Source organism: Sciurus vulgaris, assembly GCF_902686455.1.
Source record: "Sciurus vulgaris genome assembly, chromosome: 7".
Lineage (NCBI taxonomy): Eukaryota > Metazoa > Chordata > Mammalia > Rodentia > Sciuridae > Sciurus > Sciurus vulgaris.
In genome coordinates, this window is record NC_136467.1 from 156,891,075 (window position 1) to 156,962,759 (window position 71,685).

At 46.6% G+C, this 71,685-nt stretch overlaps 1 protein-coding gene across 5 annotated transcripts; it reads right to left on the reverse strand.

The window, feature by feature from the left end:
• Positions 1-7,143: 7,143 nt before the first annotated feature.
• Positions 7,144-27,677, reverse strand: ZNF184 (zinc finger protein 184). 5 transcript variants are annotated; one of them, XM_079148720.1, is made up of 6 exons: positions 27,441-27,677; positions 23,736-23,803; positions 16,010-16,136; positions 15,574-15,660; positions 10,202-12,187; positions 7,144-7,963 (listed from the first exon to the last, which is right to left on the reverse strand). In XM_079148720.1, the coding sequence occupies exons 2-5, from the start codon at positions 23,799-23,801 to the stop codon at positions 10,230-10,232; spliced, it is 2,238 nt and encodes a 745-aa protein (XP_079004846.1). In that variant the 5' UTR covers positions 23,802-23,803; positions 27,441-27,677; the 3' UTR covers positions 7,144-7,963; positions 10,202-10,229. The 5 variants fall into 5 exon arrangements, with proteins under 5 accessions (XP_079004846.1, XP_079004843.1, XP_079004847.1 ...); XM_079148717.1 differs by having other exon boundaries at positions 10,202-12,190; positions 27,441-27,670; XM_079148721.1 differs by having other exon boundaries at positions 10,279-12,190; positions 27,441-27,669.
• Between the last annotated feature and the right edge of the window lie 44,008 nt (positions 27,678-71,685).

The following is a 71,685-nucleotide window of genomic DNA, read 5'->3' on the forward strand; positions in this document are numbered from 1 at the left end:
CAGGGTGAGAGATAAGGGTTTTCTTCTTCTACATATAGATAACCAGTTTCCCCAGCTCCATTTGTTAAAAAGCCTATCTTGGACTGGGGATCTAGCTCAGCTGGGGGCCAGTATCATGCCAGTATCATGCAGTTTTTGTTACTATAGCTCTGTAGTTTAATTTGAAGTCAGAAATTGTGATGCTTCCAGCATTCTTTATTTATTCATTATTTTGGCTTAGAACTGCTTTGGCTATTTGGGTCTGTTTTCTTCCACATGAATTTTAGGACTGTTTTTTCTAGTTCTGTTATGTCATTGATATTTTGATGGGGATTGCATTGAATCTGCAGATTCCTTTTGGTAGTATGGTCATTTTAACAATATGAATTTTGCCTATTCAAGAACATGGGAGGTCTTTCCATCTTCTGAGGTCTTCAGTTTCTTTTTTTAATGTTCTATAGTTTTCACTGTAGAGGTCTTTCACCTCCTTGGTTAGATTTATTCCTCAGTATTTCATTTCACTGGGGCTACTGTGAATGAAATTGTTTGCCTGATTTCTTTCTCAGCAGAGTCATTGATGGGCTATATGAAAGGTAATGATTTTTGTATTTTGATTTTTGTAACCTGCTACTTTGCTGCATTTGTTCATTAGCTCTAACAGTTTTTTGGTGCAGTTCTTTGAATCTTCTTGGTATAGGATTGAATCACGTATGTACAATGACATTTTGACTTTTTCTGTTTTTATCCCTTTTACTTACTTCTCTTGCCTAATTTCTCTGGCTAGGTTTTATAGCACTATATTTTAATAGGAGTGGTGAGAGTGGACATCTTGTCTTGTTCCAGATTTTAAAGGAAATGCTTTCATGTTTTCCCCATTTACTATGAGGTTGGCTTTGAATTTTTCATATACAATTATGATATTTTGGAGGACTACTTCTATCTCTAGTTTCTTCAATGTCTTTAGCATAAATGGGTACAAAGTTTTGTTATAGGTCTTCTCTGCGTCTATTGAGATGACTTAGTGATTTTTGTTCTTAATTCTCTTTAAGTGATGAATTACATTTATTGATTTCCATATTTTCAACCTTGCAGCTCTGGAATAAAACCAATTTGATCATGGTATGTAACCTTAATATGTTGTTGAACATGACTAGCTAATATTTTATTAAGTATTTTTACATCTGTTTTCCTTGATGTGTCCTTATCTGGTTTTGGTAGAGTGTGACACTGGCTTCATAGAATTAATCTGGAAGTGTTCCATCCCTTTCTATTTCATGGAATCATTTGAGGAATATCGGCTTTAGTTCTTTAATGTTCTCATAGAACTCAGCTGAGAATCCATCCAGTCCTGGGCTTTTGTTGGAAAGCTTTTTATGATTCCTTCCATCTCATTGCTATTTATTGGTCTGTTTAGGTTTTCTTTGTCCTTTTCATTCAGTTCTGGCAGATATTTGGCTAGAAATGTACCCACCTCTTCCAGGTTTTCCAACTTACTGGAGTATAAATTTCCAAAATAGTCCCTAATGTTCCACTGAATTTCTGTGATGTCTGTGGTGATTTCTCCTTTTTCATCTCTAATTTTATTAATTTGGGTTTTGTTTTTCTTTTGGTTGGTTTCACTAAGGGATTATCAATCTTGTTTATTTCAAAGAACCAATTCTTGGTTTCATTAATCCTCTGTATGGTTTTTAAATTCTCAAATCCATTAATTTCAGCTCTGGTCTTAATTATTTCCTTCCTTCTATTGGTTTTGGAATTGGTCTGTTCTTTTTCAAGGATATATCATTAGACTGACACAAATCATTAGGTTGTTGATTTGGGATCTTTGATTTTCTTATGTAGGCACTCTTGGCTATAAACTTCCTTCTTAGAATTGCTTCATAGTATACCTCTGGTATACTGTTCTGGTATGCTGTATCACTATTCTCACTTGAGTTTTAAGATTTTTAAAATTTCTCCTTTGATTTCTTCTATCACTCATTCATCATTCAAAAAAGAGTATTGCTCAATCTCCATGTGTCCATACTTTCTGTAGTGTTTCGCAATGCTGATTTCCAATTTCATTCCATGTGCAAGGAATTTTATCATTTAAAAAAATATATTCCAAGATTTGCTTTGTCACTAAAATATAATCTATTTTGGAGAAGGTTCCATGAGTTACCGAGAACCAAGTGTATTCCGTTGTTGTTGGGTAAAATGTTACAGATGTTTGTTAAGTCCATAATTTTTTTTTCATGTCTAAAGAGTCTTTACTGAGTTAATGTCTGGATGACCTATATACTGGTGAGAGAGGCATGTTGAAATCACCCAGTACTATTGTACTGGGATCTATGTGAGACTTCAGTTTGAGTATTGTCCTTTTATTTTACTTTTTTTGATACCAGGGATTGAACCCAGGAGTGCTTAACCACTGAAACACATCCCCAGACCCCTTTTATATATATATTTTATATAGAGCCTCACTGAGTTGAGGGCCTTGCTAAGTTGCTGAGGCAGGCTTTGATCCTCCTGCCGCAGCCTCCCGAGCCACTGGGATTACAAGAGTGCACCATCGCACCCAGAGAGTAGTCTCTTTTATGTAATTAGTTGCACCCACGTTTGGGTCATATTTATTATTGTTGTATCTTGTTGGATTGTTTCCTTTATCAGTATGAAGTGACCTATTTTTTGGTATGTTCTGATTAACTTTGGTTTGAAGTTTGTCAGATACTGTTCCTGATCTTACAGTCAGTCAGAGGCTATATTCTGCAGAGGCCATTGGCTTCCAGTTGTCCTGAATGTTTTGAGCATGGAGGTCAAGATTCTATACAAGTGATTATTTGCTGGTATTCGAGTCCATTTCATTCCCAGTGAGCTTTGGTCTAATTCACCCGTGCATCTTCATCTTCCACCACACTGCCATGCACCACGCACATCAGCAAGTGGCAGAAGACTAAGTGCTGTTTGGGAATTCTCCAGAAACTGTCAAAGTTTTCTTACACTGTTATCTGTTTCCAAAGTGGCCTGCTCCCTTTCTCTGCATGGACAATTCCTGTCATTCCCTCCCAAACAAAAGGTTGCCTTCGCTGTAGAACCTTACCATCAAGTAAAATTTCCTGCTGCTTCTTGGTTGAGTGCAGTGCTTTGAGTACATCTGTAGTACAGGTGACATTTCATTACATGATGTTAGTTATTCCAGAAGCAGGCTTTATATTTTAAACTCTTGAGGCTGGACTGACTGTCTCTGTATCCCTAATTTCTAAGAAATAAGGTGTTCAATAACATTTGCTAAATAAATGAGGAGACCCAAAGGCAAAGTAAATACTGGATGTGTACCCCAGGAATAGACGGTTAAGGTTCTGCTTCAAGAGTGCTTCTGATATGCTGTCGATCTGAGAGGGGTACAGGACTGCAGTTCACAGACACAGTCCTTCAAAATGCAGGGTTCTGTCACCTCTTCTGGGCAATGTGGCTTTGTTCACATGACTTTCTGTGATTTTGTCCTTCTGCAAGCTCTTCATAACTTGAAATTTATTTTGGCAAATTAAAAATTGTAGCACTTCATAAAGATTGTTTGGGTCATTTCTGTATTTTCTTAAATTCTTTTAAATGTCACCTTGTTTTTTTATAACTTTAGTCATTTTTAGTATTTACTAAATTTCTCAAATTTTGTATTTCTGACAGCTATTAACAGTCTAGGTAATGGAATTTCTTTGACCCCTTTTGAGTTTTTACTGTTTTGAATGTTATTTTTCATTTTGCCAATCTTTAAATATTTTACCACTATTTAATAAATGTCTCACTGTCACATTGGTTTTGATTCTCTTTCTCACAACAGCCACACTTCATTTCACACTGAAGAAATCACCTGGGCTATCAGTGTCATGGAGTGTAGTACACAGATCTACAGCCTCACCTGCATCTTGCCAGAAATCCTGTCCTGCCTTCCCTCCTGCTGAGTAATAAGAGGGGCCCAACCATTCATCAGTATTTAAATTGAAGAAGCACCTTCCCTTATTTCTTAGCAAAATTTTGATCAATGTATATAAGACCCGGGTTACTACAAATCTTTTTAAAATTTTTTTGTATAATAGAAGGTGAAACTGCCAACCTGGGTGTTGAGTGTGGTGGCTTAGGCTAAGATTTCCAGCCACTCAGGAGGTTGAGGCAGGAGGAACCGCTGAGCCCAGGTAATACAGCAAGACCCCCACCTCAAAAAAATAAAAGATAAAACAATAAAAGATGAAACCGCCTTGTAGTTCTTCACTTTCCCTGAATGAACACTTCCTTATGTACTAAATAAAATTAAAATGTTCCAGATGAAATTTTACAGAAATCTTCAACATTATGAAAACTTAGGTACACAATATTTTCACTTTAGTCAATTACCTTCTTCATTTCTTAAACAAGTTTTCAGTAAATTGGTCAAGTGGATGAGTTGATTTTTAGGCAAACTGTTATTCATTGATTTTTGTGTAATTAATTTACAACTGATTGGTTCTGAATGCACTGACTCTACCTCTGAGGAGAGGTGGTGAGAAGTTGCCCAAGCACCCAAGGGTTTCAGGAGGCTCTGAAGGGTTAAAAACCTCAAGTTCCACTCATGCTAAGTAGCAGTACCCAGACCTGATCCTGGATCTGAGTGTAGTGCTGCACTGTTACACCACACCCTCAAGTACTGCTGATGCTAAGTAGCAGTGCTCAGACCTGATCCTGGAGCTAGGTGGTGATGCTGCACTGACACCATGCCCTCCAGTTCAGTTGAGGCTAAGTAGCAGCACCCAGACCTGATCCTGGGTCTGAGTGGCAGTGCTGCAGTTATACCATGACCACTACTGTATAGATCCTCATCATAATAAGCAGTGGAAATTTGACGTTTTTTAAAGAATTAATTGCTGGTACTTTGGTACATGGATGTAAGGGAGAAATTCATCCTGAAAATAATAAGCTCTACTCAATTTTGCAAAAGCTGACAAAGAGATTCACCAAAGGTCATGTGCTTTGAGGGCTCATGTTGGGTTTGAGGAGCTTTTGACAAGGGAAGTGCCGTGGAGTAAAGGCTAGTATATGAAAGAGAAGTTCCAAACTGTGATGGAGGTTGAAGCAAGGGTGTGGCTATGTCTGTCACTACCAGAAACCCAGCACCCAGGACAGCACTGCCTGGGGTGGGCCTCACGAGTGGGAACACACAGACTTTGAAGCAAGACCAGAAACCAGAAGCTGTGGAAACGGCATGGCAACACAAGCCTCCTGGGGTTGCGACACACGATGTCTGAGGTCGTGCCTGGAGAGTGGACTGAGGCGCTGCTATTTAATGAACAATGATTCTGTTGCTGCAGTCATCGCCCGGAGCTGAGCCGCTGCCCCTCCTCCTCCCCCATTTTTTTTTTTTTTACTGTGGGATTTAAGAGGCCAGGCTCTGTGATCACTTAAAATGTTCGCAAACTGGCAAAGCAACTTTGTGCATTCAGCATGACGCTGAAATTCACAGGAACATGTATTGCAAATTCTAAAAACTCTCCAGATGATTCTGGCTTCGTCTCCTCGCTCCTACATCCACACCTGACTTCCTCAGGCCCGGAGCAGAGGAAGGGGCCCTCTTGTTCCTGGTCGAGCTCTCAGGTCACGATTCTGCCATCCAGGGACCCCTGCTGCCAACTGGCCCACCCGCCCTCCTGGGGAGACCACAGCACCTGCTCATTTCTTCAGTCCCAACAAGACCTCAGACTGTAAGGGCTGTGACCCTGGTTTTGCTTGCCGACCCTTTGCCTCCTCCCTCGCCTCCTCCCTCCACCCGGCTAGCCCTGATCTTTCCCACCCAGCTTGAATTCCACAGTCGTCACATAATCTCTTCATGAGCACCCTTGCTCTTGGTCTCATGGGTCAGACTTCTGGAAACTTCTGGCTATCCCGTTTCAGCTTGTTCCGCCCCTGTGCCCATGCAGCTAACTGCTGCTGAAGAAAACTCACGACAGTCTGTCTCCCTTTAGCTCATGAGCAAGTGCCCAGGGCACTGTTGGTGCGACCTCCAATCCTACATATCCCGACCCGTCTGCTCTCTCTCAATGCCTCTCCTCAGACCTCCAACACCTCTTTTCCCTCTTCTCTTCCTCAATTTGTCACCTATTTTCTATGAAAAATCAAAGTGGAAAGGCATGTCACCTTGCCCCCAACCCACCCGTGACCCAGGCCAAGGGCTGGTGTCCCCTGCTCTAGCCACACTGTGCTTCTCTTCTAAGCCAGCCCTGCCACTGCTCCCCGAGGCTCCCATCCCGCTTCCTCGAGGACTCCACGAAACCCACCCCCCTCCCTTCTGACCCAACCCAACAGCACCCCAGCACTGCAGCACCTGGTACCACAAAGTCCCCAACTCCACGACACCTGCTTGCAACCACCCACTTCCTCTCCCCTTCACAGCAAAACACAAGTGTTCAAATTTGCTTTCTGCAATTGCTTCCTGACATTTACCCCTTGAGGGTTTAGATCCACCACTCTTCTGAAACAGCTGTTAAGATCACCCTTGTCCTCACTGCCACATCTGAAGCCCAAGCAGTGCCTCCAGGTCCTCCTCTGGCCCTGGAACACACTTTCTCTGGCTTCTAGGACACTGCACTCTGCTGCTATCCTCCTGCCACACGGGCTGCTTGCTTCACACATGGATCTTCACTGTCCTGATTTCTTGGAGTTGGACGCTGTGTGGTGCAACTGGAACCCAGGGCTCACACGCTAGGCAAGTGCTTCATCAGTCGGCTATGACCCAGCCCTTAGAAGCTGGTTTCTAAGGGCCAGTCCTCAGAACTTTTCGCCATCTACACCCACTTCCCCTTGGTCATGGCATCCAGTTCCATGACTTTAAATACACACTGTGGACTCCAGAAAGCATCTCTCTGGAGTGGACCTATGCCTTACTCCAGAATGTCATCTCCAACAGCCTCCTTGATACCGCCACTACAGGCATTTAAAACACTCTGCTGATAGTGGTTGCTGACATCCAATGAAATGCTAGCGAAGATGTGGGGCAATGGAAGGTCTCAAACATGGCTGGGGGGCTATAAACTGGGGAAGTATGTGGCAACTATTTGGCAAGTCTACTAAAGCAGAACATACACATACCCGGTCACAACAGTTTTAACAGTACCTTCTAGCAATCCTTTGCATCACTGTGACCAAAACATCCGAGAACAATAACTATGAGAAAGAAAAATTTATTTGGGCTCAGACGTCTCAGTCCATAGACGGTTAACTCCAGTGCTCTAGGCCCAGCACATCCTGGGGAAAGGGCTCAGCAGAGAGAAGCTGGTCAACTCATGATGGGGTCAGGAAGCAGGGCATGAGGGAGGGGGCCACAGGGAAGATGCAGGACTCGACCCAGTAACCCACCTCCTCCAGTCACACCCCACCTGCCCACAGTTACCACCCAGTCCATTCAAGCTAGGATGGACTGAGTAGGTTACAGCTCTCACAATCCAGGGTCGCAGGGGTCACAGAGATGGGCTGCGCCTACAATTCTCCAATTTTAATTTTGCTTATGCTCCCAGTATGATAAATGTTAAGGAACTAATATTAGTGTTATGTTTGTATGATACAGATGACATAAAATTACAGAAGAGAAAAAAAGAAATTAGTCACTTCCTTGTTCTGTTTCTAAATTGGAGTTAAGGCATAAAAAAGGGAAGCATGCAGCTGAGGTGCATCTTGGGTGATAAAGGACAGATCCCTGATCAGCAGCAAAAGCAGCAACTGCCTACTGCTCAGGGACATGGTCTGGGACAGCCAGCGGAGTTGCTAAATAAGTAAGAAGGAGATCCAGAAACAGGACAGTGCTAACTTCTGGGGCCTCCCTGCTTACCCTTCTTGACCTGGATCATCTGGGAGTGGTTAGCACGCTTCCAAAACATGGGGAAACAAAGGTTGAGCAAGCAGAGTCCTGACAGGTCACTTCTGCAGGTGTGTGACTGAGTGAGGCAATCACACGTTCTTGGTGCCGAGTCTGATCCGAGAGTACCTGTAATGAGACAAATTCAGATGCCACAAACTGGCATCTTCCAGGGTTAGCATTCCCACCTAAATTGTTTCTACCGGAACAGAAGTGACACACCCTTCCACTGCAAACAGACTGGTATTTCCCATTTGGGGATCTCCTCTGGAGCTAAAGGACCCCCGCCTGGATGTAGACTCTGCATCTCTTTGCACATGGGGGTTACTCAGATGCCAAGCAAGATGACTGTTTCCCCTCACTGAGAGACGGGATAACAGCAATTCCTGCATGAGGAAAGCCTTGGGAAACAATCACCAAGCAACACTCCCATAGAGCTGCTTCAAACCACAAAAGATAAAGGTCCAAGACCTAAAAGGAAGCAGTTTCCTTCTACGTCAACCTCTCCTTCACCAGCACGCTCAGTAAAGGAAGAGACACGATTGCATACGCACAGAAAACGGCACTGGCTTTACTCACCGCCCTCCCCAAACTTGTGGGAAGTCTAAATGCAACTGCTGTTTTGGAAACGTCATCCATTTTCGTGCTGCCAACTGCCCTCAGAGCTCTCCGTGTTCAAGTCCAGGCTGAGAAATGGCCAACTACTCCTAAAAGAGCTGGCCTGACAAAGGAGGCCGCCTGGAGGAACAGGAGGGTGGACTGCCCCTGGGCTGAATCTGGTCCACAGTGAACAGGGCCACAGTGGTCATGCAGATCATGGGCTGTGTCCACCTAGGGGCGTCACCTGCTCCAACACAAGGTGGCCAGGGACAAGTGCAGTGACCATCATTAGTGTGAGCACTGTGATTCTGGTGTGCTTTGGTGAAGCAACAGATTGACCTTACCTCCCAAGGCTTAAAAACAGACTGGCACTCGAAATCACATGGGTCCTGACCTGTGAGCCACAGGAGAAGCTACTGCTGACGAGCAGGCACTGAAATCTAAGCCAGTTGCTCTTTCCAGGGTATACAGTAGAACAAAAGCAAACAACAAAAACCTGGAACCCGGGCCCCACATCTGAAGCCAAGTAAATGAGTCTCTGGGGTGGGTCTGGGTAACAGCACCGTGTGTCAGGGACTGGACAGTGTCCTGTTCAAACGCACCATGTGCACACGCTGGCAGCCTACCCCTGGTGGGGTGGTATTTGGAGTGGGGCGCTGAGGGGAGGGTTAGGTGGAGGGTGGAGCCCTCATGAACTTGACTGGTACCTATAAAAGGAGAGCTTGCTTTCTCTTTCTCTGCTACCTGTAACCAGAAAGTGGGCTGCCACCAGATACCAGGTTCATCAAAGCCTCAGATCTGACCTCAGATTTCTGTCTCCAGCATGTAAGACTTAAATTTCTACAGTAAATGTTTTTGGTTTGTTTTGTGGAACTGGGCTTTAATCCCAGAGGTACTCTACTGCTAAGCAACATCCCGTTTATTTTCTGATACAGGGTCCCACCAAGTTGGTGAGGCTGTCCTCAAACTTGTGATTCTACTGCCTCCCTATTCTCTAAGATTATAAGAATGTGCCACGAACCTGGTCATGATAATTTGTTACAACCTAAACTTTAAACAAACAAACAACACATCATGTAATTCCCATGTGCAACCAGGGTTAAATAAAGGTTGTTGTGAGCTGTAGAAACAGACCAACATGACTGTAATAAACTCCCAGAATGCTAAAAAGAAAAAAAAAAAAAAAAAAAAAAAACAATTTTTTTTTTTTTTTAATCTTTTTTTGAGAATGGATCCTGCTATAATGTTCAATCTGTGTTGGACTACTGGGCTCAAAGAATCCTCCCCACTTAGACTCTTGAGTAGCTGGGACTACAGCTGGGGACCAAGTTTTAAAAGGCAAGTGGTTAGGCTGCACACACGTCTGAACAGATGGTCCTTTGTAGTTCTTTTTATTAGGAACCAGTCACCTAAGCAATGTAGCGCATTAGGACAGAATAACAGTGACTGAGCATGGATTCCATCTACTGGCAAAACACACGTGAACATACACATTCTAGATGCACCTCAGGGCCTGATGCACAAACTATTTAAGAACATACTGTAAATGTACAAAACTGAGTATAAAACTCCACACTGCCTTTGAAACCATCTACTCTCGATCTTTGATTCCACAGAGGAAACTGGAGCTTGAAGCACTGGAGCACCCACTGCCCCAGGGGTCCAGCCCATCCTGTATCAGGAGAGCGAAAAGTCCAAATGCCTGAGCAGTTTCTCAATCCAGTGATTCCTCAGTACCCAGCAAAGGACAGACCCATGCACACGCACCCCTGCATGCACAGTGCTTCCAGGGCGCTCAGATGCCAGGGTGCAGCCTCTGGTGCTTGTTGAGAGCAGAACGATACCTGAAGGCTTTCCCACAGTCGCTGCAGCCGAAGGGCTTCTCCCCTGAATGGATCCTCTGGTGCTGAGTCAGGTAAGTGCTCTGGCTGAAGGTCTTCCTGCACTCGCTGCAGTTGTAGGGCTTCTCTCCGGAATGCGTGTTCTGGTGCTCAGTCAGGTGAGTGCTGCGGCTAAAGGCTTTGTCACAGGCGCTGCACTTGTAGGGCTTCTCTCCGGTATGGATGCGCTGGTGCTGCGTCAGGTGGGAGCTCTGGCTGAACGTCTTCTCACACTTACCGCACTGGTAGGGCTTCTCCTCCGTGTGGGTTTTCTGGTGCTGCGCGAGAGAGGAGCAATGCCGAAAGGCCTTCCCACAGGCAGGGCACGCGTAGGGCTTGGCTCCCGTGTGGATCCTCTTGTGCTGGGTGAGGTGTATGTTCTGGTTGAAGGCCCTCCCGCAGTCGCTGCACTTGTAAGGTCTCTCTCCAGTGTGGATCTTCCGGTGCTGGATGAGGGACGAGCCGTAGCTGAAGGTCTTCCCGCACTCATGACACTGGTAGGGTTTCTCCCCAGTGTGGATTCTTTCGTGCTTGGCAAGAGAAGAGCTCCGGATGAAGGCCTTCCCACACTGCTTGCACTCGTAGGCCTTCTCCTGGGTGTGTGTCTTCTGGTGCTGGTTGAGGTTGGAGAGGTAGCTGAAGGCCTTGCCGCACTCACCGCACGCGAAGGGCTTCTCTCGGGTGTGGATCCTGCGGTGCTGCGTCAGGGACGAGCAGTAGCTGAAGGCCTTCCCGCACTCGCCGCACTTGTAGGGCTTTTCCCCGGTGTGGATCTTCAGGTGCTGGGCGAGGGATGACCAGTAGCTGAAGGACTTGCCGCACTCGGCGCAGTCGTAGGGCTTCTCGCCAGTGTGTGTCTTCTGGTGCTGCGTGAGGTTCGAGTGCTGGCTGAAGGCCTTGCCGCACTGGCTGCACTCGTAGGGCTTCTCGCCCGTGTGGATCATGTGGTGGCGGATGAAAGTCGAGGGCCCGTTGAAGGCCTTGCCGCACTCGTTGCACTTGTAGGTCTTCTCTCCAGTGTGGATCTTCTGATGCTGGGTGAGGTGTGTGCTCCTGGTGAAAGTCTTGTCACACTCCTCACATTTGAAAGGCTTCTCTCCTGTGTGGATCTTCTGGTGCTCCATGAAGTGGCCTCGCTGGCTAAAGGCTTTTCCACAATCGTTACAAGTGTACGGCTTCTCGCCCGTGTGGATCCTCTGATGCTGCACAAGATGGGTCCTCTGGCTGAAGGCCTTCCCACATTCCTCACATTTATAGGGCTTTTCCCCGGTGTGGATTCTCTGATGCTGAGTTAGAGAGGGGCCCTCGATGAAGCCCTTTCCGCACTGATCACATTTGTATGGCTTATCTCCAGTGTGAATTCTCTGATGGTTGATTAGGTTCTCGCTCCGGCTGAAGGCCTTTTCACACTCATTACACTTGTAGGGCTTCTCTCCAGTGTGTGTTCGCTGATGGCGGATAAGAGCAGAACAGTAACTGAAAGCTTTTCCACACTCACTGCACTTACAAGACTTCTCTTTTTTCACCGGGTGTGAATTCTGTTTGACGCTTATTTTAGCAGAAGCCTGTCCTGGAGATATTTCTTTCTGTGTTACAAGGCTCGAATTCACAATGATGATTTTTCCAAGTTCGTCCCTGGCAGGGCCTCCCTCCCAGGTGGGTACTGTCTTTTTGGCCACTTCTGCTTCCCATGGTGGTGTCTGTTGGTTTGCTTGCTGCCCCTCTACATTGCTTCCAGATTCCCGAGTCTCCAAGATGTGGGAACTCCAAGAATCTCCCCTTCTGTGTATTCCCACGATTGCCTCTAAAGACGGCTCTTCTTCAGAAATGCCCAGTTCTGGGGGGAACACACTATCTTCAGGTCTTGCCTCCCCTTCTGAAATAAAATAAAATGTCAGTCTTCCCTGAACTGAGAACTGTTGTTGTGGGAATGATCTAATGAAGCTAAAAATAAAAATACAGCCCTATTATCTGGGGAGAAAGAAGGAGCTAGGGAGAATAAACAGCCCATATATATGACAACAGAAAAGCCTACTTCAATTTTATAGATAATTTCTTAGAATAAGTGAGGGGACACCATTTAAGGTGATAATTAAAAAGGTGACTGGAGAGAGCTAAGGACAGGCAGAAATGGTCTGAATCTGAAGGAGGTTGCCAGAACTAACATTCATGTTAACAAACAATAAGAAAAATCCAAGAATTGTGATTCAAAGACAGGGAGATCAGAAAGAATGTGCCAAGACCCCATGGCTGTTGGTCTGTTCCATGGAAGAAATGGTCGTATCACTGCTAGAAATGGGAGAGCTGTTGAGAAACAATTTTAGGGGAAGAAGAGAGTAAGTTCGAGTTAGGCACCTTGAGAGAGAGGAGAAAAAACAGGTCTGGACCACAGCTGTGACTGAGGCACAGGAGCAGCAGGATGCTCAAATGCAGGGCAGGAAAGGAAGTGCGAGAGGAGCTGAGTCCACAGGATGTACGTGAGAGAGGCAGAGGCAGGGATGGTCCCTGAGGGCGCAGAGGGCAGCAGGACGGGCGAAACAGGCGAGAGGAGGAAGTGGCAGGTGGACAAGCACAGCAAACAGCAGATAAACCAAAGGCCAGGAATGGACAATCAGGAAGCTGAGTGCCGGCACAACCAGGGAGATGACGACAGAAGCAGGGGTCAACGCTGCAGATCCTGCCACGAGCGGGCCATGTCTCAGGCACATCTGCGGCTCCACGGCACGGAAGGGTGAACGGCGCACTCCAGCAGCCCTGAGTCTCTGCGAGCAGGAGCCAAGCACAGACCCCAGGGAGGCCTACCATCCCTTCCAGCCCTGGAGGTGGGTCATGGCGCAGCATGCGCCCATACAGGCAGCCTCAGCGCAGCGAACTCCTCCGCGAAGACCAGATGAGTGCAGCAGGCCTCCGGGACAGACAGGTGTTTAAGAGAGTCTCTGTGAACAGGAAGGACACCCAGGAAGACGCACTCATACAGCAGATGACTATAGGAGTACCTCCAACAAGCACTGCACCGGGGATAATGCAGACCACAGAAGTCGGGTTGCTGAAGGAGCAAAGGAGGTGGACACGGCCAATCACCAAAAATGACTGGTGTCAAAGCTGAAGACAACAAGGTGTAGATCATGAACAGTGTCTTGCCCCCACTCAGTAACCAAGAGCATCACTCGGGGTAAACAGTGAAGACTGGAAAAGGTCCCTACTCAGAAAGCAGTTCCAAATCATTTTACTACATTCCTCATCTCCAGGCACTGACCAAAACGTTCCAACACCCAGTGCACAGAGAACAAACTGAGGTGCTGACAACCAGGATGCGGAACAAGGCAAACCAGCAAAGCAACACAGCAGGACTATGGAAGGGGATTCTGCAGGGGAGACTGCCAAGACAGCCTAGAGGTGATGGGAGGCAGGCCCAGCACCGTGGCCACTGCAGTACAGGTACTATCCCAACTTCGATTACCTATGCAGATGTCTGTGGAGCTGAAGTCATTTTTATAAGACACCAGCAACCACCCTTCACCAAAGATAAATCTGTTCCACACAGTGAAGAAGGCAAGACAGAAGGCTGGTTTCCTAAGACTACCATCATTAGGGTCAAATTCCAGCAAAAAATGTAACTGGAAAAAAAAAAAAGGCTAAATACTCAAACATCTGTCTTCTGTCCACTGATCAGATAACTGAAACTATCTACATTATCTATGCGTCACAGGGGTTTATATTTTTACCTAAATAAACTTCTTTTACTACAAATACATTTTTTTAAAAGCCTGGGTTTTTTAAATACACATTTAAATGTTTTAAAATTGTTTTCTCTTTGGTCAAGTCAGGACTTTGTGAAACTTCATTTTTAATTTGTAATAAAACTTCACAATTTGCCTTTTACCAAAGTTGATAAAGTTCAGCACCAGTTAATAAAGCTCTTACAAAAAGTTTTCAGGGTAATGTCCCAAGCAACCATCTTCATGGTTAGACAAAAGGAGAGGAAGAGAGAGGGGCAGATGGAGAGGAAGAGGGAGAAAGGAAAAGTTACATTCTGTGAACCTTTTGGAAACTTAAAGTTTAGTCAGTTTTTTTGTCACTGTGACCAAAAGACCTGAGGAGACCAATGTAGAGAAGAGAACATTTATTTTGGCTCACAGTTTAAAAGGTTTAGTCCATGGCTGGCCAACTCCATAGCTCTGGGCCCAAGGTAAGACAGAACATCATGGTGGAAGAGCGTGTTGGAGAAAAGCAGCTCAGGACATGGACCAGGAAGGAGAGTGGTGCCCCCAGTGACCCATTTCCTTCAGCCACAGTCTAGCTACCAAAAGTTAGCATGCAGTTAATCCATATCAGTGGATTAACCCATTGATTGGGTTTAGGCTATCATAAACCAATCATTTCACCTCTGAAAAGTCTTGCATTATCTCACACATAAGCTTTTGCGGGATATCTCATACATAAACCTTAGCACTCACAAATTTAACTGCCTATTTAAAAAAATCTCTGCAAGGTACTCCAATAAGAAACTCACTACAATTTTAGCTAATCTAGCATTTCCCAAATTATATATGACTTACTTTTTTTTTTTCCTGCCATAGAAAAGAACCTCCACCTCCATCTGTACCCCATTAACTCCAGGGACACAGCCCTTGCCTAGAATGACTAGTTATTCCTTTCCCAGGGTCAGGTCCTTGAAAAGGTCACTCTGTGCAGTTTGGACACTGATGATTTAGAAGGCCACTTGCAGCTTCAAAGTGAATATGGAAAAGTGACAGATCAGAAGCTCTGCATGAGACGCAGAAAGGAAGAGATGAAGGGAAGCAGGTTGCTGCCAAGGAGACCACTTTTGGTGAGTTTGGTTTATAAAGAAAAGAGGGAACAAAAAAAAAGAAGAGGAAGGCAAAAAAGATGAATGGCATTGAATAATGGTATTTGGAAATACAGACTGTTTCTGTCTGACGGTTGGCAGGGATGGAGCCTGTTGATCCAAAACAGAAAACAGGGAGAGGAAAAAAAATGGAAGGACAACTATGAGATTAAGGTCCCAAAGGAAGCGGGAAGAAAGGGAATGCAGAGATGCAGGCTTTGAGAGCAGGAATGTGAAAAGGAATACAATCGTGACAGTCACGTGACAGACACAAGCCTGCAAGACAGATGCTGTCCTCTCCACAGGACACACCGTAAAGAGAAGCACACACCAACAGCTCAGACAGAAAACCCTCTCCTGCAAGGCGGGCAGCTGGAGCTAGACGTCCATCTGCCAGCACTCATACTCACCTCCAAGGGGACCTACTGGCTCCACAGTCCATGGCTCTGTCCCTTGCTCTAGCTGGGAAATCACATCAGGCTTGGAAACTTGGAGTCCTACAGAGGGGAACAAAAGAAATTAAAAGAACCCGCCTGCAGTTAGGGAAGAAGATCAAGTCAGCATTCAATCTCAATCTCACCACTTTGGTGCTAGAGGAAATGGTAAGTGGGACAAACCTGATGGGAACAGATAGCCTATCAACCTTCAGTGTTACCAGTGCCCAGACATGGACAGGGTTCAGGAAAATTATTAGTTTGTCCCTCTGCTTATCAGGAAAGTAGAAACTACCTCAAAAACTCAAAACCTAGAAATTGCTGGCTCCTAAATCTAAAGGCAAAACGCATCTAAGTGTGGGAGAGAGCCCTCTTCCTTCAGAGCCCAATCTTAACTCAGGAGCATCCTTACCTATGGAGACCAGATGTGTGTAATTTTCCAGCGTCACATCCCTGAACAAATCTCTCTGTATAGGGTCCAGTTGTTTCCATTCTTCCTGGGTAAAGTCTACTACCACATCCCTGAAGGTCACCGATTCCTGAAACACCAAACATTTCTGCTTAGTTGTAGGAAAAGGGCAGGTTAGCAGTACTAATGGAAGTAAGGCCGGCTACACACTATCTAAAAAACTCTGCTGACATGTCTTCCTCTGTAAAAATACAAAAGCAGTATTTCACCCATAGGATTAAATAAGAAGTGTTCCAGGGCTGGGGTTGTAGCTCAGTGATAGAGTGCCTGCCTAGCATGTGTGAGGCAGTGGGTTCAATCCTCAGCACCACATAAAAATTTTTAAAAAATAAAATAAAGGTATGTGTTCATCTACAACTAAAAGAGAGAAAGAGAAAGAGAGAGAGGGCGGGCAGGCAGGAGAGGAGAGAGAGAGGTGTTCCATGTAAAATGCTTATTTAGGGTCTGGCATGAAAGAAGTGCTGCATCAATAGGCCAGTATTGCTGGTGTTCATCATCCTCATCATTATCCTCTCTGTTCAGACCAAGTATTAACAATGTAACTGTCACCAACAGTATTTTTCATTACCTATAATATACAAGAATAGACAAAGATTTTTTGAAATAACGGGAGGTGCAAGAAGACTTGCCCCACCACATTTCAAACTACTGAAAGATAAAGTAACTAAAACAGAGTACCCAGATAAGGAATAAAACTTAACAAAAGCAAAACAGAGAGTCCAGAAACAGACATAGCTTCTAAGAGTTGAAGGGGATTAAGTGACTTCCACATTAATCAAGGCATGATAGAGCAGTCATCGTCAAGCTGTCATGACAGATGCCTTCGGGTGGGCTGGGCATGTGGCTTTGTGGCAGAATGCTCCCCTGGCAGGCGTGAGGCCCTGGGCTCCATCCCAGGACCACAAAAACAAACAAAATAGCCTAGTTGCCAAAGAAGTTCAGTTAAGATCTTCACTTTACAACATACACAAAAATTCCTGCTAGTTTAAAAATGAAATTTTAAAGATAAAATTGAAAAGTGAAAGGAAAATAATGCATAAGCTCGACATATGAAAGATAAAAATTATAAGACCAAGAGACGAACAGATATAACTACTTAAAAATGTGTAGGGGCCAGGGGCGCAGCTTTGTGGTAAACCACGTACCCAGCACACATAAGGTCCCGGGTTCCAACCCCAGCGCATGAGCATGCACACACACACACACACACACACCCATACAGAAAACTTCACCAAAAACAAAGATAATTTTCTAAGTTGCTACAAATAATTAGCAACCCACTACAACCCAAAGGCAAGTTACATAAGAAATTTTTTGTGCGTTTTTGGAATGGGGATCTCAGTACATTGCCCAGGTTGGTCTCAAATTTGTGGGCTCAAATGATCCTCCTGCCTCTGACTCTGGAGTGGCTGCACTTACACCATCATGCCCAGCAGGCAGCTGGTAACAAACCTCAGAAAAAGCAGCTCCCTACCACGACTAGAAGTGTAAGGGGAAAGACTGGCCAATACTGCAGAAGCTCCTGTCCTATGGTGGGAACGGAATCTGAATGCGCTCCAGCTGAGGGGCAGCTGGCAGGACCCATCAGAACTTAGTGTATACACCATTCAATCTGGGATTACTGCTTACAGGAATCAGGTCTTAAGACACACCCTGAGGTGCAATGAGTCTTTCTGCAAGCACTGGTGTACTCGGAGGGAAGAAAAATCAAGTAACATTTCCATTAATAGGACATGGGAACACATGCTACCGCTATACTAAAATATTTCATGCAGACATCTGCTGTGTTTCTTGTTTTTACAGTGCTGGGGACCTTAGCCACTGAGGGAGGGAATCAATAGGATAGTCAGGAAGGAGGGAGCTACACAGAGGAGGAGCTCCAAAAATATGATATAAATGTGATCTCCATGGGCAACTGAAGGCAGCATTAAGAGATGTGCACAACGGTCTCCCATGAAAATCCCAGCATGCTGCAGGAACAGGGCATGTCCAGCCTTCAGGGAGGAGCTGAAGCACCAGGTCTGCTGTGCCTGATCCTTGCTATACCCAGGGACACCTGGCTCCATGATTCTGACCCTCGAACAAGCTCTGAAAACTACAACTTGGAAGGCTCACAGTCACTGACCATGCTATTCCAGGTCTGTGAAGCACTGGGCAGATGTGCCAGACTGTCTCCATTGCTGAAAGCAAACATGAACTGTCTGCTGTTACCAGGTGCTGGCGTGGGGTCTGTGCCACAGCTGATCATCTGGCAGCTGCTTTCAAAAGCTCTGCACTCCAAGGCTCAGGAAGGCTTGCCTGGGTAGACGCTTCTCATGTCTGCAACTAAGTGAGAAGGTGCACTGCAGGACAACCAGGGGGGCCTGTGACCAAACTTCCGGACTCTGCTTGTGAATGCCCTTCTTTCTGGCCCTGTGGGCTGTAAGACTCTGGTCATGAGGAGTGCTGAGTCATGTGATCCACTCTAGAGGACCACTGAACCAAACTGTCCACAGGTCCTGGAAATGTAGCCCTACAGGAAGGTTACACTGGATAAGCCTTAGTAAGTTTACCACCCCAAAATCAAATGTTGTAAGATCAAGCCATGGCCAACATGGCATTATTAGGAATTGGATTTACCCTCCTGCATGAAATACCAAAAACTTTCACACAAAATGAAACAAGTTCCAACACCCAGAACCTCAGATAATGAAGAACAGTGATTGGGAAGCAAACAAGGTGAGTCCTATGGCTGCTCTATCCAGCTCACTGCCCGTGGGGCAGGGAGGGGAACCCCAGAGGAGCCTCCAGATGCCCTGAGAAGAGGCAGCTCTGTGACTCCAGGTGACTAGAGTCCACAGGACAGGACAGACTGCGGGGGAAGAGTGCAACAAGAGCTCCTCATGACTATCCTGCAAGGCAATCAGTGCATGGGTGTGATGCGACAATCCAAGGTCAGAGTCACCCCAAAGGGCTTCAGGGACCTCAAAGGCTTACAACAATCTCTTCCCATCAGCCAACCAGGAAACTTTGAAATTCATGCGGCGCTGGGTAGAATTCTCAGAATGGTCCGGCCTCAGTAGGGGGAATGAATGGACAAATGGACTTAGACTAACTGCTACTCCGGGCTCACCTAATGAATTGGAAATAGCCTGAAAGGCAAATACTGTTTCCAGTAATTTGACAGCATCCCAGAATAAGGCTCAAGAACATATTATAGGAGCTGGGGGCAGAGGCACATGCCTGTGCCACTCAGGAGACTGAGACAGGAAGACCACGAGTTCAAAGTCAGCCTCAGAAACTAGTGAAGCCCTAAGCAACCACGGGAGACCCTGACTCAAAATAAAATAGGGGGGAGAGAGAGGCTGAGATGTGGCTCAGGGTTCCATTCAATCCCTACTACCTAAAAGAAAAATTTTAAAAAGGAACATATTATAGGAATATAAAAATATGCAGAACCAGTGTGTTACATGCAATAGAAAATGATCAAGTATACAGAGAAATGGGGAAATACAAGTCATACTAAGGGGGGGCAGGGATCGATCAATTGAAACCAACCCAGAAGTGTCTAGAAGCTATCAGAGAAGAACATTAAACTTATTAAAACTGTATTCCAGTCGGGCACACGCCTAATCCCAGTAGCTCGGGAGGCTGAGGCAGGAGGACTGCAAGTTCAAAGCCAGCCTCAGTAACAGCAAGGCACTAAGCAACTCAGTGAGACCCTGTTTCTAAATAAAAAATACAAAAAAGGGCTGGGGATGTTGCTCAGTAGTTGAGTGTCCCTGAGTTCAATCCCCAGTAAAGACCCCTCAAAAAAAAGACTTTATTCCTTATGTTCAAAAAGTTAAGAAGATATATGGAAGACATTAAGAACAATACCACACAGAACTTACTGAGCCAAAAGAAAGAATGTTCTGGGCTGGGGATGTAGCTTAGTTGGTGGAGTGCTTGCCTCACAAGCACAAGGCCCTGGGATCAGTCCCCAGCACCACAAAAAAAAAGAAAAAAAGAAAAAAAAAAAGAACATTCTCAGATAAAAAATACACTTGATAATATTAACTGATTAGGCACTGAAGAAAAGATTAGTAACTTCAGTGACATAAAAGTAGAAATTATCCAGAATGAAACAGATAGAAAAAAAAAAAAGGAATTTAAAAAGAAAAAAGCACTGGGGAGCTCTGGAACAATTTCAAGTAACTCAATAAATTTGTAACTGAAATCCCTGGAAAATGAGTGGGTGGAGAAATACAGGGTATGCTTAAAAGACAAAGAAATAAAAGCTAATTATTTTCCAAACTTGGTGAAAATTATAAACCTACAAATCTAAGAAACTGCCAGCATAAGAAATACAAAGAACACTGCACCAAAGTAATCAAGTAGCTGAAACTCAGAATAAAGCAACTGAGGAAAGAAGGACTAAGCATAAAAATTACAGTAGTTTTTTTCTTGGAGACAAAGCAAGTGAGAAGACAGTGGAACACTGTCAGGTACTAAAAAAGTCTGCCAAACTAGAATTCAAAACCAAAAGGAAATACTACTTCAGACACAAAAATCCAAATAGATTCCTGCAGTGCAAGGAATATTAAGGAAGTCCTCATCAGAAGGAAAATAATACCAGATGAAATATGGATCCTAAGGCAAGATTTCTCAGTCTCAGCTGTGGATAACTGGATGACTCTCTTAAAAACTGAGAAAGGGTGTATTGTGTACTACAGGTGGCATTGCTAACTACCCACAGCACTGTACACACTAAACACTGGCAGTACTCCCCACCAAGTTAGATGATCAAAAACATTTCCTAATATTTTCTAATCAAAAATCAAAATCACCTCCAACTGTGAAACAACAAAGAAAGCAAAATCACCAGAAATGGTAACTAAATATATAGGGTTTTTCTTACTATTTAAATCTCTTTCAAAGATAAGTAGCTGCTTAAATGAAAATAACAAAGTATTATGGGATTTTAAATATATGCATAAGTAAAATATATAGCAACAGCGTGAAAATGGGGGATCCAAGCACACTACGTATGAAGTGTTCATCACTTGGATCAATAGTGGTAAGTCAAATAAGATATCTAAAATAATGCAGGGTGTGGCTAAAAGCCAGTGAAGGAAATAAAATGGAATCAAGAATATTTAATCCAAAGGATAAATTAAAAAATGAAGAATAAAAAGAGTATTCGATCCAAAAGAAGGTAGGAATAGAGGAAAAGAGAACAAAGACAACACAGCAGAAACCGACGTGACTTAACCAAAAATGCGTCACATGGTTAAGTCACATTACATACAAATGCTCTAAAAGCCCCAATTAATAGCCAACGGTCACCGGGTTGTTTTTAAAAAAGCAAGACCCAGGGGCTGGGATGTAGCTCAGCCACAGTGCATGCTTAGCATCTTCGATGCCCTGGGTTCAATCTCCACTACCAAAGGAAAAAAAAAAGCAAAACTCAAATACATGTTACTTATGAGTAACTCACTTTAAATATACAGACACAAAAAACTTAGAAGCAAAAAGCCTGGAAAAGGACACACTATACTGACACTAATTGAACACCAAGGTAAATATGAAGGCAAATGACATTACCAGGCATAAAAAGGGCCACTTCTCAATGATAACGGGGTCAACTGAGTAAGAGAACATAACTATGCCAAATGTTCACCTAATAACATAGCTTCAAAATACATAAAGCAAAATCTGACAGAACAGCAAAAAGAAACAAACACAAAACATTCTGAGATTTCCACATAATAAATGATAAAACAAGTAGAAAATCAGTAAGAACATAAATGACTTGAACAAACCCATCAACCAGCTTGACCCAACTTGTGCTTCTGGCATTCAAAATAACACCCTCCTAAGATATCCAGGTCCTACTTCCTGAATATGTGATCTAACATGCAAAAGAGACTTTGTCAATGTTTCCAAGTTAAAGACCTAGAGCAGGGCAACTGTCCTGGTGGATGTGGGTGGGCCCAAAGTAATCACAGGAGAGAAGGACCAGGATGGACAAGATGTGAGGACAGAGACAAAATAGAGATCTGAAGAAGCCACAGTGCAGGCTTCGAAGACAAAAGAGGACATAATCCTGGAAACACAGGCAAGGGTACAGATTCAGAGCAACACAGCCCTGATCACCCATTCTGAACTCTTCACTCTAAAACATAATGAACATGTGCAGTTTCACGCTCACTAAGCATGTGGAAATTAATTACAGCAGCAGCAAGACAATAATGTATCTATGGAACATTTCACACAACAGCAGCAAAAATATACACTCTTCTCCAGTGCTCCCTGGTCATTTACCAAAATGACCCATATTCTAGGTCAAAAAATAAACAAAAAAAGCAACACAAAAATCTCAATATATTTTAAAAAATATAATCATACACAATATAGGTTCTCTAACTATGGGTATGTGCACCACCTTGACTGTGGTGACGGTTTCGTGAGGACGTACTTATGTGTACAGAACTTATCAAATACACGTTAGCCCTGCTCAATTGTGGGCTCTGCATCTGTGAATTCAGCTGGCTGTGGACTGATTATATCTGAAAAAGTAGTACAGGCTTACCTGAACAGGCAGATTTTTTGTCATTATTCCATGAATAACATGTAATAATGCACATTATATTTGATATTATAAGAAAACTAGATTATATTTGATATTATAAGAAAACTAGAGATAACAAAGTATTCAGGAGGACATGCAGAGATCATGTGAAATATGCCCTTTCACATAAGGAACTCGAGCATTCAAGGATTTTGGTATCTGTGAGGATACTGAGGGACAATTGTATGCACTTTAAATACTGACTGTCATAGTACACCTCAGTAAAAAATAAAGTGAAACGAAAGTGCTTAAACTGAAAGTGGGAAGAACTGGGACCACTTCTTTGGAAAGAAGATTAAGTTGTGGGGCAGGAAGGAAGCAGAGGGAAAGGCTAAGCCAGAACCCAACTAAAGGGGGGTTTGCAGGTGACTATGGGGGTGCAGCAATGGTTACCCCTCCAAGTTCTCAAGCAACTGTTTCTGCCAGAACCTTCAGCAGGCACCTTTCCTCCATCAGAAACTAGTAATGGCTCACAAATGGCCTACGGGATAAAGCCTTCAGCTTCTCATCCAGATGCTTCTGACCTCGTTCAACATTGGTTTAACACTTAGCAAAATAAATATCTCTTCCAGATTTTTCTGAATCCTGTGTAACCCCGGCTTATGCTTCCTTGTGAACCTCTGCACGTAACCTCCTTCTCCAAACCTGGAATCCATCTCCCTTGTACCTTACTTGTTTAAATATCCAAGTTTCAACCATCCCTTGAGAGGCAGCCCAAATCCCACATCCTCCATGAAACTGCAAATACCCTCCAGATCACATGAGCTTCTCCATTCTCCAATTTCCACAGTACTCATTCGCCTTTTTTACATTTAGCCATTTTGGTTTTTAGCAGTCATTTGTTTGGTCCAAGTAAAGAATCAAGTGTGCTCTCCCATCCCTGGAGCACGGCAAGATACTACGCAAGTGGTGAATGGATCAGTCAAAGCTGGGGAGGCTGAGATGACAGTGAGGTCACTGGGCAAATGAAAGTCCAGAATAAACTGCCAATATGAGCTTTGGATAAATACACTCCACAGCAAAAACCACAATCCTACTCTGAGAAGTGAAACAGCCCTTCAGGAAATCTCAACTTACCCGAAAACTGGCTGATGGTAGTAGGGTACGTTCCCCATGGAGAAAGGGGTCTTCTGGAGAAGACATACCTAGGGCAGGAAGAAAAAGCCATGATGAATTCTATGCACATTAGCTGCTCCCAGCAAGCCACAAAGTCCACCTAGTTTTCTATTTGAATATAGCCAAAACCATGCCGTTTCCTTTACATTTCAGAATTAACAAAAAAAGCAAAAAACAAAAAAACAAAAAAACCAACAAAAGATATAAGTAACTGTTAACTGGCACTCTCCTCAGTAAGCTTTGCAGGTAAGTGGTTACTTTCATTCAGTTCTGTCCCCAGATATTTAATTAATCATATGGATTATACAACTCTATTTCTTCATTAAGTGAGGCAAAATATTTTTGCTTCTTTTCTCTGCTACACATAATACTCGAAAGTCTTCATAGGCCCTTTGAAAGCTTTACTGTTACTGCAAATTAAATCTCACACAACTTATACTGCCTACCCACTAGAATGTCTAAAATTGAACAGACCTGGTCAGTAGTAATTATGGGCAAGAATGCAGAGCAACTGGAACTTCTGTACATTGTTATGAGGATGTAAATTGATCAAGCACTTAGGAAAACTGGTAGTGCATACTAAAGGTAAACATACGTCCATTCTATGATGCAATTCCACTCCTATGCATACGATAGGAATGCCTGTGTCCACGTAAAAATTTGTGCGAGGGGAAGAGAAAAGACAGTAGAAAAAAATCTAACATGATTTTCCTAAGTACACATAAGCAAATACCTAAGTAAATTTCACCATTGTGCCCATCCACAAGAATGGGGTGCTAATTAGAATAAGATATGCTTCATGCTTGTAAAATTTTATCAAAATGGATTCTACTGTCATGTACAGTAGAATAAGAATAGTAAGAATCAATTTTAAAAAGATTTGTACAAGAATATTCATAGCAGGTTTATTCTTAACATCCTCAAACTGGAAAAACCCCAAATGTCTTTTTTTCCCCCTCCATTTTTTAATTTTTTTGCAAGACTGGGGATTGAACTCGGAGCACTCTACAAGAGCTACATCCCAAACCCTTTCTCTTTTTTGAGAAAGTCTTGCGAAGGTGCCCAGGCTGGCCTTGAACTTGCAATCCTCCTGAGAGGCTCAGCCTCTCCAGTCACTGGAATTACAGGTATGCACCACCACCCAGCCCAAATGTCTTTTAACAGAACTGATGACTAAACCATGTATATTCATACAATAAAATATTGTTCCAAAATATATAGGAAAAAAGCTACTCACTAAAATAACCCAGACATGAAAGAATGCATACTGCATGACTCCATTAAGTTAAAAAGCAGACCAAACCAATCTATGGAAAGGGAAGTTAGAACGGTGGTTGCCTCTGAGGGCAGGGAAATAAGAGAGACTGAGGCATTGGAAATTTTCTATGATTTGATGTGGGTGTCTGTTACAAAAGTATATCTATACACTTTCTACATAACCTCTAACTCAATCAATAAAATGAAAACAAATTTTGCTCCTGGGGAGATCTGTTCACAGTACAGGTTGTCAGCAAAGCTTGGTTCTCAGAACTACTAATCTGCACAATTACACAAGCCCCTATTCTTCTCTAGCTTCGATTCCCACATCTTTAAAAAGGTGGAGACAGATGTTTGGCAAATATGCCTTTCAAAAATCTCTTAGGAAGAGATAAAGGTGGGGAAAACAAAACTAGGTATACCAGTTTCCTCAAAGACACAGGCAAGAAGAACTTTCTCCCTTTTGAGTTTTAATGCATATACAAAGACCAGCAGGGGAAGATGGTTCTGGATATAAAATTAACATTAGAGACACAAATTATGAAATACAAAGACTAATAATGCTGTAAAAGATGCTTGGAAAAAACAAAACAGGAAAGACTCAAGAAGGATCTCTAGCCAGGCATGGTGGCACACACCTATAATCCCAGTGGCTCAGGAGGCTGAGGCAGGGGAATCATGAGTTCAAAGCCAGATTCAGCAAGAGTCAGGCACTAAGCAACTCAGTGAGACCCTGTTTCTAAATAAAATGCAAAATAGGACTGGGGATGTGGCTCAATGGCCGAGTGCCCTAGCGTTCAATACCCGATAGCCCCACTACAAAAAAAAAAAAAAAAAAAAATGAAGTCCTAATGAAACCATTTCTACCAATTCAATTCTGAGGATCTTAGAATTTAAAAGAACATTATAAAAAGATAAAAGGGGTAAAAAAAATTGAGGACAAATATAAAGTACAGTTCAAACCTACATCAACAATATGAATAATAGACTTTAATGATATTATTTCTAACAATGCAAGAAAAAGGGCTGAATGACAACCATTAAACTGACCACAGAGTCATAATGAGAGACTGTAAAGACAACGACAATGCAAAAGGAAGTCTACAGTGACCTGCTACAAGGCTTTGTCCTTACCTTGACCTATTCAATGACATATAGGAAGAAACAGAATATTTTTCAAATTTGTACGACATAAAGTTGGAAAGGATAATTAAAACACTGAATAACCAAATTATGTTTCGTGATTATTTTGACAGGCTGGAAAAAAAAAAAAACAATTGCAAACATCAATTGCTGATGTTCAGGATAATAACAATCCCATTATAAGAACAGCATAGGGGGCTGGGGGCATAGTTCAGTTGCTAGAGTGCCTGCCTCGCAAGCACACAGCCCTGGGTTCAATCCCCAGCACCCCCAAAAAAACAAAAACAAAACAAAACAAAACAAAAAACAGCATAAATCTAACCCAGTGCAGTTTATGCAAAAAAGATCTACAATTTACTGTAGAATATTCCCAACTTTTTAAAAAAGTAAATACAATTTGATGTCAAACTAAAGTACAATCCGCATAAAAAAACAGTAGTACATCACACTTTCAGGTATTTTTGCAAGCACATCTCAAGAACTAAGTTTAGTTTTAGGCACTGCAGTTTAAGGAAATGATGACAAGCAGGAATTTCCAGAAGCCTCGACCTACCACACAGACCTATCAAAGAAACGGAGGCCAGACTGCTGAAAGAGAAGCATCTGGGCGGTAGAACCGCAACAGCTGCGTCCCCACAAAGGCAGCAGTGTGTAAGAACCAACAGGCGACTCCGGTGCTCGGAGACCACGAACCGAGAACAACACAAGTTACGGACAGGCACTTGTCCTGTAAGGAACCAAAAGGAAAGCCAGCAGGGGAGGGGTCTGCACCCTGCATGGCGACTTCCACGCGACCCTGGTCCAGCACCGGCGTGACGGACACTTCAAGACCGAGTCCTGCCCGTAGCAGCGCGGCCTTTCCCAACAGGCTGAGCCGCGCGGGGCGCAGACGCCGCGGCTCTGCTCCTCTGCTCCTCGTCCACGGGCCCCTGGACCCACCGCGCACGTCGGGCCCCTCCGCCCCGCGAGCACTCGTCCGGTGGGTCTGCTTCCGGGGCCCGCACTACCCGGGCTGGGCGGCTCACCCGGCGCCCCCGAGCGTCCCGCAGCCCCTGCGCGCAGTGCGCCCTCGCGCCGAGGCTGGCCGCCCGGCGGACTCCGGGCCGTCGGCGTTACGTCACCGGCGCACCTGAGTCCCACGGCCAGGAGGCCTGCGCACAGCGCCTCGGGTGCAGCGCACTCGGCCGCAGCCCGGCCCGGCCAGGGCGCCCGCGGCGGCCCGCTGCCCCGCCAGGCGACCCGCGGGCGCGAGAGCGGAAGACACACCTGTTGCAGAGCGACGGCTGGGGGCGGCCCGACTTCGCTGCAGACCAGAACAAAAGAACAAAGCATGCGAGGAGCGGGGCGGACCCGCCCGCGCAAACCCGGCAAGGCGCGCCCCCTTCGCCGACTCCCCGGCTTCCTTCAGCGGAGCCTCGTCACGCCGAGCCAAGGGGTGACGTCACGCGCCCGCGGGGCTGGCGGTTACCATGGAGACGCCCGGGCAACCGCCCTTCTCTCCGTGAGCCTCACACCACGGCCCTGGGTCCGGAAGCGCCAGACGGTCACACGATCTCACGAAGAGCAACCCGGTTGCTGGGCTTCCGAGCGCCAACCCTTTTACACGCCTCCAGGCGGCTTCAACGGCCACTTCCGGCCGTGCCCAGGGAGGACGGACCACGGATCCCGGCATGCGCCGCGCCGGCGCTCCTCAGACGCTTCCCAGTGACGTCATAGTGCGCGTGCGCACTGCTGGACCGCGAGGCCGGCGACTTCCGGCCTGCGTCGGCGGTGGTTGCGCGCGCCTGCGGCTGGAGCCGGTTCTGCGGCGTGCAGGCTCCCTGGCTTGTAATTTCAAAAACTGATAGGTCAGCAGGTGAGCGGTGGGAGCAGGAGGCGTGGGGCGGTTCTGCGGCTTCCTGCCGTGCTGACCACCACGCGCTTTCCCTTAGCAGTTTGCTCTCAGCGCCGCCTGGCTCCACTCGGTGCGTGGTTCCCCAGCCGCTGCCTGGCGGGCTGCGGAGGAGCGCAGGCCGGCGGCCCGAGCGCCTTCCCGCAGGGGCGGGGCCTTGCGACCTTCCCGGCGGCGAGGCGCCTGGGGAGCTGACGCACGCCCCGGTTCCCGGGCCTCTGCCCCGCGGAACGAAGTTTAGAGCGGCCCACGAAAAGCCAGGCAGGAGGATTTCGTTGTCTGGAAAGTGGGAAGTTCACGCAAGAACTCGCGGGAGTGGGTCGGCGCAGAGCGGAGGACCGGGAAACGGTGCTGCCCCAACCTGTGAGGCCGGACGCGTGCTCGGCGCGGGCCCCGCAGGCAGCGTCTCCAGGCAGACCTTTAAGGCCTTCACCCGGGGGCCCGCGTGGCCGCGGAGCCCGTCCGTGAAAGGGGCGCTTCATCTGCAAGTCAGCCCTGTCAGTTGGGAGCGAGGGCCAGTGACTGGGCGCGTGCTCTCACTGCTCACTAAACAGATCTCCCTTCGGTGTATGTTGGGAAACCCGGACCTTGTTAGCAGTTAGCCGCACCGACCTTCCCTTCGAGGCGAGTTTTTTAATCGGCGCCCTTTGTTTCCACCCGATTATTCTCAGGATTAGTAAGCCTGTTGTTTTTCTGCAGGTTACTTGATTGTTCATTAAAGGGAATTCAAAGAAATCCTACGATCCTCCTAAATTATTGGATTGTGTTCCACTGCTCATTACTAACTGCTGCCTAACACACAAACCAAATTTCATGACTCAGAGCAGGATAATTAAAAGTAAAGCCTTCTAACCATAAAATCTGTAAGAACAAGTCCGATTAGAACTGGCAGTGCAGGCCAAAATAACCCAAAATGACCTTGGATCGTTAGCCCTTCATGATAGTAAAACTCCCCCCTCCACAGGGTAAAACTGAGCAGTGAGCCTTGAAAGTCTGATGCAGTCCAGCTGTGAATCAAAAGTCAAGAGGTGGACCTGGACAGGACTTTGGAGACTTCCCGAGACTCCCAGTAAGACACAGGGCAGGAGAGATCTACTGTCCAGCTCCCCTGTGAGACGACCGCTCTTCCTTTGAAGTGTCTGTTTTCATTTTCCTATCCTTTCTACTAAACTCCTGCCTCTACTCCAACAGTATGTCTTAAAACTGTATGATCACGGGGAAACCATGTAGCTGAATTTGCTCCAGCTTCATAGTGGGCCCTTGCTCTGTAACAAAAGTGAACAGTCATTTCACCACCCACCACTACTTTATTACCTGTCCTACAGTCTAATGTGTGTCCTTTTCCTTTGCCATTGTAAAATTACTGGTTGTCACCCCTTAAAACTGTCTTCATGACTCTCCAAGGGGCCAGGCCCACATCTTTCAAGATGCTACAACTCCTAGAGGTGGTGGTACTCTAACTGTAGCTGTGGGAGTCAAAGGCTGCATACTGTATGCTTGCACTTATGGAACATTCTAAAACAGGCAGAACTACAGAGGCAGTGGTAACCATGCATTTGGGGACTAGAGGAAGGATGAATAGGTGAATTCTGGGGGCAGTAAAACTATATGATACTGCAGGGGTGGGTGGATGCCATTAAACATTTATCAAAACCCATAAAAAGGTTTAGCACGAAGCACGAACCCTAATGTGTTTACAAACTATGATCTTTAGGTAAGGATAATTTATCCATACTGGCTTATCACTTGTAACAAATGTACCACAATAATGCAAGACATTAATAATAGGGAAAATTAGAGGCAAGAAGGAGTATATATGAACAATCTGTACTTTCCACTCAATTTTCCTGTAAATTGGCCAGGCATGTTGGCACATGCCTGTATTCACAGTGGCTTAGGAGGCTGACGTAGGAGAATGTGAATTCAAAGCCAGCCTAAGCAATTTTTCAAGGTCCTAAGCAACTGGGTGAGTCCCTGTCTCTAATAAAATACAAAAAGGGGCTGGAGATGTGGCTCTGATTGAGTGCCCCTGGGTTCAATCCCCAATACCAAAAATAATAATAATAATAATAATAATGAATATATGAATGCTTTGGTTAAGTTCCTGAAGGAAATGAAGGGCAGGTAATTAGAAACTGAAGGAATGATGACCCTTGTTACGGAGATTTGGCTGAAATGTGCACCACAGTCGGGTGGAAAACATCTTGTAGGTGATGAACTTAAATATTTGACCCAGGGAGTTTCTGAACAAAGTGTGTAATGTGCACTCTGGTTTTTTCATTGCTGCTTATAGTAAATTGCATGAGGAAAGAGGTGAACTGAGGAAAGAACTTAAACAAAAGGGAACCAGCACTAGATGATTTGGAAGTTTTTCATTCAGACCTTATGCAAATGAGTTAATCAGTAAGTGTTGAGAATAACAGGAAGATATACCTGATTTCTGTGTTCAGTGACTTCTCCAGTTTTATCAGTTTGGCCTCTACATAAAAGGAAAGTAACATAATGTTCCCTTGAGTGTAGACAAAACATTTATTGGGCACCTGCTGTATACTAAGCACCAAGAAAACCTATCTGCAAAGAAGGTATGATTTATTGAATAAAAGTATGATTAAGCAGGTAAAAGTCAAAGTTTATTTAGTTTTTACTTGGTGCCAAACTGTATTTTTAATAATTTACTTGAATTAACATTGAATTATCTCAGGTTGCCAAAGAAAGAAAAGAATGAAAATTCTCAAAAATCAATATTTTAAATATTACCCTACTTTATTAATATGTCTCTTTGCACAATGACGAAGAATATGTTAATAACCAGATACTTTACTGAAATGCATAAAAAATATCTTAGTGTGTCATTAGATAAATATTTATGTATAATACATTTTAGTGCCAGGAAAAATATTATATGCTCCTCATAAAGAATTTTTCAATAGAAAAATATTTACTGATGCTTAACACATACATACAAAGCATACAAATTGAACAGCTTCATAGATTTACACCCTGTATACCCAGCACTCAATTTAAGACCCAAAACCATTACCAACATCCCAGGAAGCCCCTCTCAAGGGCCAGGGCACCCTCCTAGGCTTGTCTCCCAAGAGTAGCATTTCTTCCCTCTTCTAACAGATGAGTTCCACCTGTTTTGGTACTGCGTATTCCTTTGTGCCTTTTTTTCACTCAATATTTGTGCTATTCTTCTATATTCTGACTTTTCTTTCACCGAGATCCATTCTGTCATAGGTGTTTTTTTTTTTAATCTCCAAACCAGTAAAGTAAGATTGCAGTTGTGACCAGTCCCTGTTCATTGTTACGCTGAGACAGTTGATTAATAATTTCAGTTCAAATACATCACTAATCGCGTTCTATTTTGCTGAATTTTTTTAAATGCAAGTTTTTTTTGAAGTTTCTTTGTTATCTAACTTCACTTAAAGCTAGAGTTCTAAATGAGCAAATGCATACACAATCATATATGTGATAAAAATGTGCACACGGAATTAAAAAGACGTGATAAGCATGACTAATAGGCAGTCTTCTGCAGCACAGTTCCCACGGACCCCTGCCTCATGCCCATGCCCTCGGATCGTGGCCCTCCACGTAAACCCCCTAAGTTCCTAACTTCCGCTTTTGAAACTTAGAAAATCTCTCTCCCGCCTGCCTCCTCCTGTCTCTTCCCCGCTCCTTCCTTGTGGTCCCTCCTTCTTGTTTATCTATTTAGACGACGTGGTTTCTCCTTTTTCTCTCTTCTTAGATCAGTACATGACCCCGGGAAGCAGACAAAAAGCAATTGCCGTCGTCCATGCTGCCGGAGGGCCCAGGATGACCGTGACCGGCAGCCTCAGGCAGCAGTTCAGTCTGCAAACCTCGCTCCTGACCACCCGGGCGGCTGTAGGCTGCGAGGGGTCCAGGTGGCCTCTGGCTCCTGGCGTCCTTTACCTGCCTCCACCTGGGCCAGCGGCCAGCACTCGCGAGGGGTCCGGAGGCCCGGTCGCTCCGCAGCGCACGCTCGGTGCTGAACTGAGTCCTGCCGGGTCCGCGGGCAGCGTGTGGCGAGGCCCCCGCGGTCGCCAAGGCTCGGGACACCTCTTTGTCCACCCTGCACCCGCCAAGGGATCCTCTCTCGGCTGTTGGAGAAACAGCAGAGAGCGAGTAGTCGTGGCCGAGTGGTTAAGGCGATGGACTAGAAATCCATTGGGGTCTCCCCGCGCAGGTTCGAATCCTGCCGACTACGGCACGTTTTACTCCGAAGGCGTGACCAGGAGGCCTGGGCAGCCCTGGCGTGGGCTTTCAAACCACACTTCCCACCACCGGTGTGGCCAGGGCGCCGGCGCAGCTTCCGGTCTCCTCCTCTATTTAAGCCCTGGCTTCAACTCCCCAACCACTCCGCTTTTAGGATCCTAACACCCAACATCCTGGCCTCGCTGTCTGCTGGAGCTCCTTCAGACCAGCAGAGCACCCGCCCAGGAGCAGCAGAAAGGGTGCACGATGGGGTTGCGCACAGACCAACTCCACTCCATGCCTGAGCAGGACCGCTCCAGGACCTGCCCCGGCTTGCCTTCCTACAGATGCGCAGATACGTGCGTCGGCAACAGGAAACGCTGCACAAACCAAAGCCAAGGCACTCTGCAAGACTGCCTGCTTGTGTTCCTAAAAATAGCAGCATTCCAAAACACAAAATCCATTGTCAACACTATGAAGATTGACAGCTGGATGCGACCACACGACCTGGGATTTTGATCTTGCTTGGGACGATTGATGAAATCTGAATAAGGTTTATAGATTTAGTAATATTATTTCATCAGTTTTAATTCCTAATTAACTTTTCTATGGTCGCATAACAGAATGACTAAGAAAATAGTTATATTGTAAAAGTACCTACATATTTAAAGGTAGAGGGGGATTGTATCTTCAAATGCACGCTCAAATAGTTCAGAATAAGTACTATTGTCTTCATCTCTTTTTATTTGTTATGACCTTATCATTGATACTGATCACCAATAACTTTCTCCTCTGTAAATTAAGGAAAGTTTTTGCTCTTATGAATCAAGTTTCACCCAAGAGGAAGAAGTGTAAGAACAAGAGCAGATTTTTAACTTAATGAAGCAAAATTCCATAAAGCATTTGTTTAGCTTTAATATTTCCTTCCCCAGTAGGAAATATCTGTTTCACTTTGTTACTTCATTCTTTCATTTCCTTTCCCTTCTATCCTATCTGCTTGTCACTTGGTCCCACTTGTACATTTTTTTCTCTCATCTCTCTAGACTTTGATTTCTTTGTATTTTGCTGCTTCCTGCCTTTTCCACAATACGGCTTCCCATTGAAAATGCCTTCTCTTCTCTCCACCGTCTCCTGAGATGGTGTGACTTCTTCCTGGTCTGCCACCGTCAGGCCTTTCTGTTGCTGCTCCTGCCTGTGTCACCTCCTGTCCACTTGCACTCTCCACACTGTACTCTGGTCCCATCTGTGATGGTCCATCCTCCGCCAGCACCTTGGTCTTTGATTTACTTCTGCCTGTAGCTTACTGGTCTCTCTTCTGTGTCCGCTGGCTCTGTTCCTTCTCAGTACCACATTGGTTTTCTTCCTGCGCTTTTTAGTCATCGTGTATGTTCTCTTTTTCTGTTTTCCTTGTCCCTGGGTGGTAGTGTTAGTAGGTGGATTTCTTGTCAGTCTATAGATAGAACACAAATCCTTGCTGAGTATTTCCTGAGTAGCCAGGATGGATTAATTATCACCTTTTCTTGAAACATTGAGCTTCCTGTGTTTTCTGTATCTAAGGATTAATTGGTATTCCAAAAGAGTAATGCACCTTTCACAAATCAAGATGGTCATTCCCTACTGTTATTTAACTCTTCCATCAAGAGTTGGAGACATTTATCACTCCTGTATTTTAAAAGATTAAAGAACAGCCAAATCAAGTTTGGGGTGGGGGTGTGGGAAGAGCAGCAAGAGAAAGGAGAGTACTACTGGAAGTGACTGTATTAATAGTCTCTAGAAATGGGAAGGAAACTGAAATCTCCCCTGCTGGTGACCTGTGTTGGACCCCTCCTGGCTGTGATCCACTCTTACAATGCTATTCCTGGGTTTGTAGCTGGACTTAGCCTTTCCATCCACTGCCTGCTGTTTACAAATTTTTCCCACTCCAGGACTCTGGAGTTTCCAGGCTGAGAAGACACACCATGCCAGTGGAGCAGAAGTAACAGTCCTGCTCTTATTGGCCCCAAACAGCATTGCCTTCTTGCTGCTGAATGCTAGTTCCTGAACTTGGACTAATGAAATACCTAACAGACAGGCGGCCTTGGTCCCTGATGGGTAACTTGGACTTACCTACAGAGACAAACTGAATAACAGTGGTGAAATGGCCATAGTAAGGAAAGCACCCCTGTTGTGCCACTGTGCCCCTTCGCCAGCCTGGTTCCCTGGCTCTAGATGCGAAGAGTTGAAGTACAGCCCTGGCTCCTGCTAGCTGGGTGGTCTTCATCAAATTGTTTTACCCACATGGGCCTCAGTTTCCACATTTGCAAAATGAAGAAAATAGTATTTACTTCCTACCAATGTAGTAAATTAACATACGCAAAGTCCTTGGAAGCATATGCATATATTAAGAGCTTGATAGGAGGTGATATCAAAATCCTTTCATGTACAAAGTTCAGTAGGATAGAGTTTGCTAACCATTGGTTTCTAAAAAATGTGTTCCCTGCAGTACTGGAGGAAAAGTGCCCTCATAACTGAGATTAAGACACCATTTTACTGTTGGGTGTTGGGCTAGTCATCAGGATTTCGCCTTTACAAAGGGGTGATATTATCTACATAATAAAGAGATATTGGTGATTACACTAGATAAGGCACTTGATGGTAAGTCGGTGCCTGGGGCATAGTTGGGGAGGGGAGACAGAGAGAGGAAGGCCAGGGTAGCACAAATGTATAATCTCAGCTATTGAGGCGGCTGTGATAGGAGAATCACAGGTTCAAGACCAACCTGGGCAAATCCGTGAGATCCTATCTCAAGAAATAAAAGGGACGGAGATGCAGTTTAGTGGCAGAGCGCACCTGGGCTTAATCCCCAGTCGCACACGCAGAGATGAAGCGACCTCCACCACAGAAGAGGCTTTGATGCTCAGAACAAATTCAAGTTGAGTGTAGCATGTAATGGGAGTGGGCGGGAGGAGGAAATACCTTTACAATAAGGTAAGGACCACTTACGCCTGTTCCAATCTTGGAATTGGGGGGGTGCGGGATTCAACTCAGGGAGGGAGAACACCGAGCCACTTCCCCGGCCCTATTTTGCATTTTGTTTAGAGACAGGGTCTCCCTGAATTGCATGGGGCCTTGTTTTTTGCGGAGGCTGGCTTTGAGCCGGTGTCCGGGGTGCACCTCCGCGAACGTAAAACCGTAGCCGGCAGGATTCGAACCTGCGCGGGGAGACCCCAATGGATTTCAAGTCCATCGCCTTAACCACTCGGCCACGACTACGTGGCTGGCAGTGTTTCCCGCTGGGAATTTTGGAGCAGTGAGCAGTTCGCCACTCACCTCAGGAGACACCATGGGGAGGATATTTTGGCGCCATTACTGGAGCAGCCACCGAGTGCATCCCAGGGGCACCTAGAACTTCTAGCTCTGATTAAAGAGACCACAGCAAACAGAAAATGGTGCGATAGAAATGGAGGAAGGCACACTCGGGCCTTCCAAGCAAGAGGATTGAGCGTGCTTTGCTCCAGAGCTGCACTCGCCGGCCGCCACGAGCACCTGCACGCAGCTGTTCCGTCTGAGCCCGGGTGGCGCCTGCAGCTTCAGACCCGCGTGTGCCACGGGGACACAAAACCGGTCGGAGGAAACCTGAGGCACTCAGAAGCCTCGAGGGCCTCTGCGTTTGTTTCCCTGTTGAAGATTAAACCCGAAATATCGTCGATGACTTACAGCGTTGCGCTTTCCCGGGCCTAACAACTGGAGGAGACCCGCTCTGCGCTCTCCAGGACCAATGGGGAGAAGTGCCGGCGGGGTCCCGTCCCGGAGCGCGGGGCGCAGCCCGCCTCCCCAGCGGCGCTGGTCCGGGGGAGCCTGGCGCCGGGCCGGTTCAGGGCGCGGGTCCCCGGACTTCCCAGCCCGAGTAGGCGCCGTCCCCCAGCCGCGGACTAGCTCCGCCTCCGCCATAGGGCCGCCTCGGAGCTGGAAGTGTGTGATTCGGGGAACTGCAGAACCAGACTTCTGGTTTTTTAAAATGCAGAAACTAAAACTAGGCATTGGGCCGATTGTTTATAGTGACAGTAATGGCTTGAGAGATGCTGTGGGAGATAGGGCCCAAGCCCAGCGGGGAGAAGGGACTGCCTCCGACCCTCAGGGCCCGAGAAGCGGGTCTTCATGAATGACGTGTGCCTTTTAAGCGGTTACTTCTCTCGTTTTTACAGGACAGATCCACCATTAAACAGAGACCATTAACATACTCTGTAACGATTTATCCCAATTGAGGTGCAAATGTCCGATGGTAAAAACGTGTGTGTTCCTTTCCATTTTTTCTGACCTTGTGACTGGATTAACTCTCCCCAAATTGCCACTGCCAGGAATCTGCACCCCAAGAGCCCTCTGAGAACTGGTTTAACTAGTAGTTCAGCTTCAGACGTGGATCACTTTTGACATAATTTACAAGACAAAGATTAATGAAACATTAAAAGATGATTTTAACTTACTAGTATAATGCTTACTTTATACTTGTGGAATTTGTTTCTTATTAGTTAAAATTCAGTTTGATGCTATAGAGGAGAATGTCAAAGGCAGGAGATTCTTAGCCTGGGCTTCATGAACTTCAAGTGTTTCGTGAACACCCTGAGATAGTTTACATAATGACATATTGTGTGTCTAGGGGCATCTTTCTGGGAAAGGGATCTATTGGGTTTTACCCAGTGTGATCCATAATCCAGAGTAAAATAATTATATTTGGTGTGTCTTTGCTCTAATAACTTCTTGATCTTGGAAATGCGGGGAGAATTTTCCACCAGCATGGTGTTTTTTGAGAAACGATAACAGAGGTCTGAGCGGGCATGAAGACTGCAATCCCAGGCTGGCACCAGCAGCTCCCCTAGGTAACCAACCAGTTTGCAGGATCGGGGCGACGCCCACTGTTGCACGGAGGGCGAGGCCCAGCTGAGTCTGCGGTGCTTCCACTATCTCACCATTGCTCCCGGCAGTCACAGAGCGAAGCAGACACGCCCTCTATCAGGCAGCCTGGAAGCCCGGCCCTGAGCCGTGGCCACCTCCTCCACCCAGCCCTCCCGCCGCTCCTCTCCGCCTTCCCTGTGGTGTTGCTGCCCAGGCACAGCCTGCGTTCCTCCCTCACATCCTAAACCTAAGGAAGATCGAGCGGCCCCCTTTTATTTATTTATATTTTGCCGTAGTTTTTAATTTGCACCAGTACTGACCCTCAAGTGATTGTACATTTTTAAAAATGGAAAAAGTAAGTTTAAAAAAAATGTGATATTTGAGAGTCATTGAGATAGGGGACTATGATATAATCTCTCTTTTTGTTTCGGCAACCAGGGGCACTTTATCTCTGAACTACATCACCAACTCCCCCCCACCCCCACTTTTTGTGAGACAGGTTCTTGCTACATTGCAAGTCTGAGCTCCAATTTGTGATTCTTCTGCCTTGGTCTCCTGAGTAGCTGGGATTACAGGCATGTGCCACCATGCCCAGTTATGATATGTTCTCAAAATACCAGTATCTCATTAAAATATACATATGTACACATATGCATACACACACGTACACACACCCACACACACAAGAAGTGCAGATGTTTCTGCTACTCAATTTTTTGTTTGTTTGTTTGTTTGTTTTGAGACAGGGTCTCACTAAATTGCTTAGGGCCTTGCTAAATTGCTGAGGCTGGCTTTGAACCTGGGATCCTTCTGCCTCAGTATTCCAAGTCACTGGGATTACAGGTGTGCTCCATGACACCTGGCTAACTACTCCAACTTTTGAAGGGGGCCTAATACTCCTTTGTGTGTGTGTGTGTGTGTGTGTGTGTGTGTGTGTGTGTGTGTAGTATTGGAGATTGAATCCAGAGGTGTGCAACCACTAAGGATGTAGCCCTTTATATTTTTAATTTTTAAAATTTTTTCTTTGTTCTTTTTAGTTATACATGACAGTAAAATGTATTTTTACATGTCATATATACATGGAGTATAACTCCCCATTTTTGTGGTTGTACGTGATGTGGAGTTACACTGGTCATATATTCATATAAGAACATAAGAAAGTTATGTTTGATTTATTTTACTGTCTTTCCCTTTCCATCCCACCTCCCTTCCACTCCCCCCCCCCCCCATTATGAGTCAGCATCCACATATCAGAGAGAACATTCAGACTTTGGTTTTGGGGGAGCTTATTTCACTTAGCATAATAGTGTCCAGTTCCATGCCTTAGCCAGTAAATGCCATAATTCACTTTTTTATGGGAAAAGAAGTCGGGTAAAAACCAAGGAGAGCGGCACATTGCATGGACGTTAGTTAATGGTGGTGTATAAATCTATGTTCATTTAACAAACTACCATAATAAAGTTTCATACATTTTTAGATTATAGTTAAATTATTATGCTTCTTTTGAGGCCATGTGCCAAACGGTCCTGGTTGAGGAGGGACCCCGACACGAAGCAATGCCCTTTGAATCCTGGTATGGCTATGGTACAATTATAACATTATACTTGTACATAATGACATATTAATCTAAAGCCTTAAATAATAGGGAAAAGGTGTGGGATATTTTACAATGCTGTTCTAACTTCTTAAGTAGAAACTGTTGCTCTTGGAAATAAGAACAAAAATATAACCAGTTGAAAGTTTCTTCAAAGTAGATTCAGCATTCTGCCTTGCTTGTACACTCCCCAGCTCCTTTAACAAACGAGACCTGCTTGAGGCCCAGTAGCCCAGCCTGCAGACCTAGACTGCAGAGCACACAGGCCTAGAGTGAGGAAGGGGAGCTTGAGCTGTGCTCCCAGCTAAGGCTCCGGACAGAGCAGGGCCAACTGCCCTTGGAGACTGTGCTGACAGTGTGGGATGCTGACTGAAGTGCTAACAAAATAACACCCCTCCTCTGGAATTAGGGGACAATGAGGTGATGGGAAGCAGCAGCCTAGACAGCTAAGCTCAAATAAGAAGGACAGCTGGGTAGTTGAGTTTGGGCACTTCTTTTCTTGTCCCAGGACCCCCGCCCTGGTGTTTCTTTGTCTCCTGTTCTCGAGGCTTCTGGAAGATACCTGATGACCTCACTTGGCAGGAAAGTGTCATCGTCGTGCTCCTGGCGAGCGAGGGGGTCCGTAGGTCACACCGGGCAGTCGCCTGCACTGCTCCTGGTGCAGGTCGAAACTCAGAGCGCAGCTGCCCAAACCGCAGTGTTTTCGCGCTTTGCCAGCCGAGGCCTCCACGAGGAGGAGCCACGCCGGGACGGAGAGGCGCAGCGCTCGGGGTCTCCATCTCCCCCGTTCCCGGGCAGTTTGGCACGCGGCCTGCAAAGAAGTTCCTTCCGGGAAGTTGAAATTTCCGAACTGCGCCCGGCACCCGGAGTGGAGCGTGCAGGACGAGCGGGGCAGCGCGGCTGGCGGCTCCCGCGCAGCGCTGCCCGGGCCGGCCTGTGCGCGCGGGCGGGACCCAGGAGGCGCCGGGCGCGGGGGCCGAGGGGGCGGAGGGCGCTAAAGGGCGCGTGGGCCGGGGGTCGGAGGGGGCGCGGGGGCCGAGGGGGCGCGGGCGTGGGGACCGAGGGGGCGCGAGGGGGCGCGGGGCGCGAGGGGGCGAGGGGACCCGGCCGCCGTGCTCCAGGCTTGGCGCTGAGGGCCCAGGGCGGGAGAGGGCACGCGCGGGCTCGGAAACCCGGGCGCGGTTCAGACGGGGACTTGGCGAGGAGACGCGGAGTTAGGAAGGAGATGTAGCCCATCCGGCAGGAGCGCCCAGGGTGCGAGCAGGTGGTTCCATGGTGTAATGGTTAGCACTCTGGACTCTGAATCCAGCGATCCGAGTTCAAATCTCGGTGGAACCTGGCTTCCCTTCACCTTTTGGGGATGATTGGCGGAACTCACTCTGGCGCCTGTGAGGGGCACCGGAGGGCACCGGCTCCGCGTGGACCCCGAGAACTCCCCGCTTAGTGTGAGTGCAGGGACCTCTTCCCTCTGCCTGGGAGATCTTCCGGTGCTTAATAATCTTGAGTTGAACTGAAAGCTTCCTTTGATTTACTTATGAAATGTAATGACTTCACTTCATGCAGGAGCGAAAGCACCTAAGAGACATGAGAGGGAAGGGTTTTTCATGAATAGATCTTTTTTGCCTGGAGACAATGAATCATTTTACGAAGACTATTAGATATAAAACCGAGAGTTGATAAGTGGGCCAGCACTAATGCCTTGTGCAGCAACACCACTACTAATTCCTGGTGCTGCTGGACTCTGCTTTGCGAATTCTTGTCCAGTGTACCGAGTGAGGGAGGCCAGAAGAAAACGAAGGAAAAAGGGAAGCCAGGTATGTATCATAGCAATCTGTATTCAATCTTACTGCCTACCGTTTCCATTACTGTTGTCGAGAATATAAAAATTTCAATATTTGGAGTAGAATTCACTTGGAATACACGTATCAGCCTAGATGACCATGACTATTTCAGGTTCCTACTAAACCCATTTCCTAGATCTGGCATCTTTCCAGGGGTAGCCTTTGAATTTTGGATCTGTCATTTGAGCACCAGCCACCTACAGCCATTAATCCTGTAGCCCTGTGCATTCATGGCAGGAAGCCAGTGCAGGGCAAGGCTGCTCACCCATGCGCCCTAGACCTCTGGATCTCATGCATCTTTATAGGTTCTTCTTTTAACGTCAATGTTCTGACCCAAAGGAAGTTGGCAGCTGATTTTTCTTGAGTTTTAGGGGGAAATACGATGCTCACCAATTGAATAATCTCTCAGGCTTCTTGAGAGAAAAGCTAGAATTCACCATTAACCATCCTTGCCTTCTCATTTCTATGGGAAATCTTGCTGAGGTTACATGCACTGAGGCATTTATGCTATCAAAGGAGTCTTTCTTCACTTTCTCATTCCTCAAGGAAAGAACATTGTATGTGGAACAGTATGAACTGGGGGCTATTCTAATACTAGTGTTCGGTAATTGCAAGCATTGAGTATTTCTCCTAGCCTGCTTCTCATTTTAAAATGAGGATGGCAGTACTTTATAGACCTTATGGCATAAAAACGAGGTTATGAACCTGAAGGTGCTTTGTAAAGATAAGCACACTGATACTCTTGCAGTTATTTTACCTAGTAAATTGCCATGCCATGCCATTCCCTGTTTTTGTAAAACACTGACAACTAATGTAGTCATTCTAGAAATTAAAGGGAATGGATGAGTGATTTACCCCCCCCCCCAAAAAAAAAACAAACAAAAAAACAAACATAGTTTACTGAGGATCCTCATAGTGACAAAATGCTGATATGTCTTTTTGTTATAATTTTTTCATGCCTTTACACTTGGGACAGTTTCTGGAAAACCAGTGCCAGGGCAGGAGAACTGGTCTACAGGTAATGCCATGACCAGACAGATCCAGGACTGTACAAAGTCCATTGTTATAGGAACATAGGAGCAGAGTCTCTTGGAGGAAGGAACCCTGCACCCCAGAGCTGGAGGAAGGAATTTCCATGCCAAGGCCAACTGGAACGTCCCACATCAGTTGAGAAACAGTTCCCACATGGGTAGCTGCTGAAACACGCAGCTAACTCTCAATCACTTTGTTATCCCATAGGGTTTGGAATGCGTGCTGGGGCCACTTGGTGGGCAAGGTGGCAGTTACAATCCACAGGGCTATGTCATGTCAGCCTGGATCCCTACTACTAAAAATAAGTGGCGGAAAGCCCCTGACTCAAACCCACATTCAGCACCATCCTCAGTAGCCCTCAGCTAGGGAAGTTCCAGCACATGGGGGACCCATCCTGGGCCAGGAGGATGAAGACCTGATCAGTGTGTGAAGACTTGGGTGCAGATAAAGTCCAGTGCCTGACCCAGAACCCAACGGAAATCCTGGAAAGGATCAGTGTTGGCCAAATGCATCTGCAATCTGTCCAACAGGCTTGTGCTCCAGGGGCAGTGACTCCCAAAGGAGTTGATTTGGCACTGCCTCCTGAAACTTTCTCTTTCACTCCTTTTTTCTATCATAGTCATCGGTGGTGTGCGATTTTGGCGACTTGAATCATCCTGCTCTTGATTGTGGGTGACACTCACCCGTTTGGGTGCAGGTGAACTGTCTGGCGAAGGGCAAGTAACTAAAGCACGCCTGCACTAGGGGAGTGTCAGGCCTCCCTAGCAGCTCCGAGGCCACGGTCTTGCCCAAGACTTCACTGCAGAGTCCAGAAAGACACCCCCACCTTTCGGGAAGGCTTCTTTAGCACATGGCTTTAATAATCACAGTGCTCACAGCTGTCTCTGAAATAGTAGAGACAATTGCTGGTGATTTTGGAATTTGAATCTAATGTTTCAAGCACTGAGTTTTACCCGGGTGAGCCAGGCCCTAGTCGTGTGGAAAGGAACTGAAAATACCAGCATGTGAATCATAACACTCCAGATTTTATATGTGTATTTACCCAGAAAATCGGGAGGGGTGGAAGGAGAGGTGAAGGGGGAGGATGGGGACAGAGTTTTGTGAGACACTCTGAAGTCGGATGACGACTCCATCGTGCAGAGCGGGGAGAGGGGCGGCGGCCCGGACTTTCGGCGAGGTTCAGGGCGACCCTAAGCCGCTCCCGGGCGCCTTCTCCGCCCTCTCACGATCACCATTTCTTTTCTCTCGCCAGGAATTGTCTTGACATTTTTTTTTTTCCTTCTGAGTAGAAACTAAAAGGAAACCAGTGAAAATGATGTGGGTCCTTTGAAATCGTTCCTGACGCCCAGGCATCCCCGGCCTGGACGTGCTGCAGGCGAGCGCGCCCGAGGGAGCAGGTCCGCGGGTGGTCAGCACAGGCGTCGAGCACTGTGTTCGAGGGAAAAGTTTCCTTTGCCGAATTTGCAGCCCTACCCTCCCGTCTCACTCCCAGCAAAATGGTTTTAAGTTGATGATTTAAAAAATGTATTAAGTGGGAATTAAAAAGACAATAGTAACGACCACCCGCGGTTTCGAGAAGGGGCGGGAGCTGTTTGAGAAGCGACAGAGGCAGAGCTGCTAACCCGGAGGGAGGTCCTCCGATGGGACAGCCGGGCTCCGCCGGCGCAGGGAGGCCTCCGCGTTCTCGCCTGGAGCCCTGGACACCCCGAACCGCGGGGAGCAGCGCGCCTCTCCCACCGGCGTCGGGGCGCCTCCAGGGCTGCGCGCTGCACGACCCCGCCAGCAGCGCGCGCAGGACGCCTGGGCTCTGGGAGGGCCTCCTGCCTGGGCTCCTCCCGCCAGGCCACCAGGATAGGGAACTTCCCGTCCTGGGGCTGGCGCTGCTCGTCAACTGGCCAGAAGAGCGTGGCGTTCGTCCAACTGCTGCGGGGCGGCAGGAGTGTCCAGGGCACTTACAGAAGCGAAAGAAATCTGGCCTTGGGAGGAGAGCGAAAGTTCCGCACAGCTACTGACCTTCACGAGTGACGCGCTCTGCACGTAGTCGTGGCCGAGTGGTTAAGGCGATGGACTAGAAATCCATTGGGGTCTCCCCGCGCAGGTTCGAATCCTGCCGACTACGAGTCCGCCCCGTTGGCGGGGTCACCTATTGACCTGTGAGCTGGTGCATAGTCCTGGTCCTTTAGCTTCGCTCAAGGTTCAGGTTTTGCCTCCCACGACGAAACGTCCCCTCTGCACCGGACACACGCCTAACACAGTGCTGGACCAGCTCATAGATTAATTCCCAGGTTCCTTCTTTACTGTGTCTCTTTCCAAGTGAGAAGTGGAAACCCTTAAGTTGCAACACAGGGTGGGGCACATCCTCTTAGCTTAGCATCACGGCAGGATGGGCAGGGTTGTGCCTCTATACAATGTGTATGTCAGGAATTTGCAAATTCCTTTAGAGTTTTCCTTCAACTCTTTTACATTCTTGGCACCATGTCCAAGTCTCAATAAAGTGGGTGTCCAATTTATCCATTATTTTTCCTTACCTATATCAAGAATCATTGATATTTTCTTTGTGTCACTGGCCTGTCTTTCCAAAGCACAGACTATCATAAATGAATTTTATTTATAAGAAAGCTATGACTCTCAAATGGAAACCCCACCTGTAAGCGCAATTACAATAGACACAGTGCAGAGAGGTTTCAGAATACTCCTTATACCTAAGAACTTGTGTTGCATGGTATTTGCCTCCCACTTGCTAGCTCTTTCCTCAAGCAGAAAGGGAGAATCTCACCAACCTAGGACTTCTTAGAGATCTCAGAGCAAGCATGAAAAGAGAGCTGTGGTGGTAGTCCATGCTCTGGTCTAAACATGGAGCAGGCTCTGATCTGAGCAGGGTCCACCCACTCGCTAGGTCCACACCATGTCTCCTTTCCAATGCACCAGCATGTGTTGTGAGGAGCTGACTGGGAGAGAAGACTTTCCAGGCCAGGCTGGACTGGGCTGCAGGTGTAGGCGCACTTTTGGTCTCCGAGTTTACAACACTAAGATCAGCTACTTGTACAGCCACATTTCAAAGGTGCTGTTTCTTTAGCAGCTGCATGTTTAATTGCAGCTTAGTGATGGTGAAGTGTACTAACTTAAGGCCATTCTTCAATACGAGGGTTGTCAGCCTGGCTTCCGGTCTCTGGCAGCATTTGTGAATCCCCTGACTCTGTGTCCACAATGGTCAGTTTTGTATCAGGGACATCTCTCTGGGAGAGGGTGAATGAATTTTACTTTACATACCATGAGAAGTTGGGCCAAAATGTAAGTTAAGAAGCTGATTCTTGATACCTTTTTTTTTTTCCCCCTCTTGGTGGGGCATGGGGATTGAACTCAGGGCCTACGTGCTTACAAGGCAAGCACTCTACCAACTGAGTCACACCCCCAGCCCACCTTCATAGCGTTCTGATCACTGAATGGGAAGAAGAATTTACTAGTTCCCTTTTGTTGTTTTGAGAAAGACATAAAATGACCATGAAAAAATATTTTGGGCTCCAGATTTCTTCTAACTCTTAATAGGTTTGTCTCACATAAGCTCAACCCATCTTCCCAATTAAAAAAAAAAAAAAAAAAAAAAAAAAAACTCGGCACTAAGCCAGAAAAGAAGCCTTCACTGGGATTTGCTGTACTCCTGTGCCCATGTCCATCTCTGCCATCTACAGACTGATGGGCACAAGTCTACTAAAGCAAACTCCCTCTAAGGCTTTCCTGATCCACACTGCTGACAATATTGACAACTTGCTCTTTGCTTTTCCTTTCCTGTTTCTATCTTCTGAGATCAAACAGGAATCACTGTAAGAATCTACTTAAGTGTACAACCTGCCTCTTGTGTATGGAAAGACACTTTTTTTCCAATCAGCATCTTCAAGCCACAGCTACCTAAAGTTACAGATTTCAGTTTTCTTTGTGCCTTCCACTTTTCCTCTGCCTTTATGCAGACTCTTCATGTTTGGCTACATTTATTTGCATGTTTATAGAATATCTCTCCTAGTGGACACTACACCTCAAGGCAGGGGACATGCTCCTTGCCTTGCTTGACACTGTTACTACACTCCAGTGCACAGGTCAAATCCATTCAGAATGCGTTTTATGACATGAACGGTATGGAAGAGACTAACCAAGTTGTTCCATGCTATAATAGTTAACACAGTGGGCTTTGAATCCAGCTGAGTTCAAAGAACTAGTTTCTTTTTCAGTTTTGTCTCCCTGTCTTAGTTTAGTTTTGTTTTTTGTCTACGTAGGTCATACTAAACAACTTTATCCCTGACATCTCCCAATACATTTATATATGGCCCTCAGAGGATTCAAGCACCTATATACTGTATGATAAGGAAGGAAAGAATGATCAAAAGGAAATACTTCCATTTAAAATAGAATAAAAAGAGTAAAATATCCAGAAATGAATTTAAAAAGAGAAGTATAAACTTATACTCTGAAATGTTGATAAAGGAAACTGATGAAAATTGAGGTAAATGAAGACATCCCATGTTCATGGAATGAGAGACTTTATATCGTTAAGGTGACAATATTCCTTAAATTTAACTACAAATTTAATGTAGCATGATCAGAATTTCAGCAAAATTTGGTAGAAATTAACAAGTCGTTTCTGAAAATTATTTGGAATTTCAAGAAACCCAGAATAGTCAGAACAATCTTGAAAAAAAGAAAAAACTAAGAGGACTCACACTTCCAAATTTCAAAACTAATGTCAAAGCAATAGTAATCAAGAAAACGTGGTATTAGCATAAGGATGAACATATAGATCCGTGGAATGGAGTCAGGAGTTCAGAAATAAAGCCATGTGTCTCTGGTGGGCTGAGTTTTGAGAGGTTCCAAGATCCCAGTGGCAGAAAAGAATGAATTCTTCAACAAACCCTGTTGATAAAATTGAATAACCACAAGCAAACAAAGAAACTGGCCTTATCTCACACCATTTACATAAATTAACTCACAATGGTCAGGCAGCAAATGTAAGAGCTAATATTAATAAACACAGGGGTACCTCTAAGCCCTAAGATTTGGTAATGCCTTGTTACAGTTGACACCAGTAGTTGCCTTCATCAAAATTTAACTTTCGTGCTCTAAAAGACACTCGCAGGAAAGTGGAAAGATGACTACAAGAACGGAAGAAAATGTGTGGAAATCACATATCTGACAGGGTCTTGCATGCAGGCTATGCAAAGAGCTCCCACATCTCAATGACAAAAGACACGTAACCCACTAAAACCGGGCGAAGAACAGGAAGAGACATTTCTCTAAGGAAGATGTACATATGCCAAACGAGCCCAGAACACGAGGATCCATACCGTAGGGCACCTGGAATTGGAATCCAAGCTGCGGAGAAAGGCCGCTTCGCGCCCACAGAGCGGCGCCCAGCAGACGGTCGGGCTGTGGCCGTGTCCCGAGGCCGTGCAAAGTGGAAGCCGCCACCTGCCCTCCTGCGGCGGGGACTCCCGGGGAAGGCGGCCCGCAGCTTCTCACACTGCCACGTGCGGAGTCGCCGTGCGGCCCGGCGATGCTCCTCCCGGGGATTATTCCCCAAGTACGGGAAGACCGGTAGGCAAGTAGTCGCGAAGCGTCCAAGTGCGCACCATGGAAACCAAGTCTCTCTGGTGTCCGAGGCCTTTCTATTCAATTCGTGCCCACAGCAGCAAACTGAAGCCAGTTTGCATGACTTTTTAAAGTTAAAGATACCTGTCTACATGGTTTTGCTCTCTTTTCACACCTTCAGTAGCGAGCTGTGCCCCCGGGTTTTGGTTGTTCCCCTACAAGCGCATCTTGCATTCCTGGTGTCGGTACGCGCCCTCCAACTGCGCAGTGCGGTTGTCCAGAGCGCGGCTCAATCTCTCGGGTGTTTCAGAGTCGCCGCTGGTTCTGCGGCTGACGCTGTGGGACGGGACTCAACGGCCCGCACCAGGGGCCGGGAAGGGGCCCTTCCAGGTCCCAGGATAAGTGCCGTCGACGAGTAGGACGCTGGCTGCAAACACACGCGGACGAGGGACCTTCGGAGAGCTCTGGATCTCCAGTGGTGGTGGTGGTGCTGGGATTGGACCCAGGGCTACCAGCCCATCCCCACTTCTCACTTTCCAATTCCAGACAGGGTCTGGCTGATCTGCCTGGCGGACTTCAGCCGCGGGAACCCCAGGGTGCAGGTACGCACCACCGGACGGGTCACGGAGGTGCCACTGGAGACGTGAGCAGTCCCGTCGTGTAGTCGTGGCCGAGTGGTTAAGGCGATGGACTAGAAATCCATTGGGGTCTCCCCGCGCAGGTTCGAATCCTGCCGACTACGCACTTGCAGTTTTGGAATTGAACTGGGAAAGGAAATGGTCACCCCCCTGAATGAGGGTATCATGGTCCTAGATTACTAAGGACATTCATAGACAAAACAGAATGGGCCCACACCTCATTCCTTATGCAAAAATTAGCTCTAGTGCCTAATAAAGTCCTTAGATTTGACACCAAGAGTCCAATCTTTAAAAGGAGAAGTTGATAAACGTAACCACATCAGAATTTGAAATTTTACTCCAGAAAGATTCCTGTAAGGGGCTAGAAGAACAAACTACAAATTAGTAGAAAATATTTGCAACTCGAGTATATTTAACAACAAAAACAAAAAACAGTAAATGTAAACAGAATTCTCCAAACTCAACAGATAAACCAGCAATCCCAGGAGGAAATAGACACAGAGATTTCACTGATGAGGAAATACAGATGGCACACAGGCACAACAAAATGTTCGGCATCATGAGCCAATAGGGAAACAGGTTAAAAAAGAAAAGAAGCCCTGTACACCTAGCAGAACGACTGGCATAAAAACATTCATACACTAATGCTGGGAATGTAAAACAGTACAGCCACTGGGCAAACCCGAGAGGCACTTTCTTATAAAACAAATTGTGAAATTACCATGTGACCTGACAATTGCTTTCTTGGTCACTTCTTAGGGAAATTGAAACACGTGTCTCAACAAAAATCTTTATGTGATTTTTCCAACAGCAGCTTTACTCATAATGTATGGCCATTGGAAACAACCCAGATAAAAGTGTTGTGAAGAAGATAGCCTGGTAAAAGTCAAGCACCGTGACAGAGTCACACCATGGAATATGGTTCAGCAGTGTACAGGAATGGAACCACTAACACAGGAAAAACCTGGGATCACTGGGAATAGGGATGAGAAGGAACCAAGGATAAAAGGTCACATTTTTTATGACTCCATTTAAATTTCTTTCTAGAAATGCCTAGGCTAAGTCAATGGAGAAGCCATTCCCGCTTCTCTGGCGTCAGGAAGGCATTGTTGGAGGAAGACTAGTGTGGTTGTAAAAGGGCACGGGGCCAGAGGAGAGGACAGGAGCCCAGGGCTCTGGCCGAGAAGGATGCCACCGTGACGGTTTTAAAGACTTTGCGGGTTCTTGGCTGGAGGACTGATATTCGGGGCCAAAATTTCATCCACGCAATACCACGAGGAAGCCCTAGCTTCTCAATCCAGTCCTTGCAGTCAGAAATCCCGACCTAAATCAGACTGATTTGGCAAACTGGTGAAGGACTGAGGACTGCGTGCGGTAACAAATCGAAAATGACATGATTGTGGGTTGGGAAAGACAGGGCAAAGGCAGAGAGGAAAGAAGAGAGAACAGGCCGACAATGGGCACCGAATCAGGCAGCCAAACTCTGAACGAATGAGTGACGATTAGGAAAATTACCAGTACTCTCCCGTGCCAGCAGAGTGGCGCAGCGGGAGCGTGCTGGGCCCATAACCCAGAGGTCGATGGATCGAAACCATCCTCTGCTAGTCTCTCTTTTGACCACCTAGAGCGGCGGGGCCACCTCTGTGCTACGCAGCAAAGTGACTGCGCGGAGGTCCGCGCCACTCACCAGGGCTGGCTGGGCTGGGAGGAGGCGGAGAGGAAAGGTGCAGGGACTCACTGGGAAAGGCCTCAGCGGGGGGCGGCGTGGAGGAGCTCCTTCCTCCAAAAGTGACTTCAGTCTGTTTCTAGGCTGAGGCAGGGGACCAAGAAGGAACTCTGGACTTGAGCCGAGTGTGGCTCTGCTGCCGACCCCACGGAGAAGATAAAGGTCCACAGTACTGTCAGGCCTTCCAGGTTTTATGAAGGGGGTTCTTTTCTAACGCAATTCTTACGTGAGTTCACAGCTCTGGGCTCCCGGTGGCTTAATTAGTAGGTTTAAAATCACCGAGATGATTTTAGGCATGAAGCTGCTTGTGAAATAGCAATACTCCCTTTGAAACGTAGCTGTATGATTCATTAACCTCAGTCTTGTAATCAGGAGGCATAAAGTGCCCTCACCTCTGCCGAGATTGCAGCGGAACCAGCTCCTCCAGTTTCTCTCTTCTTAGGAATCATGGGGTGTGGGCTCCCCATAATGAACTTTTGGGACCCTAGAATGAGACCCATGTAGGTCTGGCAGAGAGAATGGAGCCCAGGTGTGCAGAGGGTGGTTGGAATCTCGACTTAGTTCTTTCTCAAAGCTTGCTGGGAGACCTCTGAGAAAAACCCACTTCCCATTTCTTGCAGAGTGGAGACAGAAGCAAGCTCTTAACTCCCAGTGTTATGAGCCTGGCTGTGCAATCACAGGGGCCCTCCCACACCTAAGCCAGGGCTGGTTCTCTGCGGAGAGTCACAGTCTCATTTAGAGTTTGCCCTTTTCAGCTCAACACGATCCCCGACCCAGGACAGGACCACTTGGCATGGGAACGTTAGTTGGTTCTTTTTTTATTGGATTTCAGACAAAATTGCTTCTCTCTCCCCCTCTCTCTTCTCGTTCCTCTCTCCTCTCTCTCTCCTCCTCTCTCTCTCCCCTCTCCCTCCTCTTCTCTTCTCTCTCTCTCCCTTCTCTTCTCTCTCTCTCTCTCTCTCTCTGAACTTGTGTGGTAATTTGCCATTAATGCCTGAGTTAGATTGGCACCCAGACAACAGTAACGTCTTGCTTTCTTGAGTTCGATCCTGGGTTCCCGGAATTCCCTTTCCTGCAGGAGTGGGGAGTGGGCCAGGGAGCAGTTCTGCAGCCTGTTCTCTGGTTGTCTAGGAAAGGGCACCTTTCAACCCAGGTGAATACAGGTAGCATCGCCAATACCTGGGCTTTCCTTTGTGGGGCGTGGGGGGCAAGGGTAAGAAAAGCATTGTGAAAAGTAATTGTGGTTCAAATACCCGCCCCTCCACACACATCAAAAACCAAAAGCAAAAAAACAAGAAAACAGCTCCAGAAGCACAGTGGGTTTTGTATGCAAGCTTGTTACTTTTAGGAGCACAGGAAGTGGGGGGGAGAGGAGTTTGTTAGGAAACAGGTCCAAAACCACCCAGCAGTTATCGACAGTTCCTTCCAACAGGGAAGTAAGAGCGTAGTCGGCAGGATTCGAACCTGCGCGGGGAGACCCCAATGGATTTCTAGTCCATCGCCTTAACCACTCGGCCACGACTACCTGGAGCTCACCTGGCTCGTGGTGGTAGATAGCTGTGCCAAGGTCGGCTCTTCAAAGGCCATATCTACCGGTAACAGGTTTGTGTGGTGTTTCCTATGGTTGGACATCAGGAGGTGACTCTGTCACAGCACGTTGACAAGCAGCCTTCACCACAGAGGTGGGAAGGTCCTTACTTGACTGGCGCCAGTCACAGGTGACAAGCAGCCTTCACCACAGAGGTGGGAAGGTCCTTACTTGACTGGTGCCAGTCACAGGAATGCCGCACAGCAGAGCCAGCATCAGTGCTGCAGAGCTTCCTTATCCTGGTGGCCTGTCAGGAGGAGGCCAAGCAGGAGACCTTCCCAGAAGCCAAGCTTCCTATGGTCGCTGCTGGTGGGGCCCTGAAACGTACCCAGCACCTGGAAACCCTCTGACACGATGAAAGAGGTGCACTTCTGTCTATGGATGGGCACGCACTGGCTCGGTGTTTCCAGAGCTCCGAGAGGATGGGCGGAAACTCCAACAGCCCAGGCCAACACTCCACCCCTGCCCTACACCCAGCCCCTGGATTTGGAAATGTTCTAATGGGCATGTGTGTGTGATCATTGATAGTCTTTTAAAAAATTTACGACCATTCGATTTGAAGGATGTACTGCCTATTTTAAAGCTTTCCTTTTTTTGCATATATATGCAGGAATAAACATGAAGCAAACACAGGCTAAACAGTCCTTCCAAACATTGAAAAAGTGAAAATTTGTATTTAAAGGCTCATAATTGTTGTCTGTTTCAGCGTTCTTTCAAAGTGACTTTTGAAAGTCCCAGTTAATGTTGATAGGCAAGTAGGATGGGAGTCTACTATTGATGTCTAACAAGCACTGATTATTTGAGAAACAAGTTCAAGGTGAACGCACTCACTTACTGTGGAGTATATTGAACAACACAGTTGATTAGTCCAAGGGCAAGTAGATGCAAATGTCCTGAGCAATGTCAGTAAATAACCAGTTAACCAGCTTCTATTTCGCCTGTACAAGCTGGATAATAATGACTGTTTCAGACTGTGGAAAAACAAGAAAAACTAACCCATAATCCCACCATCCAGAAACCAGCACTGGCAGCATCATGGAGTATTCCCCCACAGAATTCCAAATACAAAAATTTGCATAGGTGCTATTCCATCCCTCAAATGGTACTGGCATTTCCCCAGAGCAATTACAATCCCTCCATGTATTGGTTTTAGTGATTTTGTGATGATCTGTTAGGCAGGTGGGACAAACAAGTTATATATGCACTTTTTAATATCAACTTCCACTCTCATAATTAGGAATAAGAATAAAGATGGGGGGAGTACCTGTTTTCCTTTGGTTAAGACTGTTCCCTAGGAGAGTGGGTCTCAAGACTCAGAACCACCTGAATGGCAGTCTGTTAGGACAGACGGCTGGACAGCCTCCCTGCCACCCACTCCGGTTCTTGTGGATCCCAGGTCAACTCTGGGAGTAAGCTCCCACGTGGTGCTCATGCTGCTGATGCGAAACAGCACTTAAGAAGACCGCTCAGGGGCAATGAACTTCCGACTCCAACTTTTAGAAGCCTAAACGAAGATACAGTGTATAGCAAGTGCTACGAGAGTGAAACAAAATTCACATCTGCAACACAGAGAAGGGAACGCTATCCTCATACCCAGAAGGAAGCCACGTGTGAGTGAGCTTTTACCATCAGGCTTTGCCAGCCTCCCCCGTGGAGGTCACTTTTGTAAGTGAAAATCTATCTGAAACTACGGGTGTGTGTTCTGGCGACGCACCTCCATGGCTGAAGAGAAAGCCGTGATTTACTCCCTGGCATTTCCGTGCGGAGGAATCTGCTCCAAGTCTCCCCCCTCATTACTCCTCTCTAATAAGCCACACAGGACTCTGAATCAAAAAACACTCCTATTGATTCAGCTTAGCTTATTCTGACATTTACGTGTTTTCATCTTTTTTGCGCATTTCTGTGCTGGCAGGCGCGAGATGTCTTGAGTTCAGATCCTTGGAAGACTTGTGCTCTGCGAGCCTCCCTTTATTCACTCCTGTCCGGAGGCCGGGCCTCGGCCTCTGGGGAAGGGCGCAGCGGCCTTCCCGGGGGGCGGTCGGAGGGCTCTGCAGCTGCTTCTCCCGGCCGCTGCCCTCCGCCCTCGCTCCCTGCGGTGGCAAGCGTTCGCGCGGAAGCACGACTTGGTGGTTTGCAGCCAAGACTCCTGCCGTCGGTTTAACTCTGAGCAAGAGCAGCTGTCTGCCCTCCCGCACTCCCCGCCGCTCGGGTTCTTCTCCGCGTGCACCGGGTTGCGTGGTGGCGTGGGGCGGGCCCCCGGCTCCCTCCGCGCGGGTTCCTGAAGACCCGGGCGAAGCGCAGGTCCGCGAGGCCGCGGGCGGAAGCACGGGCTCCTGCGCCGGGAGGGCTGAGTCGCTAGTCCGGGCTCCTTTGCGGAACTGCAGCCTCGCCTCTTTCCTGCGGGCGGGGGATGCCTGGGTGCGGCGGTCTTCTTCGTAGCCAAGCCTCAGCTTTGCTATCAATTCAAGCCAGCCCCTCGACCTGTCTGGGGCCGGTAGTCGTGGCCGAGTGGTTAAGGCGATGGACTTGAAATCCATTGGGGTCTCCCCGCGCAGGTTCGAATCCTGCCGACTACGCTTTTAGCAGGAAAGTTGCTAATCTTAGGTTCTCCGGGTTTGCGACCTTCCCTGCTCCTGCTGGACAGAACCTTATCCGAGCGTCAGTGCCTGGACTTTCAAACCCCCGCAGGGCGTTCCCTCTACTTCAGTGAACTCTTCGATTAATCAGCTTCGTTTCCGAAGCTCTCACCGGCCCAGGAGCACCTCTCACTGTGCTGTGCAGGCGGGTTGGACTTGGGGCTCATCACGAGGGCGTTCAGCCCCTGCAGAGCATGATGTCCATTTTGCAATGAAACAGCTCAATGCCACACAACGAAATGATGTCTAAACTGAGCGCTCTTCTATAGGACTGTGAATCCAGGTTTCATAAATTCCACAAAAAGTACCCCCCACCTATCTAGGGTAGGATTGTTTAGTTCCCCAAAACGATAAATAACAGATCCCATCTTTCCAAACTCTTACTACACACTACAAATTATTTTATCAGCGCTTCTTAATTCCTCCATCATCTTCAGGGAACAAGAATGTTTCTGTGGGCCTCATAAATGATCGGAAAAAAACAAATAGTGAAATCAGAAGCTTATAAGTTAAGTTCTTGTCTAAAAGAAAGAAGGGTGGAAACAAAATTCTAGGTGGGAGAGAAGAGATGGCCGAGATGGGGCACAGGATATACATAATAGCATCAGTAGAGGAAAGGTTAGAGCTGTAGATACAGGAAAGGACATAAATACATTGCAACATTTTGAAGGAAAATGGATCTCAACTGTCAGCACCAGAACATTGTCTTGTAAGATTCTGTGGCTTTGAAGATAAAGGAATAATTATCCAGGGATGATTCAATAACAAGATCACGATGCTGCTAAGGGGAAGAAAATCATACTGGAAGCAGCTCTTCAAAGATAGTAAGATGTGTAGGTATTTCTGAAACAGTAGTGTGTCTTGTAGGTCCTTTTGCTCAGTCACTTAAGATTTTCTACAGTTGGTTTCTGGGCCTGTATGTCTGACTTTCTGTCTTTTATATACATATAAACCGGTTTCAGAGACCCTCACTGGCAGGGGGCAGACACTGCAGAGGTCCTGAGTAGAAGAGAAATCTGCTAACTGTAAGTCCTTCAGCATCCTTAGAATTACTCACTTTCAGTATTTGAAATAATGTTTTTTAATGTGCACAGAGAAATAGACTTTGTATGATTTGGTAATTGCTTTTCATTAGAGTTTGTTTTTATTGACGGTGAGTCCAGGGTTTTTGCAGTCTTCCTTCTGTTTACTTTTCTTTCCAGGAACACTATCAGCATTAACAGTGGAATCCTGTCTCCGCCTCCTCCCTCCAGTGCGGTGGTGTTGGGACTTGCAGGAACTCACAGGATGTAGCAGGTGTACAGTTGATTTTGGTCATTTAGTAGATAATATTTTTCTGGGGAAAACAGAAAACGAAGTAAAAAGGCACTTGAGAGGAAGGTCCCACCGAGATTTGAACTCGGATCGCTGGATTCAGAGTCCAGAGTGCTAACCATTACACCATGGAACCGCTCACGGAAAGCTCTTTCCATCAGTCTTTGATGAGTATAAAAATGCTAAAGAAAACGTAATTAATTTATCATAGTATACACTCACAACATCCTTTCGAAGAAAACCTCCAGGACTTTTACTTATTCTGCTGGTCACAGCACACCGAAATGTGTCGCCGTCCTCCACTCGCTAAGACGTCGTGGTCCTTCATCATGGAGAATGAGCAGGCGAGAGGCCCGGGCGCGGGTTCAGGGGTGCGGGCGCAGGGATGCAGGGGTGCAGGTGCAGGGGCGCGGGTGCAGGGGTGCAGGTGCAGGGGCGCGGGTGCAGGGGCGAGTGAAGAGCAGGCGAGAGGCCTGGGTGAGGGCACAGGGGCGCAGGAGGGTCGCGTGACCTGTGCGGGGCCGGGGCTCTGCCTCGGCACAACCCTCAGCAACAACGGGCTGCACCGAGTGCACGGGATAAACGGTCGGTGCGTCTACAACGGGCTCAGCCGTGACCACGAGGTGGGTGCTTGGTCTCCATTTCCACCGGGAGGCGAGGCTGGGCGAGCTCCTTCCTGCAACTACCACCTTCTCCAGGAAAACGAGGCACCGTGCCCCCGGCTAGGGGAACCCTGCACGCGGGTTTCCTTCCTAACTGCTACCCCGGTGGAATTCAGCGTAACCGTGCTAAAGTGAACCTGCCAGGGTAAGAGAAGTCCGCGATGTCTCGCCGAGGTTGGTGGGGGTCCCAGGGCGCAGGTCTCGGGGCGCAAGCAACTCTGGGCGAGTCCTGTGGGAGGGCTAGGCAGCGTGCTAAAACAGACGTAGTCGGCAGGATTCGAACCTGCGCGGGGAGACCCCAATGGATTTCTAGTCCATCGCCTTAACCACTCGGCCACGACTACGGACGCGGGGCCATCTGTCCTAAGGGAGACAGGGAAATACCCCGGCGGGTGCCCCGCGGCAGCTCCCAGCAGCCGGCACGAGGGCGCTCGTCACCCTGCATCTTTCTGAACAAATTCAGGTCCTGCGCCTTCCTCGGGGACCAGCTTGGCTCTGCGCTGAGTGGAAGCCCTCTGAATTGGAACAGGACCTAACTTAGGGGTGGAGTCAGGACTTGCCCAGAGGTTTAGGACCCGAGGGTTCGATCTTCGAGCTGCAGGAGCCCAGACTCTTGGGAAAGTGCCCAGTGGATCCAGGCAAGCAGATGTTCCCGCTGATGTCGCCTAAGGCGGATGAGTGGATCGGTGGATGGATTTCGGCCTATGCGAAGGCTCCTTTCTTTACATTTAAACAAACACAGTGCACTCTCCTTTTACATTTGTAACCAGCAGGTATCTTCAGCAGAATTGCCACAAAAACGAAAAAAAAAAAAAAAAAAAAAAAAAAAAAAAAAAAAAAAAAAAAAAAAAAAAAAAAGGTTAAATGTGGATGCTGGATTCCAAAACTCATAAATAGGTCTCTGTGGTATGGCTAAAGAATTTTTAATATGCAGGAGGCGACAGCTGCTGAAATCGCATCCTGAGAAAGATTAGATAATCATTTTCATGTAATGCCTTCTATTTGACCAGGAGTAATAAAGTGTTATCTTGCAGCACTGGGCTCAAACCCAGAGCTTCAAGCCTACTAGGCAAGTGTGTTACCACTGGGCTCCAGTTCCAGCCCAATGCAGTGTTCTTTTGTACAGAGCGCTGTTTATTTCAGTCACCATTGAAAAGTCATATATTTTTCTGAAAATTCAATCCGACTTAGGATCAGATAATTTTCTTTTTATCTGTATGTAGAGAGGTTCACTATTCCATGACCCAAAAAAGAAATGTAGTAGTGGAAAGTGAGAGCCCACATACACTCTCTGTGTACAGAGAGCAGCTTGCACAGAGAACAGAGCATTACTGACTGACATGTTTTCTTTTATGCAACCTTTATTACCCACCATATGTTTAAAAAGATTTTACAACATATTTTAAGTCCTTATTTTCTGCCTGTCCCTATAAGAGTATCTTCAGAGCAGTCCTCTAATATGGCTCCCCAAAATGTTTTTTGAAAGTATCAATTTTTAGTTATGAAGATAAAAGCTCATAAAAGTTCTTTATCAAAGTATCCATTTAAAAGTAATTTTAAAAGTCTAATTAAAGGTCAACAGATGAGGAGGGCGAAGCCTCCATGAAACTACAAACGTCTACATCAATTATTCAAGTAACAAACTCAAGTTATGCAGAACTGATTGTAAAGGGTAGTGAATAAGGCAGTGGATCCAATCAAGGACGGCTTGAGGAACATGTTCAACACCAAAGTCCTTGTATCTACAAATACAGAAATCATTTTTCTTGTGCCATGAGGTAAAATAAATATTTCAGACAAATAAAAAGCTCAACTACCTCTTGATTATTGCCCACACAGAAAATAGGAAGTGTGAAATAAACTACTCATAATTGGTCTTTAAAGTGTTGGTGTTCTCTCCACTCATACATTGTTGCAATTGGTGCAACCACTCTGGAAAGCAGTATGGAGATTCCTTAGAAAACTTGGAATGGAACCATCATTTGACCCAGTGATCCCATTCTTTGGCATATATCCAAAGGACTTAAAGTTAGCATTCTAAGGGATGAGACCATATCAATGTTCATAGCAGCTCAATTCATAATAGCTAAGCTATGGAACCAACCTAGATGCCCTTCAATAGATGAATGGATAAAGAAAATGTGGTATATATACACAATGGAATATTACTTAGTCATAAGAAAGAATGAAATTATGGCACTTGCTGGTCAATGGATGGAACTGGAGGCTATCTTGCTAAATGAAATAAACCAATCCCCCAAAAGCCAAAGGCTGAATGTTCTCTCTGATATGCGGATGCTGATTCACAATAGGTGAGCGTGGAGGAGGGGGGAGTTGAAGTTCACTGGATTGGGACAGGGTGGGGAAATGGGGGGGATGGAGGTGGGATGGGAATGGGAATGAATCGGACCTAAGTTTCCTATGTTCATATAAGAAGACAGGACCCGTGTAACTCCACATCACGTACAACCACAAGAAAGGGAAGTTATATCCCATGTGTGTATGTCCAAATACATTCTACTGTCTTGTATAACTATAAAGAAAATTTAAAAAGTATTCGTATTCTCTCCATTTAAAAAAAAGTCTTGAAAGCTACTAAGTGGCGAGTGTTGTACGTTACAGAACGTAGCGTGAATAGTGGCTGAAATTCACTCACCTTCATCAGGATACTAAGTAAGAAGGAAGCCACTCACTGTCAGCGGCCTTGGACGGGTGGTCGCCGGCGGAGAGGCCCCGTCTGCTTCCTGCTCTTCTGCATCTCATTCTGCGCTATACGACGTGGGTCGCTTTCCATGTATTTGCCATCCTTTCCCTTCAGCCAGCAGGAAAAATAAAGGGGCGAAGGAACGGGAGGAAGGGAAGAGGAAGGCCAGACCTGGGCGTGTCGGGGGCTAGACCCTGGAAAGGTCACTCTGCTGCCACAGGGCGGGTGAAACCGCGAGAAGGAGCTGCGCGGGGAGCCTGCGGCCTCGCCAGACGTTTTCCTTCTCAAACGAGGACGCCCTCTCCGCCCACCTCACTGAACGTGGGAGGAACAGGAGCACCGCGGGGAAGTGGCTGAAGACGTTCCGCACGCGGGAGTCGACATGTCTCCCGACATCGTATTCTTCCTCCTCCTCATTCCGTCAGCGCCTCCAAGGAGTGAGGGCAGCTGTGTGCGCTGAGGCCCACCGGGCAGCCCCGCTGGGAAGGGGATGCGGCCGGAGCCGCGCGGGCGGGCGGGAGCGGCTGGGAGGGTGTGAGCGGCGGCCGGGGAGCAGCGGGACAGGATGGGAGCAGCTGGGAGGGTGGGAGCGGCGGCGGGGGAGCAGCGGGCAAGGGTGGGAGCAGCTGGGAGGCGTGGGAGCGGCGGGCGCGGGGGAGAGCGGCGGCGGGGGAGCAGCTGGGAGGGTGGGAGCGGCGGCAAGGGGAGCAGCTGGGAGGGTGGGAGCGGCGGGCACGGGGGAGAGCGGCGGCGGGGGAGCAGCTGGGAGGGTGGGAGCAGCTGGGAGGGTGGGAGCGGCGGCCGGGGAGCAGCGGGCTAGGGTGGGAGCAGCTGGGAGGGTGGGAGCGGCGGCCGGGGAGCAGCGGGCGAGGGTGGAGCGGCCGTGGCCTCGCGCTCCGCCTGGCACCCAGCCCGAGGACGGCCCCGGCGGGCTGCGCCCGGCCTTCAGCTCGGTTAGCACTCGTCTTCCCTGCTCTCGGCTCTGAGCCTGCGAGCGTCTCCTGCAGAGTTCGGACTTCTTTCTCCCCGCGGGCGGGCTCGCGCGCGTGCGCCGCGCTTCTGCAGGCTTCTCTCCCACGCGGCAGCCGCCTTCTGGACGGCACGGCCCGAGGTTTCTTCCCTGGCCTCCGACTCTCCCCTGTTGCGTGAATCGTGGCCGCTCGCCTGTCCCGCCCCGCCAAACGCGGACTCCGGGTTCGCGGGGTGGCTCCGGCTCCGCGCACCGGGAGAGGCGTCCCGGCAGGCGTTCCGGACCCGAGGCCCGCATCGGAGAGGCCGGCCGCCTGGAGCTGGAAGTGAAGAGGCCGCATCGACTGAGCCGGACTCTTGGTCCGTGGTGGAACTTTTTGATCTCGCCGGGACCAGAGGCTAACGGCACCCAAAGGCTCAAAACCCGCGGTCAGGGTCGCGCGTCCCTCGCGTCGCTTGCTTGTTTTTCTCGTTTTCACGGTGACTGGGAACAACGCAGGTTCTTAGAAAACGTACTACGTCAACGACCGAGCAAGTAACCAACACCTTAGGAGAACGCCGCGCCCCGGGAGGGCTCTGTGGCGCAATGGATAGCGCATTGGACTTCTAGCAAGGGTGTTGAAGCCATTCAAAGGTTGCGGGTTCGAGTCCCGCCAGAGTCGCAGGTGCTTTTTGTCCTGGACGGATCCTGGTTCTTAGGCATCTTGGGCCCTTGGACTCCACGGTTCTCTCTCCTCTGTGATGTGATAGATTCCTGGCCTTTGAAGACTGCCACCTCACCTGCATGTGGTGCTTTCCAGCTACAGGAGAACAAGATCCCTGTTGTGTTCAACCCCTACTTAAAAGTTGTTTTTAAATGAAATACCATGGATCAAGAGGCCTAGCACGGATTTTGATTTGAAACAATGATCAGTGAAAAGTCCTCAGTACCCTAACCCTACAAATAAAACTGTAAACAAATTTCTTTCATCATAAGACCCCAAGTTAATTGCTTTCAGGGGCCAAGTACCCTGTGAACCCAGGGCCTTATGCTTGCAAGGCAAGCACTCTACCGACTGAGCTATCTCCCCAGCCCCCCCAGGAAATCTTATGTGTTACATAAGCCCATATGTTTATGTGTAATGTATGGATAATGCATTTCTAGGAATAGGCACGTATGCAAGTGCCCGTCTTGTGTGGAGTGCTGACTTGGGTGTGGAGCTTTCTCTTTCTTCATGTGAACTGTGCACTTTTGCACAGCATGGGTCAGGTCATAGCCTTGCTTTATGGACACCTTGCATCTTCCATCCAGGTTGCCTGGCATCATGTGATCTGGCCCAACCCCACTGAAAGCCCTGGAGCAGGCTCTTGTGCTTACCAAAGGCGAGAAACCCTAAAGTTCTTCTGGGCTGCAAATCCCTGTAGGTTCAACAATGCCTCCACTTGGCATGCAGATGCTGCTGCATAGAACTCCGCCTTTGCTTGCCCAGCAGCATGCATCCCCCCACCACCCACTAAGGCCTTTTCTTAAGCCATCCTACATGCTGTGGATTTTTCCTCTCCAACATGCACAGCATTTTAGCAGTGAGCTTTTCTTTCACTACTGAAACTGGAGTTTCTCCAATTGTGCTGGTGCACAGGGTCTGCGTGAGGCTGCAGACCTCTGTCCCCAGAAAGTGTCACAGCTCTGAGTGGTGAGCCAGCTTTCTAGCGTTGCAGCAGACCCACAACTCACCTCCAGCTACTTCTTTCTTGGTTCCTGTTTGTGAAGTGAATTCAGAGAATGAAATCCACAGAGCAGCAGGAGTGAGTGCAAGAGTAGAATACTAAGCAGAAAAGGAACTCCTGCAGTGGAAGCGAGCCCACAGCAGGCTCTCAGTCTAGGCCTTACATAGCACTCGGGTCAAGCTATCGGTCCAAGTTTATGCTAATTAGGGTACTAATCCAACGCGCTGGTCACCGAATCCGGACTTCCGTCCAGGTCTGCCCCACTTTCATTTTCTCATAGGAAGACAGGAGGTTGCAGTTGTCGGATGGTCTGTGCCCGCAGGTTCTGGGGTGCAGCAGGCCACATGCCGACCTAAGACAGGCGGCCAAGGAGGGCAGGTCTGCGAGGCTGGCTCCCTTCTCCTCAGAACCGCCGCGCCCGCACGTGGGCTCTGGGGCCACAGGCTGTGCTTCCCACCGCGCTCCAGCCTTCCTGGGCACCGCTCCGCCAGCCCCGCTGCTTGGCAGGGACCAGTGGGCCAGTGGCACGACTTGGCAGCTGGGGAACCGTGTCACTACGGACGGATAGCGTCAGTGTTAACCATAGGCCGAGTGGTTATTGTCTCCTGCCCGCGTCTCACGTTCTGAGTCACACGTCTGGCCAGGCCGGGCAACCACCCCTGCTTATTCCTGCACAAGTCTCTTCATGAATGTCTGCGATGTCTTACTCCAGCTGCAAGGTCGCCTTGGTCACTATCACATTGACACACGTGGGCCGAGCACGTCCGAGCTCCTCCTTCCATGACGCTCCGCGTGTCCGACCCTTCACTGGCGGCGCAAGCCTGACTTCCTCCAGCACGTGGCCACCCGCCTGCCTCGCCTGCTTTCTTCTCCAAATTTCTCTTGACTGATATACTCACAGGGCGCAGCTTCTCTCTCCCTTTTCTCAAGGATCATCCTGTTGGTTTGCCTGTTTCCTAAAGTCTGCTTTCTAAGGATTGCTTCATTTTCTATTTTGTTTTCTATATCACTCCCCTTCGCAGGGAATAATTCCAACACAGCAAATGTTTAGATTTTCCACAAGGATGTTTTCTAGCAGGATATATAGCAATATTTGTGCATGCTTTATTCTTTTATGTGAATTACGTTTTCTGAACATATTTTTCCATTTCTCACTTTTCTCATAATCATCATTATGTCCTTTAAGCACTATGGTGTGGATCTGTGATGGTTAATCACATCACCTTGAGTGGGCCATAGAATATCCAATTAAACACACTTCTGGGCCTATCAGGGTTTTTCCAGATGAGATCAGCATTTGAACTTGTGAACTGAGTAAAGTGGCTTCTGTTGAGGGTTAGAGAATGGATACATTTGACCTGATCCTGCCTCAGCAATCGAGCTGGACATTTTGTTCTGCCTTGGGGCCAGGTGGCACCACTGGTTTTCCTGGGTCCTGTTATGTGTGGCAGATCACAGAACTCCTCAGCCCAGTAAGTGCATGAGCCAGTCCCTTTGGTGATCTCTCTCCTCTTTCCCTTTCTTCCTATGCATACATACCTATAACATTTAATATATAAATTAGACAAAGGAAGAGACTGACAACAATAACTAATAACCATTATAACTAAGAACAATTATAACAATGTGCAGTAATAAAAGTTATGTGACTATATTCTCTCTTGAAGGAATCAAGATGAATCCTATTTTTGGACCATGGTTGATTACAGGGAAATGAAAACATGGAAAGTCTCCTCATATAGTCCCCATGTAACAGGGCTCCTCTTCCTGCTTGGAACAGAACCCTTGTGACTTATTTTAAAACTGACCTTTTCTTCCTTTCTTTTCTCCCTCTCCTCCTCCCTAACCTTGGGGAAAGCAAGATTACCCTTTTTTTCCATCACACACCACAGGAATGAAGTAATTCAGCTTTGGGATTGTGCTGGAGGACCTAAGAAATGGTTATCTCCCCAATCTAGAAGTGAAATTATGATCCTGAGAAGGTCACCTGGAACATAGCCTTTGAATCGTCCTTTTTAAAGTCCTCTATTCCCCTGATGGGCAGAACCACGGACTCTAGAACAAAGTCCCCTGTGTTTCTCTTTTGCTGGCAAAGCAACAAAACTTCTTTTTCCTTTTTCTCAAAACTTTTTCCTCATTATTGCATTGGCATCGGGGAAGGATTGTGCTATTGGTAACAGTGGTATGTCCTGTTGGTTCTGTCTTAGGGGAACACTGACTCATATGACATCTCCTGTACTTTGAATCCTCACAACAAGATTCCCTCCTAGTTCCTGCCAGGTCAATTAACTGCCAAACGTCTTCATGCACATCATCATGGGGTCATGTGTGGGTTTTCTCCTGCACGTACCCATGTAGGCAATTATCAGCATCGCATCCAGAAAATAATGGAAAGGATCAGCTCACAACAGTGCTGGGCTGTGTTCAATACTTTCACAGGAAAAGAACATAAATGATGAATGCTGAACTAAACAAAAACTGAAATGTAACTATTCTAAAAGAATAAGAAATGGTAGGTGATGGTCATGCTGATGAAGAGATAGTTCTTCATGAGCGAAGTACATGGTTAATGTTTGCATCAGTTAATAACAGTAGCTATGCATATTATTTAGGAAAATAAAGATCTGAAAGTCCATGAGAAAAAAAGCTAAAAAGGTTAATTTTGTTGGCATTTAGATAGGATATCATGATAAATTAGAGGGCCGTGAGGCTTATGCATTTCACAGTAAGCCTTCTAGAGTACTAGATCTTTTTTTTTTTTTTTTTTTTTTTTATGGTATGGGGGATTGAGCTCAGGGGCACTCGACCACTGAGCCACATTCCCAGCCCTATTATGTATGTTATTTAGAGACAGGGTCTCACCTGAGTTGCTTAGTGCCTTGCTTTTTGCTGAGGCTGACTTTGAGCTCGAGATCCTCCTGCCTTAGCCTCCTGAGCTGCTGGGATTATAGGCATGCACCACCATGTCCGGCTAGAATACTGGACCCTTTAAGCTATAAACATGTGGAATTATGCAAAACACATTCATTTTTACCTTTAATGTGGTGACTATTTGCAAAGGTGCATGCAGGTAGAGAAAACCATCAGAGAAAGGGAGTTCTCCGGGACAGTTACAGCCAGTATCATCAACCCCACACCTGAAACAGCATGGAGGCATGTGACTGCGTGAGCCAGGAGAGCCTTGCAGAGTCGCCTTGAACAAGGATGTGACTGTTAGGGTTCAGACATGAAGTGCCCCTCTAAGGCTCATGTGAAAAAATGCAAGAAAGTTCAGAGGTGAAATGGTTGGGTTGTAAGACCCTTGACCATAGACAGGCATTACCTGGGTGGTACCTGTAGGCAGGTAGGGTGTGGCAGGAGGAGGTGAAGCACCGGGTATGTGCCTTTGGGGCATACACTTTGTCCCTGGTGAGCCAAGCTTAGTCTCTCTCTCTTTCCTGGTACCATGTTCTGAGCTGCTTTCCTCCACTGTGCCCTTCTGCCTTGATGTTCTGCCTCATCTTGGACCCAGAGCAATGGAGTTGGCTTGTATATGGACTTAGACCTCTGAAACCATAAGTTCCAGATAAACTTTTCTTCCTATATGTTGTTCTTGTCAGAGCTTTTGGTCACAGCAGTGAGAAACCTGACTAAACCAGTGACCTTCATCTTCCACTGGTAAATACCCGCTTATAGTGACTTTCTTAAAGGTTGTTACTGTGCTTAGTTAATGAAGATCACTAAATGAAAGTCTTACCTAGCATCAGAAGGAAAATGTAATCGATAGCTCATTTTTGGTCATGTTATAGTCATTTCTCATCAAAATATTAATGCAAAAATGAAGACATTGTTTTACACTCTTAGAATAAGTATTCTTTCCTTAGTAGATTGGATAACACTCTGCATTCCACATGTCACTGCTGGAGGGCAAAGGTCTTGCTGGTGGAGTTAGAAGAGGAGTCCTGCATGCAGGGAATATCTGTCCCTGTGCAGCTAGAATTCATCTTCAGCCATAAGGGCCTGTGGGCCTGGAGAGGCCATGGTCGACAGGATCCTGGGAGGAGAGAAGCATGGCCACTCTGCAGCCACACTGACGCTTGATATGGAGTGAGTCAAGGGGGGCATGGTCCTTGGGGACCATCATTAGGGGTGGGGGTGGCACAGAGTAGGTGCTGCAGACCCCAGGTGGCCTCAGAACACTACTGGGATGTCTGCTGCATGGGCCCACAGTACAGCTCCAGCCCAAGAACTGGTATTGACACACGGCAGCCCAGACGCCTGAGCTCTGTCCGACGTGGATGTCACCCCACATTGGTTCATCAGCAGTGTTCTGGAGGCCATGACCTCATGATCCACGTAAGAAACACCACACTCATCAATAGGATCACTCTGCTCCCCAAAATACTTTTCTTGGAATGAGATGGCTACATGGCCTGGGCCACCAGATTTTCACAGAAGGTGCTCCAAAGCATGGCCCGGGTGGAGCTGGAGGCTGGCTTGCACTGGCTGGTCCAGGGTGCTGCTGCTAAGAGTGCAGTGGCCGCTTAGCTGGTCACCTTCCAGACTCTTCGCCAGAGGCTATAAGTGCAGCGAGAACTTTTATGAAGAAACAAATCCTTAGGTGATTTAGGGCACGGTAAGAGCCTGACAACTCCAAAATGCACGCAGAGTGCCACCTGAAGAAGAGAAACAAATTAAGGCCTCAAAGGGGAAGGGCCAGGCAGGGGGATCCCAGAGGGAGCAGGCGAATGTGGAGCACTCCTCTCTGGGAAGGAGAGAGCCAAACTGAAGCTGAAAACTGCAAACAGGGCTGAGGTCCCAAGATCACGCAGGACAACCTCATGGAGGAACGTGCTTATGTTGGAATTGGTGCTTCAGTTCAAAAGCCCAAAGCGATTCCAAGACCCGAGAACAAAAAGCACTCCTGTCAGAAGTGGGATTCGAACCCACGCCTCCATGCGGAGACCAGAAACCCCAGGACGGGAAGCAGCGGCTTGAGTCTGGCGCCTTAGACCACTCGGCCATCCTGACAGCCATAGGGGCCTTCCTATTAACATCTGATATTAGTCACTGGCCGTGGGACACAGGCGACCCCTGGGACAGTAGGATGCGACGCAAGCCGAGCTGCCTGCAGACCAGCAGAGACCGGACGAGTGGCGATGCGCGGCCGGAGCCCACCGCCCTCGCCCAGGTCCCCGCGCCCTCCGCTGGCCTCCGCTGGCCTCCGCACCCCTCAGCGCCCTTCCTCACCCTCCATGCGGAAGGCGAACCCCTGCGAGGAGTGGACGGATGTGGACTAGGCCATGAGCAGCACCTCCGACAAGCGGTAGGCTTGCTTCTGCCTCAAGCAAGGACTGTCGTGTTTCATTGGATCACAATTTGTCACCTATGTACCCACAACATCCGAAGCCAAAATTAGTGAATGAGAGATTTGAACTCACAAGTGAAACGCTTTCCCAAATGCTAAAACAAACGAACAGACACGCAAAATACCGTTTTCCTTTCTCCCAGTACCAGCGCAACTGGAGGCAGGTCTTGGAGGAGGTGGTCCGAGGTCTCCAGAATGGGTTTGAGAGGACTTCAGCATCTCCATCGAGGGACACTTGGTGTCAGCACGCCAGTCTGCAACCTGCAGCTCGACTGTTTGACGCATGCAGAGACCAGGGGTGACCGAATCAGATCCAGACGCACCCAGTGTGCCAGGAGAAGCAAAAGCCACCGGAGGCCGCTGGGCTCTTGTCCCTGCCCTCTCTCTGCACAGGGGCTCCAGCAGGTCTTTAGAAGGAGTGGATGCTGACTGGACCACAGGCTGCACTGCCCTGAACAGATTGGTCATTCCAGTCTCTGAGTTGAGCTCAAGAAAAACTGTGGAGGCAAAAATGAGAGGAAAGCCTGCTGGTCAGCTCCCAGCTCTGCAGCTCTGGAGAACACAAGACCTCCTGTTTCTGGAAGTGCAGGAAAAACACTGAAGGGGACCACAGGACCTGATTTACCTGCTGTGTGTCAAAGTGACAGCCTTCAAGTCCTCCTTCCATCTTTAGATTTTCTGGAGGATTCTCCTCAGTTACTCCAATCATCATTGAAAATGACGCCTTCTTCCCTGTTCCCAGCTCCAATCTGGTAGGAGAGCCTGCCATCACCATCTCCAAGAATCTTCTGTCTCCCAGATTCATGCACTGCTTTCTGCAGTAATTGATTCTTGGAATAATCTTCCTTTTTCTCACAAGCATGTACGTTCATCGACTTGGTTGTCCAATGATAGTAGAGTGTGGAGGTTAAACGACCTGTTCACAACATTGCTCAGGTGACTGAGCCACACTTCAGGAAGACCCTAGTAATCCCTGGAACCATGGGTTGATTTTCTCCCAGCTAGTCCCAGTGAATTTAATTTCTTATGAAAGTAAATTCAGAGCATCATGTGGGAGCCTGGATAGCTCAGTCGGTAGAGCATCAGACTTTTAATCTGAGGGTCCAGGGTTCAAGTCCCTGTTCAGGCGGCCATGCCAATGGCAGGCTTATTTTGTTGTCCCTTCAGGAATACTTGACCAGTACTAACCTGTACTCTTGAAAGTGAGAATTGATCTAGTTTCACTTAATTTAACTCTCCAAAAATTAACTGACCTGTCTGTGAATTTCCTAAGGAAATGTAGAACCATGGGCAACAAGGAAGAGTATTAAAGCAACAAGGAAGAGTATTAAAGCAACAAGAAATGCCATTGGCCATCCCTTTTGTGCTTTCCTTTCAAACTTTCTCTTCCCATCCTTCAAGGCAGATGATTTATGAAAACTCTGGAAGTGGCCAGTCGCTGTGTTGCTCGCCTATAAACCCTGTAAACTCGGAAGACTGAGGCAGGAGGATGGCAAGTCGAGGTCTACCTGACTTCAAATGGTTTTGGTTTTGTTGCCTGTTTGTTTTTGTCTTGCTTTACGTTCCTCTTTCATTTTTCTTTTTTGCTCCACATCTCTACTGGTGCGTTGTAAGTTGTACATGGTGATGGGATTTGTTCTGCGTATTTGTTCACCCACACAATTAACAAGGCAGCTTAGCCAACACCTCTCTGCACCTCCCCACCTCCCACTCCCCACCCCTGCTCCCTTTCCTCTGCTGAGCTCCCTCTGGTTTTCATCAGATCCACCCACACCTTTCTTTTCCTCTCTAGCTTCCACACAGGACAGAAAACATACCATCCGCAACTTTCTGACCTGGCATATTTCACTTACCATAATTGTCTCTAGTTCCACCCATCTTCCTAAAAATGACATGATTTCATTTTTCTTTATGGATGGATAAAACTCCATTGTGTACATATGCCACATGTTCTTTACCCAATCATCTGTTGATGGACACCTAGTCTGGGCCCATCGTTTGGCTATTGTGAATTGTGCTGCTATAGGCACTGGTAGGCATGCATCACTGCAGTTGAATGACTGACTTGTCAGCATAAACACTGAGGAGTGGTATAGCTGGGTCATGTGGTGGTTCCGTGCCCAGTCTTTTGAGGAAGCTCCATACTGATTTCCACAGTGGTTGTGTTAATTTACAATCCCACCAACACTGTAAAAGTGTTCATTTTTCTCCACAGCCTCTCCAGAGTTTACTATTGTTTGTATTCTTGATGCCTGCCATTCTGACTTGTATGGAATGAAATCTGTACTTTTGATTTGCATTTTCCTAATTGCTAATGATGTTGAACATTTTTTCATGTGTTTGTTGGCCATTTGTATTTCCTCTTTTGAGAAGTGTCTGTTGAGTTCATTTGCTCATTTATTAATTGGGTTATTTGATTTTTTGGTATAAAGATTTTTGAGCTCTTTATATATTCTAGATACTAATACTCTATCAGAAGAGTGGCTGTCAAACGTTTTCTCCCATTCCGAAGCTTCTCTTTTCACTTTCCTAATTGTTTCCGTTGCTATGCAGAAGCTTTTCAATTTGATGCCATCCCATTTTCTCACTCTTGGCATGATTCCCTGAGCATTAGGGGTCCTACCTGAGAGTGCCGTTGCCTGTGTTTGTGTGTTGAGTGTTGACCGTCCATTTTCTTCTAGGAGTTGCAAAGTTTCTGACCTAGTTCCTAAGTCTTCGATCCATTTCGAGTTGATTTTTGTACAGCATGGGAGATAAGGGTCTAGGTCCATTCCTGTGCATATGGATAACCAGTTTCTCCAGCACCATGTGTTAAAAAGGCCATCTTTTCTCCATCATGTTTTTGGCAGTTAGTCAAGGATTGGACGAGTGCAGATGACTGAATTTGTCTGTGTGTCTTCTATTCTGTACCATTGGTCTGTGTCTGTTTTATGCCTGTATCATGCAGTTTTTATTACTCTAGCTCTCTGGCATAATCTGCAGTCAGGTATTATGATGCCTCCAACATCGCTTTTTTGGCCTAGAATTGCTTTGGCTATTCTGGGTCTTTTTATTCTTCCGAATGAATCTTAGGACTGTTTTTTGTAGTTCTGTGAAGAATGTCATTGATATTTTGATGGGACTTGCGTTGAATCTGTATATTGCTTTTGGTAGAAGTGTAGTTATTTTAAAACATTCATGCTGCCTATCCATGTGCATGAGATGTCTTCATCTCCTGAGGTCTTCAATTTCTTCCTCCTATGATCTATAGTTTTCACAGTAGAGGTCTTACACCTCTTTGGTTAGATTTATTCCTAAGTTTTGTGGGTTTTGTTTTTGATGCTATTATGAATGAAGTTGTTTCTCAGCAGATTCATTTTTGGTATACAGGAAAGTTATTGATTTTCGTATGTTGATTTTGTAAGCTACAACTGCTGAATTTATTAGCTCTAGCAGTCTTTGGTGGAATTCTTTGAATCTTCTAGGTATAGGATCAAATCATCTACAAACAGTGATAAATCAACTTCTTTTCCTATTTTTACCCCCTTTAATTCCTTTGATTGCCTAATTTCTCTAGCTAGACTTTCTAGCACTACATTAAATAGGAGTGGTGAGAGTGGACATTCTTGTCTTATTCCAGATTAAAAAAAAAAAAAAAAAAAAAAGACTGATTTCAGTTTTTTTTTACTATGAGTTTGACTTTGAGTTTTTCATATATAGCCTTTATGTTGTTGAGGTAGGTTCCTTCTATCTGTAGTGTTTTCAGTGTTTTTATCATAAATGGGTGCTAAATTTTGTCAAAGGCCTCAAATGGGTGCTTCTACTGAGATGACTAGATGATTTTTGCTTTTAATTTTATTTATGTAATAAGTTGCATTTATTGATGTAGTGTATTAAAGCACCCTTGAATCTCTGGAATAAAACCAACTTGGTTACGGTGTATAATATTCTTACTTTGTTGTTAAACAGGATTTGCTAGTATTTTATTAAGTATTTTTGCCTCTATGTTCATCAGGGATATTGATCTGTAATTTTCTTTCTTTAATGTGTCCTTATCTGGTTTTGGTATGATTGCTATACTGGCTTCATAGAATTAATTTGGAAGTGTTCCATCCCTTTCTAGGTAATGGAATAATTTGAGGAGTATTGGCAATAATTCTTCTTTAAAGGTCTTGTAGAATTCAGCTGAGAATCCAGCTGGTCCTGGGATTTTCTTTGTTGGAAGTCCTTTTATTACTGCTACTATCTCACTGCTAGCTATTGGTCTGTTCTGGTTTTCTAGGTCCTCTTGATTCAGTTTTGGCAGATCATTTATGTCTAGAAATGTACCCACTTCCTCAAGGTTTTCCAATTTATTGGAGTTTGAGTTTCCAAAATAGTCCCTAATGTTCCACAGGACTTCTGCGATGTTTGTGGCAATTGCTCCTTTTTTCATCCCTAATTTTATTAATTTGGGTTTTCTCTCTTTTTCTTTTGCTTAGTTTGACTGAGGGATTATCATTGAAAAGTTGGTCTTTTCAATGACCAACTTCTTGTTTCCTTGACCCTTTGTATTATTTTTTCTTCTCAAGTTCATTGATTTAGGTTCTGATATTATTTTTTCCCTTCTACTGGTTCTGGAATTGGTTTGTTCTTCTTTTTGAAGGGCCTTGAGATGCATAATTCCATGATTCCCCATTTGTGTGCAATGAATCAAAATGTGCTTGTAAAAATAAAAAAATTTTAATAAAAAATACTTAAAAAATAATAATTCCATGATTATTTGGGATATTTTCTTATGTAGATGCTCATAGCAGTAAACTTTCTTCTTAGAACTGTGCTCATAGTGTCCCAGAGGTTCTGGTATATTATATCACTATTCTTACTTGTGTCTAAGAATTTTAAAATTTCTCCCTTGATTTATTCTACCACCCATTCATCACTCAAAAGAATATTGTTCAATCTCCATATGTTCATGTAGTTTCTGTAGGGTTTTGTCACGTTGATTTCTAATTTCATTCCATTGTGACAAGATTCAAGGAATGATTTCAATTGTGTGTGTGTGTGTGTGTGTGTGTGTGTGTGTGTGTGTGTGTGTGTTTTCTGAGAGTTGCTTTGTGGCCTGCAGTATGGTCTGTTTTTGAGAAGCTTCCATGAGCTCCTGGGAAGAAAGTATTCAGTGGTTGTGGTATGGAATATTTTAGAGATGTCCGTTGAGTTCATTTGTGAAATATTGTAAG

Coding starts and splice junctions, on each gene's coding strand:
- ZNF184 (XM_079148717.1), bottom strand. CDS start 23,801: ATGTCTTCTCCAGAAGACCCCTTTCTCCATGGGGAACGTACCCTACTA. Junction 16,137..23,735: donor TACCATCAGCCAGTTTTCGG/GTAAGTTGAGAT, acceptor TTGGTGTTTCAG/GAATCGGTGACCTTCAGGGA. Junction 15,661..16,009: donor CACACATCTGGTCTCCATAG/GTAAGGATGCTC, acceptor TCCCCTCTGTAG/GACTCCAAGTTTCCAAGCCT.